This window comes from Benincasa hispida, chromosome 11 (assembly GCF_009727055.1).
Source record: "Benincasa hispida cultivar B227 chromosome 11, ASM972705v1, whole genome shotgun sequence".
Lineage (NCBI taxonomy): Eukaryota > Viridiplantae > Streptophyta > Magnoliopsida > Cucurbitales > Cucurbitaceae > Benincasa > Benincasa hispida.
In genome coordinates this window covers 64,428,763-64,500,851 of record NC_052359.1, presented here as the reverse complement: position 1 = coordinate 64,500,851, position 72,089 = coordinate 64,428,763, and the positions used below count along the sequence as shown (strand labels likewise).

General features: G+C 36.0%; 3 protein-coding genes across 4 annotated transcripts; 2 read left to right on the top strand and 1 right to left on the bottom strand.

The window, feature by feature from the left end:
- Nucleotides 1-18,672: 18,672 nt before the first annotated feature.
- Nucleotides 18,673-44,127, top strand: LOC120090066 (trafficking protein particle complex subunit 8). Of its 2 annotated transcripts, none has more exons than XM_039047555.1 (28): nt 18,673-19,142; nt 19,262-19,356; nt 20,845-20,944; nt 21,870-21,974; nt 23,793-23,955; nt 24,502-24,622; nt 24,758-24,820; nt 24,923-25,003; nt 25,132-25,226; nt 25,304-25,454; nt 26,468-26,554; nt 26,860-26,979; nt 27,095-27,223; nt 27,316-27,413; nt 27,549-27,672; nt 29,036-29,143; nt 29,467-29,608; nt 30,974-31,084; nt 31,174-31,234; nt 31,347-31,422; nt 38,930-39,115; nt 39,231-39,341; nt 39,619-39,729; nt 40,259-40,417; nt 41,076-41,309; nt 42,335-42,508; nt 43,073-43,182; nt 43,306-44,127. In XM_039047555.1, the coding sequence occupies exons 1-28, from the start codon at nt 18,983-18,985 to the stop codon at nt 43,844-43,846; spliced, it is 3,816 nt and encodes a 1,271-aa protein (XP_038903483.1). In that variant the 5' UTR covers nt 18,673-18,982; the 3' UTR covers nt 43,847-44,127. The 2 variants fall into 2 exon arrangements, with proteins under 2 accessions (XP_038903483.1, XP_038903482.1); XM_039047554.1 differs by having other exon boundaries at nt 18,674-19,142; nt 39,619-39,780.
- A 10,105-nt stretch (nt 44,128-54,232) lies between these two features.
- On the top strand, nt 54,233-56,461 carry LOC120091801 (syntaxin-121-like). The gene is made up of 2 exons (XM_039049929.1): nt 54,233-54,972; nt 55,676-56,461. Exons 1-2 carry the CDS (start codon nt 54,438-54,440, stop codon nt 56,059-56,061), a joined length of 921 nt encoding a protein of 306 aa, XP_038905857.1. The 5' UTR covers nt 54,233-54,437; the 3' UTR covers nt 56,062-56,461.
- Nucleotides 56,462-64,135: 7,674 nt separating this feature from the next.
- LOC120090809 (extensin-like) lies at nt 64,136-64,624 on the bottom strand. The gene has a single exon (XM_039048516.1). The coding sequence runs from the start codon at nt 64,622-64,624 to the stop codon at nt 64,136-64,138; it is 489 nt and encodes a 162-aa protein (XP_038904444.1).
- Between the last annotated feature and the right edge of the window lie 7,465 nt (nt 64,625-72,089).

The window sequence follows — 72,089 nt, the reverse complement described above, 5'->3', positions numbered from 1 at the left end:
AATTTATTTTTAAAATTGATTATTATAATTAATTTTGAAATTAAATGGAATTGATCAAAATTGCATTAAAAGTCAAATTGTTGACTAGGTTAAAAATGCAATGAAAGTCAAATGTTGACTTTTGACATTTGAAAGTCAAAAAATCAAATTTGTTTACTTTGGACTTTGAGAGTCAAACTTTGACCAAGTTAATGGAAAGATCCAACATTTGTGAGTGGGAAATGCCAACTTTTGCATGGTTAAGTGTGGTCTTCATTTGAAGACACTTGTCCCATTAAATCCCACTTTGAGTTAGTGAATTTTTTAGTGTCAAATTCTCATCAAACTCAGAGTTGCATGTTTTGCATGTCATGGATTTTAAAAGAAAGAGTTTCTTGAATTTTAAACCTCTTGACCATAGCGGAATTGAATGAGATTATATGATAATCTCTTAACAATTTTATCTTTAAGATTTAACTTTTTTCCTTTCCAAATTAGTCACCCACCGGATTCCACCATCTCATTTTAAGGCTGGAGAATAGTTAGGAAAACTCTCGTGGTGGTCTACGAACCATTCGTGAGGAGATTGAAGCCAATTTGGCGAGATTCAAAATTTACAAAGGTTGTATTCTTTTCCTCCTTTTATTTGTTTCAGTTGCATGTTTATCTTTGTAATTAACCTAATTAGAATACTTTAGATCTGTTTTTCTTCCGTTGTGCATGTGTTCGGTCCATCACATATTTCCCCTATTACCCTAGTAAGATGGAGACTGTTCAAGAGCTATTTAAAATCATAACAATTATTACAGAGTCTCAATGACAATTATTCTTGACATTGGCAACGCTACTTAACAATAGTAGAAGGATAGAACGACAATCAGCGAACGTTAGTCACTGCATTCGACAATTGACGTTCTTTTGCCTCATTTACGAAAGTGACTTGGCGTGTCGTGAGAGTACTTGGATGGATAGAAGGACGGTTGTGATTTTGTGCAACATGATTAGAACGACGAGATGTTTGGAGCTAAGTAGATGTATTGGTATTGAAGAGATTGTGACAACATTCTTGCTCACGATGTGAAGAATAGAGTAGTATGCACACATTTTTTTAGATATGGCCAGATGATTTCGAGATACTTCAATGCAGTTCTTAAAGCAATAATATAGGTACACATAGTGAAATGTAGATGTAACGATTCTACTAATGCATCTGAAATAAATTATGCCGACATCTTCTCGAAATATCATGATTAAATAATTTAAATAGAATTACCTAGGTGCATTAGATGACACGTACCTGAAAGTCAATGTTGGTGTCGTAAATTTACTACGATATAGGACAAGGAACGGAGAAATCGCCACAAATGTTCTTGTGGTATATGACCAGAATGGAGAATCCATCTTCGTTATGCCAGGATGAGAGGGCTCGACTGCTAATTCTAGTGTTCTGAGGGATGTAGTTGTACAACCGTAAAGATTGAGAGTTCCAAAGGGTATAAAAATCACTCATGTACAAAAGTAACCTTGAGCTACTCCATTAATAGACATGTATTACAATCCCAAACAATGTCTCGACCCTACTATGACTGAGTGGGTTAAGACTCCCATGAAGTGGACAAGACAAGAAGCATGCATAATGACATCCAAAAAGGTGTCATCCATTAGGAAAAAGAAAAGGCAAGGGAAGTGAAGTGCTACGATGCAATCGAGAAGGACGATGCATCATCCAACACACAAAGAATAGTGAGCAAACATGTTCGGTTGAACATCAAATAAGAAGTCAAGCACCAGTGTCATTGGTTGTTTCAGTGATAAGCTTAGTGAGGGCCAGATCGGTCTCAGGCCAAGTCCTTGGAAGTATGGGTCTCGTCGCGAGTTTGGATGATGCACCCTACTTAGTGCTTCACCACACTACAACTCCTCCGTTAAGAGTAAAGACTGACCCTGATGTGGACTTGCGAAAGTCCTTATCAGCCTAAAAGTCAGAATCTGTGCGTCTAGTAAGGATCAAATCCCTAGAACCATACACGAGTATGAAGTCCTTCGTTCTCCGAAGATACTTAAAGATGTTCTTCACTACGGTTCAGTGACCTTGGCCTGGGTTAGGCTGATACCTACTGACTATGCCCACAATGTAGCAGATGTCTAGACGAGTACAGGGCATCGCATACATCAAACTGCCAACGACAGACGCATATGAGACCCATCTTATCTCCTCAACCTCTTGAGGCATCTTAGGTCACATGTCCTTAGACAAAGTGACTCCATGCCTGAATGGCAGTAGGCCCCTCTTGGAGTCCTGCATCGAGTACTTGAGCAACATCTTGTTAATGTACGATCCTTGAGATAGTGCTAACACTTTGTTCTTACGATCCTGAAAGATCTGTATGCCTAGAGCAAACTAAGTCTCTCCCAAATCTTTCATTTGGAATTGGGTTGCTAGCCAGTTCTTAACTGTAGTCAGTAGACCTACATCATTTCTAATAAGTAGTATATCATCTACATACAACACTAAGAAGACTACTGAGGCGTTGATGATCTTCTTGTAGACATAAGGTTTATTAACGTTTTGGTCAAAGCCATACGACTTAATCGTAGTATCAAACCGTATGTTCCAAGATCGAGACACCTATTTTAGGCCATAAATGAACTAATTCAGCTTGCAAACTTCTTGCACTTGACCTTGGGCTATGAATCCCTCGGGTTGCACCATGGTCTCCTCAAAATTGCCATTCAGAAAGGCCGTCTTGACATCCATTTGCCAAATCTCATAACTATATTAAGCTACAGTGGTAGGAGGATGCGGATCGACTTTAACATGACAACATGCAAGAAAGTCTCCTCATAGTCGACTCTTTCTACCTGGGTATAACCCTTTGCCACAAGTCAAGTCTTGAAGGTTTGTACCTTCCCATAAGTACCCCATTTGCACTTGTAAATCCATTTACAACCTATAGGTCTTACCCCATCAGGTTGATCTACAAGATCCCATATTGAGTTGAAGTACATCGACTCCATCTCGAGATCTATGGCTTTGACTCATTCATCCCGATCAACATCCTTCATTGCTTTCTGATAAGACAACAGATCCTCAACGTCGGCATCTGCTACCATAGCAAGGATTTTTGTGAAACCCAGATAGCAAATGGGCGGGTTCGTAACCCTCCCACTACGTCGAGGTTCCCTCAACTTTTGAGGTGGAACCGACCTACTAGATGAACTCCCATTAACAACTCTTACCGATATAGCAGGCTCTTCAACAACTCTTGTTGAAGTTTCAGTAGTTTCATTGGAAAGCTCACGCAACACGACTTTACTTCATGTACTGTGCTCCCTTATATGATCATCCTCCAGGAAAGTAGCGTTCGTTGAAACAAACACCCTATTTTTCATCGAATCATAAAAATAACCCCCTCGTGTACCTTTGGGGTTGCCTACAAAGAGGCATAACCTAGACCATGGTTCCAACTTCTTTGGATTAGCCTTAAGCACATGTGTAGGGTAACCTCAAATGTGGAAGTGACGTAAACTAGCTTTACACCCATTCCACAACTCCAGAGGTGTTCTCGCAACACTCTTGGAGGGAACATAGTTGAGTATGTATACCGCAGTCTCCATTGCAAACAAAACGAGTCCGGTAAGAAAGCGTAACTCATCATCGAACGAACCATGTCCAACAAGGTTCTATTTCTTTTATTCGTTACACCATTTTGCAGAGGTGTACCCGGTGCAAAGAGTTGGGAAACGATTCCATGTTCTATCAAATAGTCCTGGAGTGCCAAGTCCAAAAAATCTCCACCTCAATCCGATCGAAGTATTTTAATCCATCTATCTAATGCGTTTTCAACTTCAGCCTTGAACTCTTCAAAGGATTCAGACTTCTATTGCATAAGATAAACATACCTTTACCTAGAGTAATCATCAGTAAAACTGATAAAATACTCATAGTCACATCAGGCTCGCACATTCATAGGACCATAAAGGTCAGAATGTACTAAATCAAAAGGCTCCTTAGCTCTATAACCTTTTCCAGTAAAATGTCGTTTAGTCATCTTACCCTCAAGGCAAGACTCACACACTAGTAAAGAATTTTCTTCTAACTCACTTATAAGTCCATTCTTCACCAATCTCTCAATCCTATTGAGATTAATGTGCCCTAAACGAAGATGCCAAAGATGGGCATTTTCTTTTGAAGAAATACGTCGACGTTTTGTTTGAGTTACGACATTTTTAAAAAATTATGTGTTATGGAGGGAATTAATGGCTAACGGCCTTGGCACATATAAATTAGATTCTAGATTTGTAGTATAAATAATAACACCATCTTTATGAATAAATGCTTTATCCACATTAAAAAAAGATAGTGTATTTACAATAAACACTTTACAGAAATTAGGTTCATCTTAAGTTCGGGAACAATATATGCATCATTCAAAACAAGAAATCTATTATGTAAAGCTAACTGGAGCTCTCCCACTACCACAGCTGAGACGATGTGTCCAGTGCCTACTCGCATCATCATCTCACCAGCCTTCAGTTGTCGCCAGGATCTAATCCTCTATAAAAAGAATAAACGTGGTTAGTGGCGCCCGAATCAATTGTCCAGGCTTAATCATCATTCTCTATTAAACAAGTTTCAAGAACAAGTAAATTATATTTACCTTTATCTGCCTTGGCCATAGCCTTTCTAAAAGATTGCATAGATGACAACGAGGCTACGAAGCCTGATCGTCTAGGCGATCGCTTAACGTGGCGACAGGTAAACGATTCACCTTGCATTACTAAGCGATGAAGCTTGCTGAGCTAAGCGGTCGTCTAGTGCATGCACACCTTAAAACAATACGCGAGCATCCCATCGTCTATACGACCTGATGCTCAGCGATCGCTTACCCATCGTCTACACGACGCGATCAACCCTTGATCATCTTCTTCTTCAAAGAACTGCAACTCTTGATTCGAAATTTTTTACGAACGACTCAAGACTCAAACAGACTTTGAATTACAGACTCGATAACGATTATTAATGCCCAAAAATGCAGAGGCCTTTACAAACAACTGATAATGTAAAAGAGTTAAATCAAATCGAAGAATTTAGCGAACAAACAGAGTAAATATGCACCCACCAAGAATGTATATGTAATTCGTTGCAATAATGAAATTGGAATATCAGAACCTGGCTCTGATACTAATTAAAGGAAATCTTAACGAAGAGCATCCATGAGTGTGTTCGGATCTTTCCGATTTCATTGTGGCCGAAATTACCACACACACATTTTATCAAACAGTTATGCAATTTACACTAACTAACGGCATGCTTCGAACAATACAAATACAAAAGAAAGAGTTCTCATACCAGTTGAAAACCCTCTTCAAGCATTGAAATCTGACGCAGTGGAAGAACCTCCACTCGCACTCTATTGTCCAACAAACAAGTCGACTACAGCAGCACGATCGTCCAGCAACACAAATAGTCATGAACAAGTGAACAAAAGCGGGGACGACACCACCAAATGAAGCCCTTGGTATTCTCGGAGTGAGAATCCAAAGTACGGTCTTTGGTGAATTTGGTAGAGGTTGGAGAAAGAATAAATCGTGTAGATGATAAGCAAGTGGGAGAGTAAGAGCTATCGTATAGCTGTGTGCTTATCGTTTAGAAGAAGCTACATGATCGTGTAGGTTTTACTAAGCAATCGTTTAATGAATGGTAGACGATCATTTAGAAAACACGGCACACTATGCGATCGTTTAGGAAAACTAAATGATCGTTTAGGGAAAAATGTGCGTTCGTTTAGGCGCTGGTGTGCGATCGTTTAGGTGATGAGCAACTATTGTATAGGCTCTCAAACTATGCGATCGTTACATTTTCACACCGATTGTGAAATTTTTGAACTCTTTGCAAAATGAAACTAAATTCCATTTTATTATTCAGTTACAATAACCGATTTTGGATTCTCCCACTTGAAGGAAATCGGAAACAAGATTTCCATGAGCAGCAGAACAAGACTATTCCAAATTACAATCGTGAATCAACAAATCATTTACAATCGACTTTAAACAAACGGTTATACAATTAAGATGCAGAAATTATAGAATGAAAAATACAAAGGAACAGAAAGTCAAACTCTACACACATATGAGGATGCGTCTCCACGCTCCGATGCGTACTCTGATCGAACAACAGCGACCATGAACACTTGATCTATATGACCGTAACACCGCACGAACACTTCGCGCTCGTCCTCCATGATCTCCTCGGTTACGATCTCCTCTGTAGCAGCACGAATGGCCTCCAGAAAACCTCGACGGTGTTGAGTTGAGGCTGACACCACCAACAAGGCGACATTGGTATTCTCGGTGTGAGATTCCAGAGGGTGGGCTCTATTCGAACTTGGTATGAGGTAGACGAATGGAGGAAACACCGATCGTGTACATGACTGGGCAAGTGGGAGATGGCTGAGACCTATCGTATAGGTCGGTGCCCAATCGTTTAGATAAAGCTATGTGATCGTCTAGTAAAAGCTATGCGATCGTTTATCTCTATCGTTTAGCTCGGTCTGTCGCGTATAGATACTACACGATCGTTTACCTTGGGCCAGTGATCGTCTAGCAAAGCTATGCGATCGTTTATTCTATCATTTAGCTCGGTCTGTCACCTACAGACACTACATAATTGTTTACCTTGGGCCAGCGATCGTCTAGCAAGACTATGCTATCGTTTAGTAAATATTGCACGGTCGTTTAGCTCTACTGTGCACGATCGTTTAGCTCGCCCAGTCGTTGTTTAGTAAATTTGTATTTACTTGACGACTTACATGAGTTTCTTTTTCACCGAAGAGAAAACTCAAAATTCTTTTCAAACTTTTTAAAACTCCCTTTTCAAAATAGGAAACCAATTTCCTTTTAAACTCACAGTTATTTAAAAGAAAAAGTATTAATTATCTAATAATTAATATTATTATAAACATAAATGATAACCAACTTATCATATTATATTTATAACATATAGTTTTAATATTTCATCTCATGAAACATATAAACCATAGTTATTTTTTCATTCTATGGTACTTAATATAAATCTCATTTACATCAATCCTCTACTAGATGTATCTCATACATCATACTGATTATATCATATATAATCAAAATACCTTTTGTCAATTTGAACCTTTCAAATCAATACCAAAAACTGATCCTCGACCGAATCCAAGCTACCAAGGGGACCTCATGGACCTGTAGATTTGAAGCTCCAACGGTACGTGAATAACTGACTAAACTCTTTAGTCAAGGGATCCACCATCCGTTAACTACCAGGCACTCCACTAAAGACCGATAGTTGAACTCTCCTCACTACAGATATATTATGTGTCCATCTTAATCAATCAGCAGTGCGACAACCCTTCACAGATCGCTCGTAAGTACAGCTGGGCCAATAATCGTTATGTCCTTGTAGTTACACATGTCTCCTTGAGTACCACTGATTCCTCTAATGAACATAAGTCATAGTCCTACTATGACTGAGCCTTCTCTTCCAAAGAAAAGTTATGGCCACTATATTCAAGCCCCGAAATCAGCCCTTAAGGGAGCAATCTCTCTACTTATCCCTACTTCAGGAAAGGAATGAATTTCATCTTGTGGATTGAGTTCTCAGCTTCCAGATCAGACAAGTCCCCAAAAAGGTAGGCATGTTAAGTTGGCAATTTGGCCACTCTCACCCATACTAATCAAAGGGCCGCCCTCAAAGGCAGGAGTTCACAAAATACTCAAGATTGAGGTCGTGTCACCTATAGTCGTTTAGGTGAGATGCAAGTCTCTAGTATCAACGACGTTATATACAGAATCTAGTCATTTTGTGGTCCAGGTCTTATACAAACTCTTTGTATAGGACACCCCCACTCCACGTCTCCACATGAATGGTCAGGATCTACCATCTGTAGTAGTTTACAACACTTGCAAACCTCTACAAAGCAAGCCGTATCCGTAGTGTCACCAGGATCAGGTATCCCACCTTAGTCCTTATACTACAGACTGATTTAGGCTATCACTTAAGGCTGATCCACTTGTATATCACGCATACATGTTTAAGTTCACATAAGATAACCAATGAGTTTTGTTTATTGGATATGAGTAAATGCCAGAATTAAATAACACTTATTTTATTCATTGAACAATATGTATCTTTACAAAACAACAAGACTCCGGGAGAATTAGGACACCAATTCCAACACCACTACCACACGACCGAGAGAAGTTTTAGGCCAATTATCATATAGTTAACCAATTTAATAATTAATAAATATAATCATATTATATTCTTACCTTATAATTTTATATCACATATCTACTATAGAAATTTCCCCTCTCCTTGATATGAATCATATTTATATCTAATTTCCTCCAAAATAATGTATCTCATACATTTAGTCAATATCATATATAATTAACCAGTCCAATTATATCATATATAATCAAATTCCCTCTTGTCAAATTGAACATTTCAAACTGATGCAAACACTGATTCTCGACTTTATCCAAGCTATCAGGGGACCTAATAGACCTATGGCTCGAAGCTCCAACAATATGTGAATAACTGACTAAATTCTTTAGCCATGAGATCCACCATCTGTTAATTGTCAGACATTCTACTAAAGACCAATAGTTGAACACTTCTTACCACATATATTTCTATGTCCATCGGATATAATCAATCATGAGTACGATGACCCTTCACAGATGTTCGTAAGCTGGGCCAATTTACCATTTTGCCCCTATAGTTACATCTTACTCCTTAAGTACCACTGATTCCTCTAATGAACAATACAACATAGTCCAACTATGTGTACACACTTAGTTCCCAGCTCTTAAAGGAACCATCTATCTACTTACCCCTCTCTTGGGGAAGGAGTGAATTCCATCCTATGTAGCCGAGTTCCCAACTCCCAAATCAGACGAATCCCCAAAATGGTAGGTTTGAATCGGCGACCTGGCCACTCGTACCCATACAAATCAAAGGGTTGCCCTCAATGGCAGAAGTTCCTAACTCACTCAAGATGGAGGTCATGTTACCTACAGTCATCCTAGTGAAGTGAATTCTCTATCATGAACGGTATTGTATAACGAGACGTTAATACTTCGTGGTCAGATCTTATACAAACCCTTTGTATAGGATGCCCCCGCTCGCATGTTCCCAACATGAATGATCAGGATCAAATCATTTGTGATAAGTCATAACACTTGTGACCATTCCACAAAGCGGGCCGCATCCGTAGCGTTACCAGGATAAGGTTTCCCTCCTATATCCATATACTACATACCATTTTGGTTATCACTCAAGACATGATCCACTTGTATGTCACCACATACATGCTTAAGTTACATATTGATAACCAGAGATTTTATGTTTATTGGTTTATGGCAAATCAAATAAAACATACAACAGAGCATAAAACAAGATGTGAAGTAAATATCATATATTATACAATACAAGCGTTCGTACAAACTATTTACAAACTACAGGATACGAGACTTTAGGGCATTAACCCCAACAAGTCCAATCCCGAATATGATCATTGGACTGTTGTTAAAAATATCCTCAAGTATCTTCGAAGAACGAGGAACTATATGGTTGTATATGGGTCTAAGGATTTGATTCTTACTAGATACACTGATTCTCACTTCTAGACCGATGTGGATTCTAGAAAATCAACTTCATGTCATATTCACTATGAATGGAGGACCAATAGTGTTTGTTTAATTAATTATTTAAATAAAAAAATTTCAATTTTAAACAATTTCAAAAAATTCAATTTTAAATTATGTTTAATATAATTATGAATGAAATATAATTGAAAATTTGAAATTGAATTTTGGATAGTTAGTGGAACTATCCTTTTTTTTTTTTTTTTTTTTTTTTTTACTTTTTAATGGATTTCTCCCTAAATCAACACCTAACCCACTTCTATTATGCATTTTGAAGTGTCAAATGTTGAATTACTTAGTGCTTACATGAGTAATCTAAATAAATACTTGAATTATCATATTTTGAAAGATGGAATTTTGAATTTTTTAGAAAGAAAATTTTGTTGAAGATTTTCTCTCAAACCCTCTCCAATCCACTTTAAATTTCCTTTTAATTTAGAGCCACCACTCAAATCCAAGGTTGGGAATAGTAGAGAAGATTCTCTTGATGGTCTATTGATACCAAATTTGTGGAGATTTGCAAGGAACCAAAGGAGTTGTACAAAGGTTGTAAATTCTAAAACCCATTTGTTTGTAACTTGTGTTTTAGCATGCTTGTGACTCAGATTAAATGTAATTAAAGTGCTTAATGATTCTATTAACTTCTGTTTTATGCATGTTTACTCTATCATGGCCTAAACCAGAATACCATCGAATGCAAGATTAGAAGTTTGAAGAAACAATATTCGACAGTAATTAAAATGTTAAATCAATATGAGTTTAATGGAACGAGAAGTTCAAGTGAGATCTTCGACGTCTGGGTTTGAGTAAGTTTTTTAAAACAATGAATAATGTACATCATACTTGTTTTTATAAAATTTCTAATATTGCTTCCATATATCAATGTAGAATCATCCTAGCATGAAGGGATCGTGGAACAAACCATTCCCCATTACAATGAACTATTAAGTGTATTTAGGAAGGATAGGGAACCAGACAGTCTTGCGAGCCCCTAGTGATGATGGTATCAAATTTGTTATGGGAAATGGAGGATGATATTCGACTAGGATCACAATAATACCCTACCATTAATAATGAAGATCAAGTAGATATGTCCATGGGGGAGAGCAAGTGTACCAGATATTTCCTCTAGTAGAGCAAGCGTATCGACGGAGCCATCTAGAGGGAGTAAGAGGAAATGACTCAGATTCCAGAATGAAATGATCAATATCACGCGATCAACCACTGATATGTAGTTAGTGCATATGGGCAGACTCGTTGCGTGGCAAATTGGGAAATATGAGATGAAATTTGAACGTCGGAATGAGGGATTTTAGGCCATATTTGGTATTGAAGGGCTCATTGAGGACGATAAATGTGACCTAATTGATATAATTGGCACAGACATATAAAAGATGGACCTTTTCCTCATTGTACTAGAAAACAAACGACTACAGTACTTGTACACGTCTACTTGCTCGGACCCACCAGACCAAACACCTAATATTCAACCCGAAAACATATATTTTGTGAATTTATTTTTTGAAACGGCCACATGTTCGGTCGTTTGATATAATTTTTGTGATATTCAGAACAATGTAACTGTACTACACTATCACATTCTCGACATCATTATGAAATGGAAGGTAATTATTCTATGTACAATTTCAGTTCCATATATACAATCCATATTATATAAACATACGCTGTTAAGTTAGTAAGTTATTCAATGTTTATGTGTACAATATGTTAAATTAGCAAGATTCAATAAACATACATATAATATATCAATTCATTCGTAATTGAGCAGCTATATGACATGTATTTGGTGATATGTTTTATGGATTGAAGAGAATTAGAATTATTACAGTTTTTGAAAAGAATACATTGAAAATAATATGTTATGTTTTACAAATTGAGATAAAATTGAGAATTTCCAGTTTATGTCATAAAATAGTTGAGAAAATAGGGGTATAGTTGAAAATTAATCAACAATAGCAAAGCAAAACATAAAAAAAGAAAAAAAACCAATCTCATTCTTTAAAAAGTTGTGTATAAACGAGTTAGGAATAACGGATGCGTTAGACGCAAGTCTAACGCATGGCCCAGTTGAAGGGACGCGTCTCGAAAACACAAAAACACTCGAGTATTTAGATAACCGAGACGTCCCTTCAGCTTTACATTTATGGTGCCTGACGTCAGCCACTAACTCTCTCTCTCAGCCTATAAAATAGCTCAACGATTTGAAGCCCTCTTCTTCTTAATTTTTTCGGCCACTATGTTGTCCGCCTTAGATAGCCAGAACCAGACCATGAGCTTTGGGAATGACTGACTGGTAAGTTCTTTTTCATCGTCCTCTGTTTCGATTTCATCTCCCCCGAGCCCTAGAAAGACCACCAAAACCCTCACCCAAATTAAACCCACACACGGTGGAGCCACTTCTTCCTAGCGGCCGTCTGTTTCGAAACCTTCCTCAGCCACCATGAAACTCCCTTTTAAAGCCTCCAAAGCCATTGTCACCTCTCCGGCCAGGACCCCTCAGCCAAAAACCAAAACTACCCCCAAACGAAAGGCCAAAACACCTACAAAACCAAGGATGCGTCTGTCATCTGCTACCGCCTCCAAACCCTACACCAAGCCTGCCCCACCACCAGTCATCCCTAACATCACTATGGTGGGTGCAACGCATAATCCACTCCTAGCCTACGTCCATAACGCACCATCATCAGTTGTGCATTCACCACCCCGACTTTCTATCGAGCCCTTGGCCACCATTTATCCAGTGGAATCAGACGCGTCGAGCCAATCACCTCATTCACCCATCCTCATATCTTCCCCTGGGACGCCTCATACCCAGTAGGCACCCCTCCATTTACTCCACCCATACCACCCTCTGATAGTCTTGCGTCAAAGCACAATCTTGAAGAGTTGTCAGAATTGGCTTGACTGGACGAGCAAGAGGTTTTCAGTGCGATCTTGGCATCCCTCAATCAAAGCCAAGAGGAAGAGTAGGTGATGCGTTCAGACCCACCTAACGCATCACTCGAGTTAGAAGAAGCGGAGCGATATGCCATGATGCTTGAAGAGGAATTAGAAGAAGAAGAAAGAGAGGAAGAAAATAGAGAAGGGAGAGTTGGCCCTGACGCGTCTCAACCACACCCATCCGACGCGAATGAAGGGCTTTTAAAATAAAAAAGAGTAACAAGAAAAAGAAGATTAATATTGGATGAAGAAGAAGATGAGCAATCTACATTCGGACCTAAGGGTGCAACGCATGAAAACAGCTCAAGGCACGATGCACTAAAGCAGGAATTGGAAAGCTACCAGCCCGCAAGGAAAGGGCAAAAGAAAACAGATCTCCAAAGGGAATTGGAGAATGAACTAAGAGAACTAGCAAGGGAAGCAAAAGAGCATGCGGCAGGAAAATGCAAGATAACCGACGCGTTACCTAAAAAGACCTCGGGAGGAAAGCGTCAATTTAGTGACATACTCGTAGAAAAGGGCTTCTTTCCCGAACGTCACCCACTACCAATTTACATAACTGAGACAATAAATGCATTGGGGTGGAATCAGTTCTGTGTTGGGCACACCTGTATCTGGCCCAACCTCATTTACATGTTCTACAATAATGAGTTTGATATGGAGAAGATCACAACTTTTGTTGATGGGGTGTTAGTGCGCTTCTCAACAGACAAAATAAATGAAGTGTTCAACATTGACAGTAATCCGGACGCGGAAGGAAATCGCATCTTAGAGCAACCAACGCCAAGCCAATTAGAAGATGCGTTAAGGATGGTAGCCAAACCTGGAAGCAAATGGCAAACATCGAGAAATAGGGCAAAAATGTTAGCTTCCAAGAATTTAACTCCAGACGCGAATTTGTGGTATTACTTGATCAAAACGGAGCATCATTCCTACAATGCATGATGAGACATTATCAAAGGAACGCGTCCTGGCTACCTATTGCGTCATGTAGTGCATCCCTTTGGACGTTGGAAGAATTATAAGGGATCAGATCAAAATCATCAAGACTAAGCCGTGAGGGCAACTCTACTTTCCATGGCTGATCTGTGCACTGTGCGAACGTGGGGGCATCTCTATGGGAGATGATCATGAAGATATCGATGGCTTGATAGACATAAAGTTAGTAAGGCGTCTACTTCGTGGTTCACTGCATCAACCTGCCAAGGAAGTGGCAACCAAGCCTCGATCATCCAAACACGCCCCCAAAAGAAGACGCGTCCAGATTGTTGAACACAGTGATGAAGCTTCAGAACACAAAGAACATAAAGTTGAGCTTGAACTTCTAGCGGAAGAAGTGCAACCACCCCTCAATCTTACCTTCCATGACTCACCATTGGTCTTGCCAGAATGGAGTCTTGATCAAACGCACCAAGAACCAACTCATATAGATCAGGACATCCCTTATTCCCCACTTTCGCCCCAACCAAGTCCAATACCCAACTTTGTGCCTCCTCCAATAATTTTTTAGCCAACTGGGCTAGGGTCAAGCAATACAGCAAATTTTGAAGACCCAATTGGAAGAAATGAAGAAAAACACCACCTCAACGCAGCGCAGACTTAGAAGAGTTGAAAACTTTTATCAGTAATCAGCTCAGACCACTGGCCGCGTCTATCGAAGTTCTTCAACAATAGAATCATGTTCTAAGGGATTATCTAAGGCAGGAAACAAGACGGATGCAAGACCAATTTGTTTACACAACGCAATACATCAATCAGGTCTTGGTTGGAATGTTTGCTCAGCCTCCACTACCTGCTCATCTTAGAAACCCCTTGCGTTTCATGGATGAAGACCTCGAGGAAGAATGCAGAGATGATGCGCCAGCACGATAGAGTTTTGAGGTGTTCGGTTATTTTTGTATCTTGATTTAATTGTTCTTTTGTATTTGCTTGACTTGTTTGTTTACTTCATGTGGATCTATGAAAATGAATGAGAAATTCTTATCGTTTTGTTCTTTACGTTTGACCTTGGCATACTTGATTTTTGTTCTTTAGATATTTTCTAAGTCTCGTGCTTTGCCTGACCTCAATGATATCAACTATATGAAATCTATAAATACAGAGTAGGCGTAGGAAAATCAACAAGGCCTGAACTTCTCTAAAAGGGTTATGTTTACCTTCTAACGCGTCAAAGTTTTAAGTCTTAAACTCCTTTCAGACTCTCAAAGTCTTTTTGAAATTTTGTTTCTCTTTTAGCAATGAGGATTTAGCTCGTCTCCAAATTTGGGATGAGTAGCTCATCTCCAAATTTGGGGATGAGGAAAATCCGAGTTAAAACGCATCAAACGAATACATCATAAGGAAAATGGGACAAAATAAGAAAAATATTAAACGCGACTCCTCTGTCATTACTTTAAAAAAAAAAAAAAACCTTAAAATGGCATGAGTTTAATTGGAACAGGTACTTAGCCATAGTTGGATGCTCGCATGACACATGTGGGGGCAAGCCAAAACGAAGTTAAGTCTCCCAGACCAGCGCGTCCCATATAACTCCTCTATCTAGTATGAAGAAATTATATCTTAAAACGCATGAATATTAGATATGAGTTTAATTGTGAAGGGTTCTCACTTGTAGTTGGATGCTCGCATGACACCCGTGGGGGCAAGCCAAAACGAAAGTGGGATACCTGGAACAACGCATGGGTAAAGTAAAAATTCATAATTTTTTTTCTTTTTATCCGACATTTATCTTAAAAAGTGCATCTAATGCATTGCTGGTTTAGAAAAAACGAGAATGTTTTGAGAAATGAAATGAGTTGTGATAAAAGGCCTGCTGCACCTGAAACTAAACATTAGTCCTTTTAGAAAAGAGTCAATCTGAGTATATTTTTCAAACTCTTATCTCAAGCTTATGATAAATATGATGAGAGAGAAACTCTGCACACTTAAGATAAGAGAGATAACAAAGAATTATTTTGGATGTTTGAGGACAAACATTATTCAAATTTGGGGGTGGTGATAACTTGTAGAAATACAAGTTATTTTTGCTCTTAAGTTGGAACAACTAAGGTTTTTAATGATAAATTCTCCTCATTTTTAGATGAAACGCATGGATTTATTCAAATGCTAGCAAACTCATGCAAAAGAAGTTTTGTTACTAAATATCGCGGCACTAACGTACTATATTGTAGGATTTCAACGCAAGGATTAACGCTAACGCATTAGACAAGTGCCGCAGGAAAATCTCTAACACATGGGCCATGCGTCGGAGGGAGTTCAATGCAGAGAATATTCATTGCTCTAGGCTGATTGTGTCACATCACCACTTGCAAGTATGGGCACCTGTAGCAGGCGGCGTTTGAAAAGCTTCCACGCAGCAGGCGGCGTCTGAAAAGCTTCCGAGAGTCAGACGACTAATCAGGGCATGGACTTTAATGCTGACCAGGACATGGACTTTAATGCTGCCCATTCACTAAGTGGACGTGACTAATGCCTATAAATAGATGAAGTCCCTTCAGAGTAAAGGAGTTCGAAAATTATCAAGACCCTTACTCTTTGTATATTGTAGCTATAGTTTTAATTCTATAGAGGTTGTGCTGTGGTGCTAGACGATCAGAAGGGTTGAGAACCACCACCACTGCCGGTCAGGGAACGGAGGAAGCTACTCTTGAGAAAGATACTCCATCCAAGTTCTAAACAAGTGGTTGTACACAACGAGATTGAGCCAAAGAAATACAAGAGATTGTATTCTTTGGCTTGACTCAGTTTCCTTCTTCTTATTTATCACTTCATTCCATTTGATTAAATATTGCTTTTGTAAAGACTCTGTTTCTTTATAAAATTTATATGTTTGATCCACCATACTTGCCATTGTTTATTTATTGTTTATGCAAAAGCTGCCCTCCGAGGTCGTATCGATTGGTTGAGAGGTTTGAAAGAGAACGTTGTTCAGGGAAAAGTCCTTCCCTTTTTGGCCGGTTGTGGGCGATGAGGGATTCGAACCCTCGACACCGTGGTTCGTAGCCACATGCTTTAATCCTCTAAGCTATAGGCCCTACCCCATCTCTGAATGCATTAATACTTCATGCACAAATTCATTCTAAAGCTTAAGTCAATTTGACAAAATGGTAAAAGCATCTTTTAACTTAGATTGTTCGAAAGAATAACTAAGCTGCATTAAGTAGGACGCCTAGTACAGCTAGAGATAGACTCACTAGTGCCTATTGCATTTTGTGTTAGGTGCATGCATCCTAGAGATAGGCTTTGTATATCATTTGCATTAAGAAATGTTGAACGAAGTCTAACGCATAAACAAAAGATAAGCAAATCATTCTATTTCATCCATATCACATCCTAGTTGTGTACACTCATCTTAGACCGATGCGTCCAATTACCTTGAATTCTATTTTTGCATGATCCATCATTCACCACTCAACTCTTTTGCATCTCTTACACAGACACAACAATTTAGTGTAAATTACACATTTCTCACATTTATTTAGGACAAACCCCTACAGTAGATACAACGCAAGGTCTGCGTTTGGTTAACTGAATCCCCGAGTTCAACCTTGAACTTACCAGGAACTTAAATTAGATTTATACTTGGGTCTAGTTTAGGAAAACTTGAATGTCATTAGAAGGAGTTGTGTACGTTTTGCTGCAAATTCCTGACGCCCCAACGCATTACATTTACTTAAACACATCGAAGCATAAACGCATCACTTATACTTGGAACTTTTTTTATACAATATACTCCTAGAGCAAATCTATAGCAACGAACGTTCATGTTCAGAGATCAATTTTACATATAAGTTTAGTCTTATCGGGTTTTGGCAAAATATTAGAAATGCAGTTTGTCTCACGATTAAATTGAAGAATGAGGATGGGCTTCAAGCCTATAAAAATAGTCTATACCTCTAGTTTTAAGTCGTCCAAGATAGAAATACTTTAAGCTCAGTGTGCTAACTATAATTAAATTCTTTTTGTATTCTCTAATTTAAGAGTGAAAAAAAAGGTGCGAGTAGTCAAAAGCTTTGAGAGAATGCTATTGTAATTAGGATAGGGGAAAAAATTATTTTGTGTGATTGTAACAATTTTTCACATAGTGGATTTCTTTCTGGTAGGTAGTGGTTTTTCTCCAAGTTTGGAGTTTTCCATGTAAATTCTTGTGTTTCCAGTTTTACTGCATTCTTTTAATTTATCTGTTATTTTTCTGATTATTCCTGTGGTAAAAGTGAGTGATTTTTTCCCAACAAGTACATACTCCGTTAAGTAGTCTTTAAAACCATGTGTACTCATCCACGACCTTACTTGTCGAGTATTGTTTGGCTTTGTTCCTCAAAGGGTCAATATTTGTATCCATGTGAAAAAACAACATTTCATGTTACTTTAGCAATATGAAGCTCATATTTCACAGAACAATGAAGTATGAGACATCTTAACCAACATACATGTCTTTTTAAACTATGTTTTAAAGTTGACTGTCTGCATCATCACTGCTTGAGCCAACAAAAATGTGTTGGTACGTCAAGTATGATAATCACACTGAGTGAAGGAAATTTAGGTAACACAGAAATAATACGTTGGACTAAGAGTGTGTTTGGAATGCATTTTTAAGAGTTTAATTTAAAAAATAAATCATGTTGAGAGTACTTAGAATAATTGAGAATCACTTAAAATAGTTTTGTAGTTTATTTTCATGTCAAAAGTATTTAAATAAAAATGAATTTTTTAAAAAATACTTTTTTTATTAAAGTAATTCAAACGGACCCTAAAATTATTTTATACTACTATATGTCTATCAAAATTGAACAAACTATTACTTTATAACCACAACCATATTTTTACATTTTTAATTATAATTCTTCGTATTTTTATTTTATTTATGCGAGGATTTAACTGGACATTAAAAAAAAGAAGGAAGAAATGACCTGACATATTGTTAAACCGATTAGACATTTTATTGAACGAATATTATTAGGTTTAATAATCTCAACCTAGGTACTCAAAATATTATGGATAAAAGGAAAAGAAAAAGAAAAAAAAGAAAAAAAAGAAAAAAAAAGGAAAAAAAAGGCGTGTGAAGAGTCGAAGACAAATGGCCCATTAGACCACGAAAATGAACAAAGCTCGTCGGTAGCTTGCTGCCTCAGTAGACCATCCCAACACCAGCCCGGAATTATTGTCCGTCTCAGTTCTAACACGGTAGTTCGTTCCAATTCTCCATTGCCGCCGGTGAAATTTACTGTTCTAATTGCAATTAGCAGCGAGTAACTAATTGGGCGAGTCGCGTTGATCCACCAAGGCGATTTGCTTCCGCCATTGAAGCCGGCGTTGGTCACTGCCGGCAGCTAAAAGGAAGGGAGCCATGGATCCGGCAAATACACCACTGGGCAAGATGCTGCTGGAAGAGATCACTCCGGTTATCATGGTGCTGAATACCCCACTCGTGGAAGAAGCCTGCCTGAAGAATGGTCTCTCATTCATCCAGATGCTCGGCCCTTTCTGCTCGTTTAACAACATTGATGGTAATCCCTTGTTCTAGTCCTCTTACAGATTCAATTTAGTACACACCCTTTATACTTAGTTGTGAGAATATGGAACGCGAGAACGCTTAATGTTTGGTTGGGCTTCCTCTTCGTTTCAGTGCCCGTACGCACCGCAAGTGATCAGCCTTACAGAATTAAGAAATTCAGTTCACGGTTGTTTTACGGTTCGGACATTCGTCAACCGAATTTAGAGGTAACATTTTAAATGAGATGTTTTGTTCATGTCAAAGTTAGTTGGGCAGCATTACACGGTGTATTTGGAGTTTGGATAGCTAACACAAAAGAATTCTACTGAACTGACAGTGATTGAACGAAGCTCATGTAAAGACCAACTAGTTAAGTCTAATCACTACAACATACTAGGATATTGAAATAGAAATGCCACATTGCGTGATATGAGTGAAGATGGATTGGATAATTTAACTATGAATTGGCATATGCCTAATTGTTGTTGAATTATTTGTTTAATGTTAGGGTTTTTGCTGGGCCCAGCCCGTCGATCAATTTCTTAGGAAGGGTTTTAGATAATTGGTATGAAATAGTTTTGAGGATATTTGTTTAATGTGCACGTGATGCCATTATTTGGTCATTGGGTGTACTTAGCAGAAAAAGACCGTAGAATCTTTGGACGTGAAAAGGAAGAAAAGACCCTAACCTCACGTGACACTGACAAGCGACAAACTTGGAGGAATCAATAAAAACATGTCGATGAAAAGAAAAAAGTACAGCAAGAAACAGGAAAAAAAAATCTTTAAAAATGAAATTGTGATACTAGGATTATGAGGAGAGGAGCGATATCATAGGAGGTAAATTAATGCCTTAGGCGGCACTCGGTAGTGAAATCATCATATTGATATGTCTAATATATATTCTTAAATCACTGATTGACCCAAAAGCTAAGCTGATGGTTGAGAACAAATTTAATGTCATATCATCAAACACTTCTCCCCATTCGTGGGCTTGAAATATGCCTTTATTTTCAAGTACGTACTATCTCTTAATAATTAATAAAGGCTGTTTCCCTTTTAAAAAAAAAAAGTAGATCCAACAAATTGAAATCAATACTAATTGGGGAGGAAATAACATTGTAAGGGTTTGAACACAAGACCTCCCGGGACCGCCTGTTCTGTTACCATTGTAAATCATCAATTGACCCAAAAGCTTAAGCTGGTGGGATGATGTCAAATTTAATATCATATCATCTAATATATATATATATACTTTGTTATTTCAAAATTTGTTTCTTCTTTATTATAATTTCTTCTCTCTTTATTTAGAAGTAAATAGTCATTTTATTTGAGAATTGGGACCTGGTTAGAGAAAAATTATTGAGACGTCAGGGAGTTTTGCCTAAGGTATAACTTGCAAGTATCCCTATTCTATGCATCGAACATCGGTAGTTGCAAATGTGGCATACAGAGAGGAGAGTCTCAAATACTTTTCAAGCACGCCTGGAACAATCTTAAAATTGTAATTTTCACAAGTGCCAATTGTGACCATATTGTTTCAGTTTTCACTGGTATTGTTAGACCGTCAAAATGTTTCGTAGAATCACATAGAAGAAAAGTTAGACTGCAGCAACATTTTCCTGATTTTATTGTCTCCATTATATGAGGACTGGTTTCGTTTGTTCTTTCAACTATTTCCCTCTTATTTTCCACTTCTCCAATTATTCATTTAGGCTTCAAAAGAGAGGTTAAAACAAGTCATTACACAAGCCAGCGAGAAAGATCTTTCTGAATTATGCTCCGATCCACCTCAAATTAAGGATGTAGTTGACTGTAAGTACTGCTCATTTTTGGATTATTGGATTTTGTTATTTGTATGTTCACGTAAAAAATTTGGTGTCCCTTTCAGCTCCCCCCTCCCCCTTAAGCAGTATATAAAATACTTTCAGCAGTCGATAATATTTAGTTTAGTAACTTGCAAATCTTTTCTTATCTTTTGACCCTTTCTGTTCTTTTACTTCTTTAATTAATATCAACTCATTTCTGTTTTTTGTTTTTATCTATCTATTTATTTTTTTGAGAAACAAAGCTTTCATGAGAACCTTGAAACAGAACAAGAGGAGCATACAAAAAAAAGCCAAAAAAAGGAGTAAGGAAGACTAGATATACAAAAAGGGCTCCAATTAAAAAAAAGAAATCCCTCATTAATGAAATATAATGAAATTTATGTTTGAAGTTAATACTTTATTTTCTCTCATGTACTTTAAGCATTAGACTTTTTCATTATATCAATGAATAGTCTTGTTTCCGTTTATAAAGAAAAAAGAAATTTAATGCACATTGTTAAAAGCTGATTTGTTATATATTTATTTTACTAAAAACAGAACTTTTCATGGGAAAAATGAAAAAAAGCTAATGCTCAAAAGTTACAAACTCCAAAAGGAGTGAAGAGAAATAAAAATTACAAAGCAAAAATGCAACACTCTGTTCCTGCACAAAAGAAAAGAAAAAAAAGAGGAGAAGTCAAAGAGATTTTGTGTAATGCACTATGTTACAATCCTTTTTAGGTTTGCAGTTTACCTCATCTTCACTGGTCATGGAACAACCTGTGGCCATTTTTAGCATCAATGAAATTGTTCCTTATCCCCCCACCACACACGCACAAAAGGAAAAAAAATGACATTCTTTGTGGTTGGTTTTTTGTCCCTTGGAGCTGTACACCATCTTTGGTTTATGACTAACTGAACAATATCTGCAGGTTTTGAGTCTGCAATTCTACCTTCATGGTTTCAGTTGTTTAACAAAGAGCTTATACGCAATATATCCTTTTCAGAACACGAAGCTTTTGATCATCCTGTGGCATGTAAGATTATAGAAAATATGAAGTATTTTGTATGCCTCTTTTTAAAGTTTTATGGTACTTATATTCGTATAGTATTGTTGTAAATATCTTATACATATACAGTATACTCCTTTATCATCTTTTTTACTCTTTTATTTAGTTTCACCTTGTCACGAATTTTTTTACCCTCATACACAACTTTTCATAAAGGAAATGAAAAAAGACTAATGCTTTGAGATATAAGAAACCAAAAAACTAGAAACCTTGTTGCTTGTCTATATATATCTTTGGGTGAATGGAATATGACATCATGAATTGGTCACTGGAGTAATCGCCAGAATTGGTTGCTTAGGTGGGTTGCCGGAGGTGGTCACTAGAGCTAGTTGTCGGAGGTGGTCACTAGAGCTAGTTGTTGGAGTTGGCCGTTGGAGGTGGTTTGTGGATGTGGTTGTCCAAGTTTGTTGTCGGAGGTAGTTGTCAGCGAATGGAGTCTTTGAAAGGAGAGAGGGTTGGTTATTTTAACAAATGAGTTGTAAATAGTACTGCTGTAGTAAAATGGGGCTTAAAAGAACCATTACCCCCATTTTCTTAACGCACGCCCTAAACGTTGTGTGGGCTATGGGCTATTGTAGCCCACTCAACACATTCCAAGTTGGAGCCTAAAACACCCCTTAAAAAATGAGATTGTATCCTCTCTCATATTAGGGTAGGTGAAAATACCACTAGACAGACCAACAAAGAGAGAGTAAAGTTCTAAATCACTCTATTGAGTCTTCTCATAAACTTAGTTATTTTGCTAGGCCTCAAATCTTTTGACATTCTCCTCCCACGCATTGGTACCTCCAATACAGCCTTACCAAGTGAAGTTCTCAACCTTTTCATGGCCTCTCTTTCCCAATGCAATGTTAAGACCATAAACCCCCGGACCAAACTTACATCTATTAGCCAACTTACAGTGTTCACCTTGCAATCACCACTAGGAAAGCAAAAACTGCATACCATTATTCAAGGTTACCACTTTTGTTGGCCAGCTTAAAATTTCTCATAATTTTCATAATTTCATATTATCCAAGGGTTTTACTTTTATTAAAAATTTTGCTCAAATTTCAGTATGGATTGAGATTTAAAAAGAAAGCAAAAATTTTATGGTCAAGTGGTAACCTTGTAAAAAGTTTAGTTTAAAAGCACAAACACCGACATGCAACACGAATACGATATGACATCAACATGACGACATGTCAATTTCCAAAAAAGTAAGACCCTACATGTTGGGGACACACTATTATCATTATTTTTTTCCACAAAAATAATTATATGTGTGCATATTTTGATATATTGCATTGAAATAACAATCATAAATTCATGAAAAAAACCAAAAGGAAAAAGAAGACAGATTTAACAAAAGGAAGAAAAGAACAGAAATGGGAAAAAAAAAGCAGAAACGAGAAAAAAAACAGTAAGACAAGTTGCTGAAGTTGGTGAAGAGAGATTTTTAATTTTTTTTTTTTCGGTGCTTTATACAACTTAGGTCGTAGAGGAACAAGAGAGTTTTTTTTTGAATGTGCAAGAGAGGAGGACATACTTTTGAGTTCCACATTTTTTTTTGGTGGGGGTGGGGGGTAAGAAACTGACCTTTCATAGAGAAAGAATGAAAGGAAATGCTAATCGAACTTTGTTGATATGAATTTCTTTGGTCGAGGGGACATTCCTTTGCTCTTTTTTAAATTCTCATTCAGAAGTGTGTGTTGGTGCACTATTTATTTCTTTATATATATATATTTTTAATTTTTATCTAAAACATTTATTCTTTCTATGGTCGTTGTCCATGCCTGCATGTAGGTCTTTTGGTTGTCTCTTCAAGCGATGATCAACCTATCAACAAATTTGTTGACCTATTTAATACAAGCAAATTGCCCTCTCTCCTAAATGATGGTGCCATGGACCCTAAGATTATGAAGCACTATTTGTTGTTGCACGATAATCAAGATGGCTCCTCAGAGAAGTACTTGTGTTCTTTTCCTTAATCTGAGAATTTTTATTACACACCCACAATATTATTTGGCAGTCAATCATTTTGAATATCTCAGCATGCTGTATACCTACAATTATGATTTTGATTTGTTATATAGGCTAATAGATCTAGTTAAATTCGAGCTATTCAATTCTTTACCTTTGTGTGCTAGTAGTTTGAGTAGTTAACTGTATGGGAGTTTTGTAATGTTCTGTTCGGTAGTTTCCTGTAATATTTATCAATAGCTTTCATGATTGGTTTGCTAAGATGGTTGCTGCTTTGTTAATTAGATAGGATACCTGTAGTTAATTAGTTTCTTGGTTAATCAATTTGAAGTCATCATCATATATAAATATGGTTCTTTGTCTTCTGTAATGCCAACTCTTTAATATATAATAGGATCTAAGTTTTATTTGACACTTGAGATATAGATTCAACATTTTGAATTCTTTATTATTTTTATTATTATTAATTTTATCTTTGCAATTTTTTCCCCAGAGATAGATGAATGTGAATGTAATTTTGTCTCTTCTTTAGGGCAAGTAAAATACTAACTGAAATGAGGAGTACGTTTGGTTCAAATGACTGCCAGTTAGTTTGCATCAATTCTTCTCTTGATGGACACATTGAACGGCAAGATGATCCTTGGGGTTTGTTAGTAAGTCACTCAATGTATTCATATTTAACTTAGTGAATCTTTTGACATAACATAGTTAATACTGTTCTTCTTCACAATGTCTTTGATGAAGAATTGGTAAAATCTGGCTTGTAACTTCACATTCTTGTGTAACAGAAGCCCGATGCTTCAATTGGTAAGCAACTTGGCTGCTTTCTTAGCAACGAGGATCTAATTGAGGTAAATTGCTGTTATGACTATAAGTATTTGCTATGTTCTTTAATGGCACTGTGTGCATATGCTTTTGTTGGGGGCTCACTTTCCGTGTCACATGTGGAACAGATCAGAGAGTTAATGCAAGAGTTGTCGTCAAAACATATCATTCCCTACATGGAGCAAAAAATACGAGCATTAAACCAACAGGTACCATATTTTGGTTTTCTACTTTCTAGAAGTTCTGTACAAAGATCATATGCTTCTCCATACGATAATATTTGCTGGTTTTTTATTTTCTACAGTTTCATATTTTCTTTTTACCTTTCCTCGATTAGGTGTCTGCCACAAGGAAAGGTTTCAGAAATCAGATAAAAAACTTATGGTGGAGAAAGGGGAAAGACGACACAGTAGATTCTCCAAGTGGCCCTACGTAGGTTTCTCATTTGTTTACTTTCTTGGGCATCCTTTACTTTTTGGTATTCATAAATTCTTATATTTGCATTGAAGGTATACCTATAGCTCCATCGAGTCTCAGATTAGAGTATTGGGTGATTATGCCTTCATGTTGCGGGATTATGAACTTGCATTGTCCAATTATCGCCTGATTTCTACTGATTACAAACTTGATAAAGCTTGGAAACGCTATGCTGGTGTCCAGGTAGCTCCAAGTCTTTGATGTTACAATTGTTTTTTACCTTATACTTGTAAAGCCACTTTGTCCTGCTCCTGCACATTACTGACTAGAGTATTTTGTTTTGGTGAGCTGTGAGCAGCCTTGTTTTGATGTTTGGGGTTTTAATTTTTTTAATTTTTTTTGGATTATTAGATATACAAAATTACAACACTTGTTAAGGAATTATTTGTTGAGTAGTACAATTTGCATATTTTATCGTTATGTTTTGAGAATGTTTTTTAAGCATCTTTGTGTCCACTTTTTGCTTCATTAAATTGTTAAATTGTGTTGTCAGTGGCAAATATAACATGAGCTATATGTGCCAATTATGTCCATAAGCAAAAGAAAAGGTTGGCTACACGGGGTGCGAGTTCTGGTTCTACTTTTAATCAGCAACAAACAAGATTTCTGCTAGCGTGATTTGATGCTTCTTTGTGGGCACCAACCACTCGGACTTTTCGTAATTATAATCTTAGTTTGATTTTGTTGGATTGAAGTCATTTTTTGTTCGTTTGTTCTTGGACTCCCTTTTTGTTGAGATTTTTTTATGCCTATCTCTAAGACTTTTCTTTCTTTGATGAGAATCTCCAGAACTAAAGGACTCCCTTTTTGTTGAGCTTTATTTATTTATTTTTAACAAAAAATAAAAATTTTGTTGATAAATGAAAAGAAGAGTTCTAGGATACAAACTTTCCACTGTGAGTGAAGAGAGAAAGAAAAGAAAAAAAGAAGAAAACAATACAACCAACCAAAGAGAGCAAAACAAGCTCTCCGAACCTAAAAACGTTTCCTCCCATATGTTTGCTCAATTTGTCCACTATCACCGAGATGGTGTCAAACTTCTCATAAAAAAATGGAGTTATAATGTGCTACTGTATGTTCCAGAGTTATTATGTGCCTTTCCCTGTACTATGTTCTGTTATGTTTCGTCTGTTTTAATTTTTCTACTCATAGTGTGTTCACGATCATAACTTATATTTATTTATTTTTTTTGGCAGGAGATGATGGGGCTTGCGTACTTTCTACTGGATCAATCAAGAAAGGAAGCTGAGTATTGCATGGAAAATGCCTTCAATACTTATTTGGTACGAGTATTCCTTCTGATATTTTTTTCGTTGTTGTTTTCTTAAATACGAAAGCTTTTTCGCTGCTTATTCTCTGCGAGACAATTTTAAGTTACTCATATAAACTCCTGTTTGAGATGAAGTGCAAATTCATTGCGTATGTATGCACTTTCTGGCAACCTATTATTGAGGAAACATACAATAGGTCTATTAAACAACCATATTAATGCCTTCTGTTTGGTTGATGTTGTTACTAAGCTTTGTGTTTACTGTATTCATTAGGTCTATAAGTTTTTTGCTAGCTAATTGAAGTTGTATTCATGCAGAAAATGGGCCCATCTGGTCACCTAAATGCAACACGCTGTGGTCTCTGGTCAGCAGAGATGTTGAAGGCAAGAGAACAGTACAGAGAGGCTGCTGCTGTGTATTTCCGTATTTGTAATGAGGTAGGTTGTAAGTACCTTGATACCAACATCAAATATATTGTTGATTCTAAGCTTTTTCTTCTTCTTATTTTTTTTTTTTTTTTTTTTTTTTTTTTTTAAAAAAAAAAATTCTTAGGAACCTTTACATTCAGCTGTCATGCTTGAGCAAGCATCTTATTGTTACCTGTTATCCAAACCTCCTTTGATACGCAAATATGGATTTCATCTTGTTCTCTCTGGTGATCATTACAAGAGAATGGACCAAGTACGTAGATTTCATTATCCAAATATTTGACAAGCAACACGGATTTATTAATATTTCAAAGGTTTATTAAGTCATGGCATTTGTCTTTTCAGATTAACCATGCAATTCGGACATATAGAAATGCAATTGCCGTTTTTAAAGGAACTGAGTGGAGCCACATCAAAGATCATGTACATTTCCACATTGGACAGTGAGTTTATTTTTTATAAACTCTAGAATATATTTTCATATAATACCGACAAAGCTATATTTTACTTGAGTGCATCTACTGATATTATGACATCTATCAAATATAAGATTTCTTATGTAATATTATCTCTTATAGGTGGTATGCCTCTCTTGGTCTATATGATGTTGCTGTTACTCAAATGTTGGAAATTCTTGACTGTAATCATCAATCAAAGGCAACACAGGAATTGTTCCTGAAGGATTTTCTGAAAATTATTCAGGTGCTTCCTTGTGCTAATTACTTTCTTTATCTCTTAGAATTGTGTGGAGGATATATTGATCATTGAAGTTGGATGGATGTTATTAAGCTATTGAGCTGTTCATATCACTACTTTGAGTAGCTTCAAAGATCCATGCTTCGTGAAAATAACTACTTTATAGTTCCATTCTTAGTTTTATAAGATACAGGTGTTTTTTTTTTGAAAGGAAATCACCCTCTTTAATGAAATAATGAAACGAGATACAGGTGTTTAAACAACTATGGTGGTCTACGCAGACTTCTTGAAAGTGGTCATGACTTAGTGCCACTCAGCCTTTTTTTTAAGAGATGGGGGTAGAGTTTCTTGTTTTGTTTTGTTTCAGGAAGAATGTACTAGCATATAGGAATTGTGCAAAAAGTTCCTTCATATTTTCTAGTCTATAATGTAGGGCAAATTGGTCTTCCCTTCCTTCTTAGGAAAGGGTAAAAGTTCATGGTCGGCCATCTATTTAAGATTTGGAAGTGTGGCCAAGTGTCAGTGTTTCTAAATTGATGGTGGATGGTAATAATAGGAGGGAAAAAGAAGTTGTGAGGGTAGGCAAGTTATGAAGTTGCAAGAGCTGTATGCTTCCTATACTCTGCTTGTTGGAGAATGAATATCCCATGTTAGACAAAGTTAGCGGTTGGACCAACCCTCCTAATCATCCAACGTGAAGGGCTTACCAGCCTTTCCCCATCAATCTGGGATGGATAGAACACCTCTAAGTGTAGTGCTTCCCTCAAATTCTTTTGTAATATTCCCTTATTTCTCATCAACTTATATTGGGTTCTTTTTTCTTCTCTCCCTTTGAAGGCTTTGAGGACCCCTTTGTCCCCAAGGTTTTCTGCGTCTTTGTTTCTTATCAAAAAGGAACGAGTAAGTGTTTTTATACTTGTTTTAAGATCTTGTTATGTTTTATTTTTTCCATTTCCTTTGGAAGTTCGGAACAAGTGTTTTTATAATTGTTTTAAGATCTTGTTATGGATTTTTTTTTTCTTTCTTTCTTTTTCCAATTCCCTTTTGAAGTTCGTATCCTTTAAACATTTTTCTGTTCATTATATCGTCGAGAAGTTATTTCTCCGAAAGGGAAAAAAGGAAAGGAATGAGGTCGTGCAGAAATTCTTTGAAATTGATGCATGTAGAAGATTTAAATAGCCAGTAGCTGTCTATTGACGTTATTATTTGGTTGTCAAATTTTCATCTGTCCTGTCTGAGATGTTTTTTTTCCTTTTAATAGCATTTTCCAATTTTGAACATAATGGAGCAATGGCTCTACATTTGATAATTTCGATACTGTTGCTTCCAGTTATTGAATCAATTTTTTAAAACTGATTTGATCTTGCAGAAAGCAGGAAAGACAGTCAAGGTGTTAAAACTACCATTGCCCAAGATCAACATTTCATCATTAAAGGTTATCTTTGAAGATCATCGAACTTATGCATCACCTACGGCTGTAAGTGTAATTTTGCCGTTAGTTTTTGGATATGGAAACCTCCTTAAACTAAATTTCGCACAGTCTGCCTGTCTGTCTCTCTCCTCCCATTTCCTTGCAATTCCATTTGAAAATAAATACTCTTTCTCACTCAAAGAAGGGAGAATGAAAGATTTACTGGTAACAATTTTCCCGTTGATTGGTATATTCCCATTATTTTTCTCTTCTAAAAAAACAAGATTCCCACTAAGGTTAATGGAAGTGCAAGATGTCCTTGATGATTCTTGTAGCTTATGCAATTATCTCCTTAACCTAGCTCATTGCGATATTCTGAAACATTGCAGGCTAATGTTCGAGAAAGTTTATGGCGCTCGTTAGAGGAAGACATGATTCCATCACTGTCCTCTGGGAGGACAAATTGGTTGGAATTACAGTCAAAGATTATGTCGAAAAAGTATAAAGAATCAAGTATTTGTGTTGCAGGAGGTATGGAGTAGTACATATCCAGCTCGAGGACCATCAGAAATCATGTTAATGTGATGACACCCTTTTCCAAAATTCCCGCTATTATTTGACATGACATGCAAGATAATGGTCATAGCATGTCTCATTTAAAAAAATGGTCGCATACGAACAAAGGTGATATATAAGCATTCCCGTTAATAATGATCAAATCAGGATGATAAAGAGCTCTAGCAGAAAGATAAGATCTTGGCTAAGTTCTCAGGTTGTAAAGACCCTCCAAGCTAAAAATTTGTTGTAAAGATCCTCAGGTTGTAGAAAAATTTCTTCCACAACATTTCCCAAAACATTGACCTAAAGAATTTGGGCTGTTGGAGACAAGTACAGACCAGTAAGAATCTGAATTAATTTGGCTTGAGAATCTGTTCCAAACACTCATTTGATAGAAGAAAAGGTCGAATAATAAATACCAATAGTTCACTTCCTCATGGAGTATCTTTTGAGCATTAGTCTCTTCATTTCTTCCATGAAAAATCTTGTTTATTGTTTAAAAAATATACTGTAGTTTCTTGCATAAGAGAGAGAAATCATGAATTACCATCTGAAGAATTCTTTGAATCAGAATCCATGATATTTGTACTCACCTTCGTGTGAAATGTCGGAAAGTATTGATGTATCCATCGACATGTCAATATCTCCACATTATCAACAATGATATGATATGTAAGGGAATAAATAATCTTCCTGAAAGTTGAAAACATGTGCACTGGCAACCAGCTGCAGTAGAAGGATTTTCGCTGACCTTTTCAGGCTTTTGGTGACTGTGGTGCTGCAGGGGGGCTATCTATTTCGGATACAACTACAAAGACTGAAATATGAATGGACTTAAACTTGTCCTTTCCTTTGGACATACTTGAAATAGAGAAATTAGTGGATCTTTAAGTTTTTGGATTATTCTTTTTTTATTGGCCTTTATGGTTATGCGAGAAAAAATCACTTATCTGATTCTGTGAAATCTTTGAGAATATTAGAGTATGCTACTGGTTGGATAAAGGCAAAATCTGTCATTTCCCCCCCTTTTTTTTAGTTATCAGTATAGTTATCATTATAATGAGAAAACTTGGCTTCGAATCCATGCACCCTTCACTTATTTTGAATAATTTTTGCTTTCTGGAAAATGCTACTGAATTCTATGTTGATTAACTGTTCTCTTTAATAGCGTTTATGCAGTGTCTTTGCTGTAATATAGCCATATGGGCAATGCATGATTGAATCATCAGATATTAGCTATCATGCGAAGCATTTTTTATCATCTGGAATAAACAAACTTTATAGGAGATCTTTATGTGGTGATGCATGATATTGTTTTCTCTCCATTGTTTTTTGCAGAACCAGTGGAAGTAGATATTGTATTTAAAAACCCTCTTCAGATCCCTATTTCCATCTCTAGCGTTTCCCTGATATGTGATCTTTCTTCAAAATCTGATGAAACTGAATCTGGTACTTCAGATCTTCCCTGTTTTGGAACTTGGATATTCATTTTTTTAACTTTTCCCAAAATTGGAGAATGAGTATCAGTGATGGTACAGGTACAAATAACATAATTGGTGGTTTCCAGAATAATACCGAACTCAAGTGGTCATCTGATTGGTATTTGTTTTAATATATTTATATTTTACTTTTATCAAAAAAAAAAAAAAGTCATTACACTTTTGGACGTGATCTTGATACATTTACAATATTATCTTTTGTCCCATTCCAGGGATATGGGATCTGACAATCCTTCATATACTTTGTCTGAAGTTCACCTGTCATTAAACGAGAATGAAGAAAAAGTTGTAAGCATTTGTTTCTTTTTGCCCTGTCATTATTCAAAATATGAGAAAATAAGAACCAATCTAGTCCTTGGTACTTTAGCTCTTGTGAATCAGTCTGCAGTGATCACTTGTGTATTGCCTACATTGAGGAGCCATCTTATGTGGACTTTAGCTACGGTTACATACCATGTCAGATCTTAGATTCTTGGGTGTTGAGAAAATTTTTAATGGCTTAGAGAGGTAGCCACCATACGTTTGAACTTATGTTCTATATTCTTTATTTTATTTTATTTTCGCCAATAGTCACTAGACCATACCCTTTTGATCTCTACTTCTTCTCAACTGCAAGCAACATGAATACACACTAAAAGAGGGAAAGAGAGAAAAAGGACGTTGACATAACTCATACGACTATTCTCATGATTGTGATGAGTGTAATGATTAACTCTTCAATATTTCTATTAATCTCATTAATTACATTTGGAAATTGGAAGTTGTTCAGTGGTGGTTGTCCCCTATTTGACCTCCACTTCTCAACCGCTGGCACACATACACACCAAAAGAAAAAAAAGGAGAGAAAAAGGATGCTGATGTAACTCATGATTATTCTTATGCATTATGATGAATGTAGTAATTAACTTTCCATAAATTCTATTAACTACGTTGGAAATTCTTTGGGTAATGGTCCTCAAATGAAATACACTCGCAAGTCATCTGGTCATATAGTAGGATTAGCATGCTTGGATATCAAGCCTTATAAACCAAGCATACAAAGTTGAATTCTAACTAGAGTCACGATCTACTAGCTTGAAAATAAAAGATTAGATAGGGTTGTTTTCAAATATAGGAAAATGAACCAAAATATTTACAAATAATAGCAAAATATCATAGTCTATCTGTGATAGACCGCGATATATTACAATCTGTGTCACATGATACAGATAGTAGTCTATCGCAGTCTAAGATAGACTGATGTGATACAGATAGTAGTCTATCGCGGTCTATTACAGATAGACTGATATTTTACTATTATATGTAAATATTTTTAGCAGTTTTTTCATTTAAAATAATTTCCCTATTAGATAACATGAGATTCTATCTCAAAACCAATTGGCAATGAGAAGAGTAACCTATATATCTTATTAAGATTGTGAGGCTCTTTGATTTTTTCAATGTGGGATCCTTAACATGCCCGTTCAAGATGGTGCTGATAGGCCTAAGCCAAATTATCTTTATTTATCAACAACAAAGGGAGAATTCGAGAGCTCCCTACCTCTCCCTAAATCTCATAAGAGATATTGTCAATCCACAAAATGATTCAATGCCTCTCCCATGGCCTCAACGGCCATACAAATACTCTCTTCCTCCCTCGTGGGCCCCCCTCCCCTTCTCATAACTAACAATATTCCTAGAGCCCACTTCCTATTTTAATCACACTTTATCCTTATCAGTATTCACCCTCTCCTTGGTATGCCTCTGACGTTCATAAACTTTTGTCACTCGGGGCCTTTGGGGTCTACCATTACCCACCCCCCAAAGAGTGACCTTGTCCTCAAGGTGGAAGTCAGGGAATTGTTCATTGATAATGCTCGGGAGCTCCCATGTGGCATCGATAGCCTCGCCATTCTCCCAACGAATCAGAACTTCCACTTGCTGGTCATCGGTTGGAGACGTACACAAGCCCAACAGCTTAGCTGGCTAGGTAACAAAGGATAAATCAGCAACCAACACAGGGGGAATCGACACTCTCGGTAAGTTACAGCCTTTGGCTTTGTGCAAGACTGAAACATGGAAGACAGTGTGAATTCCTGATTCTGGAGGTAAGGCAATGCGATAAGCCGTTTTGCCTATTCGATCTGTTACTTGGAATGGCCCAACGAACCTGGGTGCAAGTTTAGGATGTTTGTATTTGGATAACGATGACTGTCTATAAGGCTTGAGCTTTAGATACACCCAATCCCCTACACTAAACTCGACATCTCGCCGGTTTTCATTTGCCGCTTTAACCATACCCTGTTGGGCTTTAAGCAAGGATGCTTTAAGTTTTAATAACATGGTGTCTCGGTCCCTTAACTGCACATCAACCTCACCGACCAAGCTGGTGCCATTCACGTATCCCAACACGGGAGGAGGGGAACATCCATAGAGGATTTCAAATGGGGTGGCTTGAGCAGCTATGTGGAAGGAGGTATTATAACTAAATTCAGCCCTAGGAACCCATTTTGCCCACTGTTTGGGGTTTCCCATTGTGAAACATCTAAGGTATGTTTCTATTCCTCTATTTACCACCTCCGTTTGCCCATCCGTCTGCGGTTGATAGGCCGTACTCCGACACAATTGGGTTCCCAACATACGGAAGAGCTCCTCCCAAAACAGACTAGTGAATATTTTGTCACGATTAGACACCATACTATGGGGATAACCATGTAGACGAACAATTTCTTTGACAAATATTCCAGCCACCGAATGAGCAGAAAACGGATGTTTAATATTGATAAAATGGGCATATTTAGACAAATGATCAACAACAACCATGATGGTATCGTATCCTTTGGATTTTGGTAATCCTTCGATAAAATCCATGGAAATGTCCGCCCACACTCGGTCCGGAATGGGTAAGGCTTGAAGGAGACCTGCGGGGACAATGTTAAGTACTTTGCTTGTTGACACACTCCACATTCAGCCACGAACTGTTGCACAGTTTGCTTCATCCCCTTCCAATAAACTTCCTTGGACAGTCACTGATATGTTTTTAGGGCCTCCTGATGTCCCCCAACCGGGCTGTTATGGAACTCATGTAGCAATAGGGGAATTGTGGGGGAGGTGGCTGGTATAGCAATGTGCCCTTTGTAACACAATAACTCCCCCCGAAGACCATATTCCAATGGAGCTGGCTGTCCATCCAACAAGGCTTGGCGGATGTCATTCAATTCACTATCGTTACATACTTGATCAACGAATATGGCGGTGTTTAAACCATTCACTACACTTAGTAAGCCTAGTTCACATACTGTAGGTAACCGTGAGATGCATCAGCAGCCGAGTTCTCAGTTCCCCGCTTATATTCAATGCTGAAATCATACCCCAATAGCTTAGTGATCCATCACTGATACTCCCCTGCAATTGCCCTTTGTTCTAACAGAAATTTAAGACTTTTCTGATCTGTGCGAACGATGAAGTGTCTCCCCAATAGATATGGTCGCCATTTCTGAATTGCAAACACCATTGCCATTAATTCTCTTTCATATACAGCCTTGAAGCGGTGAGTAGGAGGTAAAGCTTGACTAAAATATGCTAGAGGTCGTATATTTTGCATTAGGATAGCCCGCACCCTTACTCTAGAAGCATCTGTTTCCACAACAAATGGTTCGTCAAAGTTGGGTAAACCCAAAACCGGTACAGATATCGTAGCTGATTTGAGGTGTTGGAAAGCTACCTCCGCGTCATCATTCCAGTTAAAGTTCCCCTTTTTCAACAATTGAGTCAGTGGCAATGCAATAGACTCATAGTTTGCCACAAATTTCCTATAATAACCGGTGAGGCCAAGAAATCCCGTAGTTCCTTAACACTTCGAGGCATGGGCCATGTCTTCATTGCTTCTAATTTGGTTGGGTCAGCTGACACATCCTTCTCTGATATAATATGGCCCAAGTACTCAATATTAGTAGCTCTAAAGTGGCACTTCTTAAAATTTGCCACCAACTCATTTTGAACCAAAATCTCCAAAATGGTTGATAGATGAGTAATATGCTCTGCCATTGATTTACTATAGACAAGGATTTCGTCAAAGAAAACCAAAACAAAGCGACGAAGATATGGCTTCAGAATGTCATTCATGATTGCTTGAAAAGTGGATGGGGCATTTCTCAATTCGAATGGCATCACAAGAATTCATAATGGCCCTTGTGTGTTCTAAACGCTGTTTTATGGACATCTCCTGGGTGAACTCGAATTTGATGGTACCCTGATTTCAAATCAATTTTTGAAAAAATAGTAGCGCCAAACAATTCATCAAGTAATTCATCAACAATAAGGATAGGGTACTTATCTGGGACAGTGACGTTATTCATAGCTCGATAATCCACACAAAAACGCTAACTCCCATCTTTCTTTTTGACCAATAAAACAGGCTTGAGAACGCACTTCTATTGGGTTGAATTATCCCTGCCATCAGCATCTCTCTCACCAACTTTTCGATCTCATCCTTCTGAAATTGGGGATATCGGTATGGCCTCATGTTAATTGGTCCAACTCCCGGCTGTAATTCAATGGCATGATCATGGATTCAAGTCGGTGGAAGCTCTATTGGTGTTAGAAAAACTGATTCAAAGCTGCGAAGTAGCTTTTTAATCTCCTCTGGTACAGCAAATAGTTCCTTTGGGAGATATTCTTCATTCTCAGACTCCTATCGGTTCGTATCCATTGCGTTTAGTTCGATTAATACCCCTTGATCTCCTTCCTTCATTGTTTTCACCATTGATTTCAGAGATATTTGTGACTTTACCAAGCCACAGTCACCCTGCAGATGGACCAACCATTCTCCAATTGAAAATTTCATCGTGGACAATCGGTAATCGAATGAAATCTGCCCCAAGATCTCCAACCAAACTACTCCCAAAATAACATCTGCACTGCCCAAAGGTAGGGGAAGGAAATCTTGGATTATAGACAAATTAGAGATAGTGAAAAACACACCTTTACAAACTCCAGCCGCTTGGACGGACCCTCCCAAGCCCAACACCACGTTGTATCCCTCTGATGGGGAGATTAGCAGCTTCAATTCCGAGACTAACTCCGTTGTGATGAAGTTATATGAGTGGTGCCTCCATCAATCAAAACAATCACCTCTCGGCCACCAATGCTCCCCCGAGCTTTGATCGTTTTTGGTGAGCTTAACTCAACCATTGAGTTTAACGACAGATTGGCGATTTCTTTGGTGTCCTCCCCGTGTATATCCACCGGTTTGTATTCCACTATGTCCGACTCTTCCCTTTCATCAGCCAGGTCTTTTCCTTCCTGCACAAACCTAAACTGTAATTCCTTTTTTTTACAACGATGCCCAAAACTAAATTTCTCGTCACATTGGAAGCATAGCCCCTTATCTCTCTTTTCCTTCATTTTCGTGTACGACAGTCGTCGATACGCACCGCCAGTGTTCCCCTTTGCCCCTACATCTTTCTGAGGAGTGATCGTTGTCGAGGAGGCCGTCGAACTTCCTTGATTCGGGCTAAACGTGATCGATCAACTACTCGGGTTGTTTGACCCATGGTTACTCGCCCCACTGAGGCTTGACCCGCTTTTCGCAATTGGGTTATCAGTCGCCCTGATTCCCTTGCCCAACCTTTGTTGAAGCAGCTCGTCTATCTTGATTAATTGGGCCATTTGCATTTTTACCTTGAGGCCCTTAGGCTTTAATTTCCGCATTTCACTTTGAATTTCTTCCTTGAGTCCACAAACAAATTTACTCTCAAGGGCTTTGTCACCCAATTCCTTCAGGCCGGTGGAGTAGCGCTCGAACTTCCGTCGATATTCCCTCACCGTCGTCTCTTGTTGCAGCCTCATCGCCCTTGCATAACAATCAGCTTCGCTTGCCGGTCGGAATCGTGTTAAAAATAGCTCCCGAAAGCGCGACCAACTCCCCACTGGCGACCAATCGTCTTCCCATTGATACCAATCTAGGGCTTCACCCTCTAGACACAACACGGCCGCTTCTAATTTGTCTTTCTCCGAGAGTCGATTTACCACGAAGTAACGTTCCACGCGGTGCAACCATCCATCGGGATTTTCATCGTCTTCACCCTTGAAGATTGGCACTTCTAATTTCCTCAGCCTCATATCGAACAATGGTACTTCCTTATTACCTGGTGCGTGAATCCCTTCCTTACTATCTTGACTCTCAGTCCGTGTGGATGATCCCTCAGCAGCATGTTTCCCTTTTTCAGTCACAGTCCTTTTGGAAGATGGTAAGCCTTTTTCGTGGTTACTCATCGCTTCTAACCGAGACAAAACCAGGGTCATCTGTGCAGACATATTGTCCATCCTTTCCTTGACTTCACTAAATTGTAAGTTCATCTTCTCCTCCATTTCATCTTGCTTTTCTTCTACAACGATCATTCTGCTCTCCATCTTTCCCACCATGCCCAGAAAACCGCTCTGATACCAAGATGATAGGCCTAAGCCAAATTATCTTTATTTATCAACAGCAAAAGGAGAATTCGAGTGCTCCCCACCTCTCCCTAAATCTCATAAGAGATATTGTCAATCCACAAAATGATTCAATGCCTCTCCCATGGCCTCAACGGCCTTACAAATACTCTCTTCCTCCCTCGTGGGCCCCCCTCCCCTTCTCATAACTAACAATATTCCTAGGGCCCACTTCATATTTTAATTACACTTCATCCTTCTCAGTATTCAGCCTCTCCTTGGTATGCCTCCGACGTTCATAAACTTTTGTCACTCGGGGCCTTTGGGATCTATTAGGTGCTTCTTTGGGTTCACCATTCTCGAATCGGATCCCAATTTGTGTTTTTGGACCGAATATCCGTTTTGGCTTCATGGGCTCTATACCATATTAGATAATATGAGTTTCCATCTCAAAACTAATTAACAAGGAGAGAAGTAGTCCTTATATCTTAATAAGATTGTGAGGTCCATCCAATGTGGATTCCTCAACATAAGAAAAGAGAGAGCTTAAATCATGTTTTCTTGTACTCAAGAGTGCAGAAGGAATACTTATACAAGAATCCAAATCCAAAAGGATTGTGATGAAGAGAAGCAAGCTCAATACAGATAATACATAAGTCCACAAGGTTGATAAAATGCAACAAGATAATTGGCCCATCTAAAACATTGATCACAGGCATCCAAACACATCTCGTCGACATTGTATTCCTTATTACCTGCAACACAATCAGCTGAAGAGAACGAGTTTGATCTATGCTAGTAATCAATACCTCCCATGAGGATTAATTAGTGCATTGACACATATAAATGTCTATGAGCAAACATGGTAAGATTATCAGTTTACTTTTCCTTTTCTTTCTTTCTTTCCTTCCTTCCATTTTTTGAGAAAATGTTCGTCTGCTTATCAGTTACCAAGTTTGTGTATCGATCTAGTTGACTATCCCAAGAGACATTATCTAGATATCCCGACAACTTTAAGCAGAACCCATCAGTAGAGTTGAGAGCTTGTTTATGTTGGCTCGTTGTCCTTTGACTAGTAAGTAGTAACTTACTTTTGTGCATTATACTCATCGACTTTAGACTGTCCTCCACTTGCCAACCATGTGTATGGAAGTTTTCTTCTTGTGTTGAGGTTTTTTTTAGCCCTTTATATCTTTTTTCTTTCCATTTTTATCCCAACAGTACTTTACATAAAAAGAAATCCTACGAGTCTACAGTTAATGATTTCTTTAGTCTTAACTTGTAAAATTAGGTTATGCATCAGTAGTTGGCATATAGTTAATGTTTTCTTATTGTAATTTCTGTCATCTCTCAGAATTTATAATAATGATTCTAATTTTTCCAGGTGCAATTGACAGTTACTCCCAAAATAGAAGGCATCCTACAAGTTGTTGGTATTAGGTGGAAACTGTCAGACTCTGTCATGGGTTTTCACAGTTTTATTGACAATATAGGACAGAAGAATATGGCTAAGGGGAGACAGAAAACTAAGCATTCACTTGCTGATAATTTGAAGTTTATAGTGATCAAGGTGCGGATCTTCTTCTTAGCCTCCCAAATCATCTTGGCTGTTCGTTTTTAAGATTTTGGAGTTGCAGATTAAGCTGTAACTACCTTTTGCTTACACCTATATTCATGACATCCAGAGTCTACCAAAGCTTGAAGGTAGCATTTTGTCACTTCCTAAAGTGGCATATGCCGGGGATTTACAGCGCCTTGTTCTTGAACTGAAAAATCAGTCTAAGTTTTCTGTAAAGGTATGACAGTTGCAACTTGGCTATTCTTCACAAACCTAGTTACTTGACCTGTAGAATTTTTAATTCAGTCAGCCACTATCTGGTTAACCCTTAAAGAAGTCTTGAAGGTCTGACATCTGCTGCTCCATGAAATAGGGAGATACTTGCAACTTTTCATAAAAAAGACTGTCCGACTAGTACCTCAATGTCTGGCAAAGATTTTTGCGTGTGCTTGTATGTGTTCTAAGCTTGTTAAATGTTGGAGTACTCTTACTTAACAGTAACTAAATTCTGGCAGAATTTGAAAATGAAGATCAGTCAATCACGATTCTTGAAAATCGGGAACCAAGAACATACAAATACAGACTTTCCTGCTTGCTTGGAGAAGCCTAATAATAGTGAACAGGGAGTACGCCCTATCCCCAATACAACATCAAATGACACATTTTTGTTTCCTCGGGTCAGTGTAAAAAATGTTTATTGTGCCATTTATTAACCGGTCTATAGCAATAGCAATAAATTTTCCAGCAGCCATACTTTCAGCTGGAACGTCTTGGAAAATGTAAATCGATAGATGGTTCAGGCATTGGCAGTTTAAAATTTTGAAGCAAAATATCTTCTGCAAAATGGTTATGTAGTTTTCCATATAAACCTCTTGCTTTTGGACAATCATATAAATTATAAGGTTGTTAAGATTAATACTATTCAAAATTTGGGATAGAGTAAAATATATTAGTTGTCATCAGCCCTAAATTATGAGGTTCTTAGATGTCAGTTTCTCCTTTTCATTGTAAATCTAGTTGGACAAATTTATGTAGTTATTTTTTTTATATTTAAGAAGACGACTTATTCTCAAATCTTGTCAAAAATATTATTTACATTATTTTATGTGCTCTATTTCCCAGTAAGAAAATCATTACTTCGCTCAAATGTTCCAGGACACTACAATTCAAGGTGGAACACCCTTGTTGTTGCCCCTTTGGCTTCGAGCTGCTGTTCCTGGAAATATATCCTTGTGCATAAGCATATATTATGAGATGGAAGATGTATCAAATATCATGAGATATCGGATTCTACGCATGCATTACAGTATTCAGGTACTGTAAAATATGCACGATTTGGTGGCTTGGCTTTAAGATGTGTATAGTTTTTGTCTTCATAGTTGAAACTAGTGGGTTTATCCTCGATATAGTGATAATTCATATCAGCACAAGGTTCCGCAATACATCCTTTTTAGGCGTTACATTCTTAGGGTTCAGAAAAACTTCCTTTCTTTTACTTTTTCTCCCCGTAATATGGGAGGGGGCTATCCTTTTTTTGTTCTTGGTTGTCTGAGTTCTGGCACTTGCTTTGGCAGGTTTACTCTTTTTCTTTTTCTTCTTTCTTTCTTCTCTTTTCTTCTCTTCTTGTTATATATATTATATATATATATAAATTTTTGTAGTATATATAGCTCTCTTTCTTCTGAAGAGGTTGTGTTGTCTGTCTGCTTGTGTCCAGCGGTTTGAATGTTTTCTCTACCATAAAATAAATAGTTAGTCTTTTTCACTTCGTCTGCTTTAGTGTTGGTGGTCTATTTTTCTTCTCTATATTCTCTGAGTTGCATCGCAGATTTATCAAGTACTTCATGAACAAAAATTTCTCCCTCTGGATGGATTTATGGTGTGCTAAATTTTCTAATTTGAGTTCTTCTTTCTTTTCTTTTTATTTTTTTATTTTTTTTTTATTTTTATTTTTTATAATAACTGTCTTAAGGTTTTGCCATCCTTGGATTTGTCATTCCAAATCAATCCATGTCCATCAAGATTGCATGAGTTTCTTGTCCGAATGGATATTATCAACAAGACTAGCTCTGAGGTTTTCCAGATTCACCAGTTGTCATCCATTGGACAGAGCTGGGAACTTTCGTTACTTCAACCTGTTGATACTATTTGTCCTTCACGGGCTTTAATGCCTAGTCAAGCATTGTCGTGTTTCTTCGTTCTTAAGGTATATACAAGGAGCTGAAGCTAAGCTAAATCTCTCTCATTATTGAACATTCACTTCGAGTAAATGCTTTACTATTATTTTATCTTTGATTAAGCAGGTTACGGTAGTCATTAGTCAAGTAGGAACTTAATAATTGGAGTAACTATTAAATGTCTCTTTTTTTGTGACAAAATATTTCAGGAGTTGTTGCATACTGGCATCGTTCTTTAATTGATTGATTTTATAACTAGGTAGATCTTAAAGAGCAAACCGAACCGACCAAAACTTTCAAGCTAAGAAGCATAGATACAAACACGCTAATTTCTCAAAAAAGGACACGACACATTAGGGACACCTTTTTTTCTTACAAAAATAAATGTGTGCATATTTTGACATATCGAGAATATTACCTATAAACATCTAAAGGACATCCATACATTCCATGAAAAATTCAATAGAATATTGGGGTTTTAAACTTTTGAGGATGGAAGAGTAATTGGCCAGTGGGTTTCAACGGAAAAATCAATGGGCGAGTGCTGAAAAACCCCAAGATTTTGAGAAAAATGAGCTGGAGCCTGGACCTTAAGTAGGCTGACAAAACAATTTTTTCTAGAAGAAAAAATTTCAGCTGCTGTCCTTCACATGTAGGTAAATAAACAAACAATAAAATAATAAGACATGCTACTTTGTATATTGGACACGTGCCCCGGAGCGTGTTGGTGTCCGACATGTGTCCGACACCGACATTTTGACCATTTTAGGAGTGTCCGTCCTTTATAGCTTTCAAGTATAAGGGATGAAGTTGCGAACACTTAAAAGATGAAGGTCTCATTTGAATTTGATACTTTCACTTGCTATCTATGGATAATTTGTCTTTCAAACAAACTTCAAGTACAGCTTATAGTCTAAATTTATTTAGTTATCTGGTCAAAGTTTCTATCCTTTTCCTGGTGTACTACACCATTATATATATAAATAAATAAAATAAAATAAAATATAAATAAATGCAATCACTACTAATCTCACAATTTCTTCTTTGTATTCAGAATATTAACAAATCGTTCAGTTCTGAGAAAAAAGTATCTTCTGTCCCGGTGCTGCTTGGAAGTGATCTAAAGTTGGGTCCTCAGAATAGTGATGAACAACTCTTTGATATGGCTAGTTTTCCCCTGGCCGCTTTCCATCATTCAGAAAGAGTGTACCAAGGAACTTCAAACCAGGTAATTGATTTTCAGTTTAACCATTTAACTTACTTTCAAATGCTTACTAATAACAGTCGTTAATTTTAACCCCACTGTCTATTAGGTTAAGTTATTCAAATACTAGTGTACCGTCACGTCTTTCCTATTTGTTTTGACAGAAAGTGGTTTCTCTAGCCTTTGAATCTCGAGGGTTGGACATAGTAACTAATTCTTATTAGGTTCATGAGTAGTGACTAGTCATGTTTCAAAATTCTTTAGGCCCGCACTTGGGAGATTATCTCAGTTAAAAATATACACAAGTTTCAGACTGTTGTTACTTGTGAAGCATTAACCAGTAATGAACATTGTTCAGTCTGGAGGCCTTGGGTACGGGAAGAAATTTTGTGTTGTTAGGGTCCATTCTTCTGCTTTAATGATGAATACACGGCCACAAATTTCATGCTTGGTATTAATTTTGGAAGAAAGAAGGAAGGGGACTGTTAAATCCTTGAACAGTTCAATGAACAATATGAAGATTACTTGTTGCATTTTCTTGATTGTTAAAATCTTTGTTTCCTTACTATGACATTCTGCATTTATCAGGACCTTAATCCCGTGGACTTTATATTGATCACTCGGCCACTTAGAAGTACTACTGATCCTGGAATTTCTGAATCATCACGTCTATTCTCTCATCATGTGTGCCATTGTAGGTAAGATTCAGAGCAATAGTTTATTGTTCTGTTGACACAAGCTTTTCTATTGATAGAACTTGTTTGTCTATGTCGTGGCTTTTTCCACTTATATTTCTCCGTCTTTTCTTTTTATTTATGCAGCACTTCAAGCAACAGTCCTATATGGTGGCTACTTGAAGGACCTCGGAGTTCATATCACAACTTCTCTACTTCTTTCAGTGAAATCAATTTCAAAATGACAATCTACAACTCTTCAGACTCAATTGCATCCATACGCATTAAAACAAATGATTCAACATCATCGAGTGAAGGTAATGAAACTGTTCCGCAATCGCCCAACTCTGCAAACCAAACAGGATGGCACTATGCCTCACTCACACAGGACATTAAGGTCACATCTGATGTTTTGGGAACACAAATAGGAAAGTCATCTTCACTTGAAAGTGTCTCCCCATTTATCTGGTCTGGAACAAGCTCAACAACAGTACAAATTGAACCCAAGTCCATGGCTGAAGCTTCTCTTCAGATCTGTATATTTTCTCCTGGGATATATGATCTCTCAAGCTACATTTTACAGTGGGAACTTTTACCATCGCCGGGTTCAGGAAACGTTGAAACTACCGTGTCATCAGGAACATGCCGTGGCTATCCATACTATCTTACTGTCCTTCAATCTACTTGAGAAATTTCAAAATCATGTATGCAGGCCCTGTTTCCATTCATTTTTGGCTTTAGGAGTGTTTACATAGCATTGTTATAATTTTCCTTGTGAATTATATTCATATCAAAAGCATTTTTGATGGGGGGTAGGAAGCTTAATCAAGTTTATCTAGGTTACATAAATTCTTTCTTGGTGTTGGTGTAATAAGGGGGAACTAGAAACTACAATGGCTTTTTCACCCCTGTCCCTGTATACAAACTTACATTTTGGATTAGAGAAACTTGAGTTCCAAGTTATAGGAATTGAATTTTTTTTTGTTAGGTCTGACGAGTGACCTAGTTGTGAGGTAATTTGGCATTAAACTTTTAAGAGTGATTAACAATGGCCTAAACACTCACGATGTTAAAAGAAGAATCTACCGTTGATTGAAGGTAAGACATGCAAGGAAAATTTTTATTACCTATTTTCTTAAGTCTTGTTTGGTATCTATTTTGATTTTTAGTTTTTTTTTTTTTTTTTAAATTTGTGTTCGTTTTCATTCACTTTCTTTACCATTTTTTCGAGTTAAATGCTTGAACTGTTAATTAAATTTAAGATTTATTGAAAGTACATGGACTCAAATTAGACAATTAAAAGTATAAAAGCTATAATTGAACAAACTTAGAGGATTGGGACCTAATTAGTATTTTAATCCATTGGTTTGGTTTTAAAAGTACTCTTAAAAAGTAGACAAAAATAGGGTTTATGAACTTCATTTTAAAAAAATCAAAATACAGAATTAAATGGTTATTAAATAAAACTTAATAATTTGAATCTTTTGTAAAATTGCTTGGTTAATCTTTCTGTCATGAGAAATAGTCCCAAAGAAAAAATATTTATGTTATTTTGGTCACTGCATTTTGTTGTTTTTGTTTATTTCGATCTCTATAATATTCATTTTTAGTCTGTTTTTAATTTGTGTTAATTTTGGTTTATGTACTTTAAAAATATCTTTCTTAGCCAGCCAATATATCTTTAAAGAGTGATTATTTTGATCTCTTTATTTAATTATATTTATAATATGATAACTAACTTTTAAAACGGAAATGTTTGCTTGAACATAATTTAACTAGCAAAGACATATATCATTGATTAAGTCAAAGGATTCACTCTTACATGTTACACTAAAAAGATAGTTAAAACGTCTCACCAAGAAAAGGATTTTGGATTCAAATTGATTTCAATTTCTTATCGTTATAACTATAATCTAGTAGACAAATTGAATATAGTTTAATAGTACAATTGGATTCAATCAAAGTCATCAAATTTTGTATTCTTGAGACTTTTGATTTGTCAAGATTTATTTTATTTTTATTTTATTATTCTTTTTTGTGTTGAGGAGTCTCTTTCTTGTTCCTTCTGTAAATATTTCTAATTTATATAAAATTCTTAGAGTGAAAAACAAAGCTACCTATAAGAATAACTTTTGCTTCCTCTTCTAAGACTTCTTCTTTTTAGAGAGAGCTAATACCTCCCTCTCTATTTTATCCCTCGTTCTCCAGAGAAATTGATGTATGGTTGATGGGTTGCTCTAAGGGTGTTAAAAAAGCCTGATGATCCGAAAAAATTGATCAACCCAACCCAACTCGTGCGGTTTGAGTTAGGTTATCAATTCATGTAGGTTAGTTTGAGTCCAAATAAATGAAAACTTTATTGGTTGAGTTGGTTCATGAATTCATTCAAATAACTCCAAAACTTTAAAATGTATATTTTTGTGTACTTATGATATAATTATATACACATATTTATTTTAGTTTCATTCAATTTATTTATGTTTTAGATAATTTATTCTCCAACAACTCCTAAAAATAATTTTTTAGCACCTTGGAAAGAAAATTTCATCATGTAAATTGAAATTGAGTTTTTAATTTTAATTCAATATATGAAAACAATTTAATCAAATTTTTACATATTAACATGTTACTTTTTTAAAATAAAAGTTTAAATAAATAACCCGATTAACTCGAACTAATCCAACCTAAATATTTCATTATTGGGTTGGATTGTGTTGGGTTTATTTTTTTTTAATAAGGATTATTTGGATTGAAGAAATTTATAATCCGTTGGACCTAAAAATCTTAAACTTAACCCAAACCAATCCACGAACACTTGTTGATTCGATTTTAATGAATTTCAATTAAAAAAAAAAAAGTTAAGACGCCACTTTTAAAAAAGTTTTGTACATTCAAATTCTAAGACTTGTATTTGTAATGTAGTAGAATAAAAACAAAGTTAAAATCCACTTGGAAGAAGGGTATGATTGCAAATTGCATCCACATATTTGTCCTTATCATAAAAAGCTCTAAACTTTATGAAGATTAAATGATTCAGAAACATTATTGGAGAGAGAAAGATAAACCTAAATGATTTATTTATTATTATTATTTATTTATTTTTTTTAAAGGGGTCTGTTTAGACGCCGGAGGAAAACGACCAAGTCAAAACAGTCTTCAAACGCGTTTTCTAAAACCATTTCAAGAAAGGAATACTCTATTTAATAACTACCAACTTCTTTGCCTTTTTATTTTTTGTTTTTAATATCGAAAAAATTTCAACTAATAAAAAAAAATGTCAAATTATTTTTATATAAAATAAAAAAATATTAGTAAATATTGATAGAGTTCGACATAACTTCTATAATTTTTTTTTTATCGTTGATAGATACTAAATAGACTCTATCAGTCTCTATCAACCTCTATCTAAAAAGATTAAAATTTTACTATTTTGTATAAATAATTTTTCTTATTTTTCTATTTTTGAAAATTTTCTAAATTGGAATTATTTTAATTTCCAATTGTGTAAATTAATGTTTAATATTATCAATTATCAACATTCATATATCGTTTTGTTTCTATTCATTTAAATCACGAGTCAAATGAAATAAATATACCACTATTTATCTAGACATTAGTATCCATCAAAATGTGATATTTAAAGGAAAATACTTAACAACCATAACTTAAGAATTAATTTTCTTGATATTTTTTTAGTTCAACTATATGATTCCAAACATTGACATTTTAATTAATAAAATAATAGTTTTTAATCAATTAAGCTAGGTCTAAATTATCAAAATGAACCTCGCTCAATTGACAGTGTACTATCGACTTTAAAATTAAGAGGCTTAACTCTTTCACTCCATATACTGTTAGAAAAAAAAGATCCAAATTAATAAGTTTTGTTCTTCATTTTGAAACCATATTAAATTACAGGTGACCTTTAATTTTTTTTTCTAAGATAGAGAGATTTGAATCACAATTTTTTTTTTTTTATCTAAAATCTTGAAGTTGTTTCTATTTAACTGTTGTAATTTAAATGGACTATATATTCAAAAAAATTAAAAAAATAATGATAAATAAAAAGAACTTATGGAAAACCTCTTAAAATATATGAATTGTTGTAAAATAAGAACCATATAAAAACAAAACAAGAATAAAAAGAAGCAAAGTAAAAAAAAAAATAAATAAAGAGAAAAAAAAAGTAGAAAGAACAATTGAATTTAATGGTGGTGTGTCTTACAAAAATACCATACACTACTATTTATAAGATATGGAATGATGTATGTTACGAATTCAATGGAGGGTATATTTTTCAACATGAAATTCAATAAGAGGTTTATGAAATTTGGTAACCTATGTAGATTATGGATATCTACACTAAATATAATATTTATAATACTCCCCATTAGATATCCATATTACATAAAATAAATGTCTCGTTAAAACCTTACTAGAAAAAATTCTAATGAGAAAAAAATTATAGTGAAGAGAAAAGAGTACATTATTTATATACTTCAACAATGACTTCATTAAAAACCTTCTTAGAAAAACCCAGTGGGAAAAACCATATCAAGGAAAAAATATATGCAATAAGTTTACTACCCGTCATCATCACTTGAGGTACATCTTATTATCATTGCATTCAAATGTTGTATACTAACTTTTCAAATGTTGTTATAGATAACACCTTCATAATAAGTCTACAAGTCGTCTTTTAAAGAAATTTGTTGGATAATGATGTCACCATTTTCTTCAAGGTCATGAATGTGGAAGTTCATCTATGGTGTTATGTTCATATAATAACATTCTTGGTTAGCCTCATGAATTGTTAGTATTTCAGTAATTGCTACTTCATCGACTCATAATATAAAAATTATTCTCCATATACTAAGTGACCTGATTAATATCTAGCTCCTATGGGTTAGATAAATAATGTGCATCTTCACAACCAACTAGATTATCATACTTATTGATCAGGAAGAAAATAATTCACTGTAAATTAATTTTCAAATAAAACATAATATATGTTCAACTTTACTCCAGTATCTTTCGTTTAGAGGAGTATTATATTTTTGTAACAAAATTACTAAAAATACTTAAACATGTAGTGTATAACTGAAAAATATATAAATGCATCTATTTATAAAAAACTATGGCTCTTCGGGACCTATCTTCATTATCATATCTTTAGATTAGATGATATATCTTTTTCAGAACAACCATAGGAGTGTTCATTGACGTAACTAGTTCATATAAGATCGTTTATGCATAAATTGATGCAACTTCATTTACTTTATGCTTTATTTGCAAGCTAAGACAAAACTTTATTTTTCATAACTTTCATCACAATTTCTTTCCTAACAAACTCTATTGCCTTTGAAAACTGAATTTTTATTATATATTCAAATCATCAACAAATACATATATAGTAAATTTTGATTATAATTTCTTTATAGTATCATATGTACAAATATGATTATTTTTATACAATTACTTCAACAAACTGAGGATTCTCGCCCCGATCAGGAAGGGGATCGATCCAATAAATTAGATATCGCATCCACATTAAATTAAATATGATTCTTCGCCCCAAGGACCTGATCCTGCGGGGATTTTTTCCAACCCTATCTATGTTAAACTATTCATACACAATCAGATAAATTAGATATCTTATGACATTATATCCATCATTAGAGAATATGCCTGCTCATAATCAATACTAGTCTATTTCGAGAATTAATGTGGAATCTATCTCGCCTTTTGTTTTGTAACTTCACTCTATTTGTTTTTTTACAAATACTTACTTGTATCTCACATGTTTGACATTCTTTGGTATCTGGACTACTAACTCTCATAATTTTGAAAAATGAGCTTATTTCTACTGGATTGTTTCTTTCCGCATAAGCTAATCCTTTCTATATCAATATTTTTCAATATATCTAAGTACATCATACTCATTTTCATAAATAATATCAGGAACAACATCATATGCAATAATGTTGTCGACTTTTATATATATGATTCCATCTTTTCTTGTCATGACATATAATTTATCAAGATCTCATTATTATCCTTGGTTTCTTCGATATTCTTATGTGGACTCATATTTAGGATTTCTTCGGAAAGATCCATATTCTTAACTGAGTCATTTTGATTATTGACTATTCTTTTTAGAAGATCTCTACCCTTGAAACCTATTTGAGGCATGGCTCTAACAACTTATTGCATTAGAATATTAATTTTCGATAGTGTATTTGCAATTAGTATATAAACTTAGTCACTTTCTTGCAATTGTAAATGCTCTGTAAATACATGTAGCATTTGTTTTGCAATATTTTATATTTGAACTTCTAATTTAAAGTGATTTGTATGATGATCAAAATGAGACAGTACTTATGCATTTCATTCAATTTTTCCAACTTCTTCTTAATTCCTCCCCTAATGTTGAAAAATTTGTCTCATTAATGACAAATAAAAAATTATGTAGTAAATTACTTCAAAGTATTTATTAATTATTTCACATAGATTTATAACCTCTTATGAAGACTTATTCTAGTTGCTCCATAATCTTAATTGTTACTGTGGAATAATTTAAACATTACTACACGTGAAATATATTTTACTTCTGGTCATAACTCATAAGTCATTTGTTTAGAGCATACACAATAATATGATCTTATACAGATTTAGAGGCTTTACTATTTGAACATAAGTTACAGGATGTTACACTTATCCCAATCAATTATCAAATGTTTGGGATGAAATCTCACTAGTATTATCAAAATAAAATTTTTAATTTCAAAATCATGAAATTGTACTCTTAACTATTTGAGCAACTAACCTTGCAAATGTAAGGTTTTGAAATAATAATAAATATATATATGTGACCATCAACTGGATGCATCAACAAAAACCATAAAATATTTGAATGGTGTAGTTGGTGGATTAATAAATCCAGATATACAACCATGAATCTATGAAAAACATAGAAGAGGTTTCAGCTAGTGAGAGTTTGATAATTAATCTCTTGAGAACAGGCCACACACGATCATTTATTAGATGGAAGAATTCAGTAGATATCAATGTAAATTTCCAATAATTATTTTCATTATTGACCCAAAATGACTCATCATGTTAAATAAAAATATACTTGGATCAATAAATTTCGTTTCATTGTTGCATATCTTAAGGAGTATGTATATAATACAGTTTAGAAGAAAAAACAGACAACTTTTCTATATGCATTTTTCATAGGAGATAATAGATATAGCATACAAATATCATATATTATTCTTAATATCAATATCTTATATGATATCTATTACAACGTATGTCTTCCAAATTTATTAAACTTCTCTTTAATTTACAAGAGAATAAAGTATATCAATGGTAAATTTTGCTCCTCTGGACAAAATAATATTTTCTTTTCCAAAATCGTTTATCAAGTCTATAGGACTTAATATCATATTTGATTTTTCGCTTCAAGTCTTTTGAATTTTGGAAAGGTATTGTCTACTTTAAGTAGAATATATATAGATGCACTATATGCAAAACATAAATATTAATTATTCATATTCTCTTTAGGATATTCAAAAGAAATCCAAATATCTCATATATAAGTGGGTCAAAAAGAATAATCATCTCCCTAGAAGATTCTAAGAAACTCGTAATATCCAAATAATACCATATTTAGGGTTTGAGAAGATAAGTTATCTCTTTAAAAGATTTAAATAAATTCTCAAAATTTGCTTCTATACATCATTTTCCTTTTCATTACGGAGTAATTTATTTTTTTTTAAAAAAAACTTTTAATATACTACAAGTACAATATTATTGTTTCTTTTATATCACATTTGAAAAATAAATTCTCCTTCAAAAAATTATGGTCCCATTTGATAACCATTTCGTTTTTTGTTTTTGTTTTTGTTTTTTTGAAAAAAGAAAAGCTTATTTCCTCCCTATTTCTTACTATGATTTGCATTTTTATAAGTATAATGGTTGAATTTTTAGCCAAATTTCAAAAGCAAAAACAAATTTTAAAAGCTATTTTTTTTTTTGTTTTCAAAATTATGTCTGTTTTTTTAAACCAATGGTAAAAGATAGATAAAAAGAAAGAAAATTGGAGATGAAATTAGTGTTTATAGGTTTAAATTTTTTTTTAAAAAAGAAAAAATCAAATAGTTATCAAACGGGACCTATATGCGTGGTTTTAATAGAATAATTTAATTATTCAACAATCCAATAAATTTCAATTTTAGGATTGCAAACAAAAATTAGACTAATTCAACTCCCAGATAGAGATGTTCCTTTACGATCAGCTTAAATACCTCACCCTAATCCGAACAATCTTTAGATATAGTTTTCTTATAGTTAACTTTTTATTTCTAATTAATTTGTAGCTAATTATTAGATTAATGACCCAAGTGGATTATTATACTTTATTTTTAATCTTATTATAGACTAATTCACGTAAGAAATAATCTTTCATATTTAAAATCTTAAACCTTTCAAATGAAAATTAAAGATAATTCTAGATACTTATCATAAACATATTTGAAAGATAAAACAAAATATTATATTGAGACATAATCTTAACTAAAAGTTTTTTTTAAAACATAATTAACAATTGAAAACAATTGAGCATGATTTAATTACAATTGTACCAAATAATTTAAAACATAATCACACCCATAATCAAAATTAATTAGCAAAAATTGACTAGCATATATATACTTGGTAGTCCTAAGAAATTGAAGACAATTTAAATTACATTGATTTTAATTATTATTTCATTTTCAATTTAAAATTTACCCCACCCTTATACTTGCTTCCAGTTTGGAATCAAAATTACCATGCAACTAGATTGACTTTTACCATTCATCTAATTAAAACTTAAAAATAACTCACATCAAATATACCTTAACAATCAATTTGCAAATACATAAATCATATATATGACTAAATTAAAATACCCATCAGCTATGAACTTTAAATTTTAAATACTTTGAAAATATGTTGATCATTCAAGTGGGCCTTTTAATGTTTTTGGTATTCCAATAAAAAAAAACTCCAATCTCTACAAACACTTCAGTGGTAGAGACTCGTGCTGATAACATGTTGTAAAAAAAGATCAATATAAGAACAAACAAGAATAAAAAAGAGCAAAGTAAATACAAAATAAAGAGAAGAAAGTAGGAAAGAACAATTGAATTCAATTGACACACCACTATTTATAGGACATGGGTGATGTATATTACAACATGGTATTCAATAGAGGGTGTATGATACATCATGAAATTCAATAGGAGATTTATGAAATTTGTTAACCTATGTAGGTTATCGATATCTATCATAACAGTTACATTTATCATATGAATTAAATAATTGACAACTCTAAAAAGTCTACCCTATAATTAAATTTATAGTTTAAGTTGTTTACCCTATAAAAAATTAAGTTCTAACATAATGTTGTGTTAATCTTTTGTAGTATAAGATTTGAACATCTGAGTTTAAAAATGGAATACATATCAATTATTGATTAGATATATATATTTTTAAATACAAAAAATGTTAAATATGAATTTAACTACAATTAAATTAATTATTTTAAATGAATGAATAGAAAATTAAAACTAAAAACTAAAAGTGTATATTAGTGAAAATTCAAAGGCAAAAATGTAAATCTTGAAACTAGGACGAAATGAAAACTAAACTCAAAATTTTTAGTAGGTTGTAACATTTTGAAACCTATGATCAAAATAGAAACCAAACTCAAAATATGTAACATTTCGAAATTTAAGATGTTTTTAAATATATATATATATAAACCTCTTCACTAAAAGTTAAAGGCTAAATTATAAAAAATGTCATTGAATTTTGCACTGTGTAAAAAATGTCCTTGAACTTTTAAAAGTTAAAAAAATAACCTTATATTTTTAAAATGAATTAAAAAAATATCTTTATCATTAGTTTTGGATGGAAACTGTTAAAGTTTTATTTAAAAAATACTCTTAAACTATCAAAAGTTTAAAATATTCTCAAACTTACAAAAACGTTTTAAGAAAAACACCTTACTATTAATATATGAATAAAAATTGTTAACACCTCATTTCTAAAATACCTCTAGCTTTCAAGAAGTAGCATTAGTACTATTATCTTTTTTACAAAATATATATCATTTATCAACATCACATTACCTCTCAATTTCATTCCTTTGGTTCCCCTACTTTAATCTATTACCTAACATTTCTCTATTTTATCTCTTTTTTCTCCTCTCTTACTCTCATTCTTGTTAACTTTTTGACATTTGTCTATCTCATTAAAAAAAAGAGTTGCCCCCAATTTACGTACACAAATTTAACAAAAATAATGAGAATAATGGAAGTGCCAAAGGAATCTTAGATCTTATGTGTTTTAATAAAGTTGTACATTACTAGTTGAGTGTGTGCTAATAGAAAAAAAATATTCTTTTTGCATTTAGTTATTTATCGTAAATTTTAAGGGGATATTTTGAATTTAGAATCTTAGGAGATTTTGTTGCTTTAATTTGATGTTTGAGTTTATATTTTGTTGTTGGAAAATTGGTATAATATTGGAAAAATGTGAGAAAACTGAGAGTATAGAGGACTAAAAAAAACTTCAAATAAATAGATCACTTTACTAATAGTAGGAACATTTTTTAAACTTTTTTTTTGTAAGATAACAAACAACTTTGAAAGTTCAAGGATGTTTTTAAACAAGTATTAACAGTTTGTTTTTATATACTAACAACAATGATATTTTTTTAGAAAAATTTAAGAATTTTCAAAAATATTTTTTAAACAAAACACTAATTATCTAAAACTAATGATAAAGATATTTTTTAAGTTTAAAGGTATTTTTGAAATTTTTGAAAATTTAAAAATATTTTTTTATGGAAAGTATCAGAATTTAGGGGAATTTGGGCTAATTTAGCCAAATTTAAATTAGGGGAAAAAAATAATCTTAGAAGCTTGTTTTTTTTATGTATAGGACTGGTTCCAACTTCCAAGTCTGATCATCCATCCTTCGGAGGGACTTCCTCTCTTCCATTTCTTCTTCACCTACCCCACTTCTCCGCCCACCCCTTTGACTTTTCTTTTCCCTTTTCCCTTCAGATTCCTCCATTTGTACTCCTTTTGACCCGTTTTTCCTTCTTTTCTCATATAACCCATCAATCCCTCTTCTGGGTTCTTCAATTCCCCTGTTTCTCAACCAACCCATTTCTCCATTTCTCCATTTCTCCATTTTCCATTTCCTCTTCTGGGTTTTCACCAATGAACGATTTATTCTCCTCTCGATCCTTTTCCCGCGACACCCATGTCGTTGAAATGGGCAACGCCTCCTTTTCCCCTACTGCTGTTAATCTCGACAAGTTCTTTGAGGATGTTGAGTCCGTTAAAGACGAGCTCAAGGAGCTTGAGCGACTCTACTCCAACCTCCATGACTCTCATGAACAGAGCAAGACGCTTCACAATGCTAAGGCCGTCAAGGACCTCCGATCTCGCATGGATTCTGATGTTTCCCTTGCTCTCAAGAAGGCCAAGCTTATTAAGGTCCGATTGGAAGCTCTTGATCGCTCCAATGCTGCCAATCGGAGCCTCCCTGGTTGCGGTCCCGGTTCTTCTTCTGACCGGACTCGGACTTCTGTAGTCAACGGTTTAAGGAAGAAATTGCAGGATTCTATGGAGAGTTTCAACAATCTCAGGCAACAGATCTCCTCTGAGTACAGGGAGACCGTTCAGCGAAGATATTACACTGTTACTGGTGAAAATCCGGACGAGAAAACCATTGATGTCTTGATATCTACAGGTGAGAGAACTCAAAATTGACTGTGTCAAGTTCCGTGTTTACTAATTTGGCTTGAGGATGATGAAATTTTAAGACCCATCAGTTGCTGGATCACCATGATTTGTGATGGAAATTTGTTCTGAGATGTTGGTATGGTCACATGATATAATACGAAATACATCTTATTATGTTTAGTTAGAGTATAAATATTTGTTCCAAACTGCATCTAATGAGAAGTTGTATGACTGTTATATATTTTCCCCATTTGAATGTGTTTAGAAATGCTTGAAGATCATCTAAACTTGCTGTAGGGTGATGTTTATGGGGGAATGGATTTTGCTTCTTTTATCCCATTTTCTTATGTTCTCTTTCAATTTTCTAGGAGATGGATGCCATAATTTGGTGAATGAATAAGAATGAGTTTCAATATCTTTGGAGTTGAAGGATGTAGTGTTTGGTATGTGGGAAAGAGGGAGATATGAGTTTATTTTGTATTGGAAGTTGGAACATGAAGTCTTAAAATAGGATTGCTAGAAATGAGATGTTGGATTGTAATTGAATTTGAAGTCTAATCCCATGGACTCATGCTTGTGTTCCACATTCCTCAATCATTGTATATCGAATGTTCGTTTGATTATAAGTTCAATTGTTCGAGTTGATTTCTGAAATCTCAAGACAAATAATGAACATCTGCTAACATGATATGATATCTCCAACTATGCAGGTGAAAGTGAGACATTCTTGCAGAAAGCCATTCAAGAACAAGGTAGAGGCAGAATCCTAGATACCATTAGTGAGATCCAGGAGAGGCATGATGCTGTAAAAGACCTGGAAAGGAACCTCAAAGAGCTGCACCAGGTTTTCTTGGACATGGCAGTCTTGGTACACGAGCAAGGCGAGAAACTTGACGATATCGAAAGCCAAGTGAACAGGGCTCATTCTTTTGTTCGAGGCGGCACGCAGGAGTTGACAACAGCCAGAGTATACCAGAAAAACACCCGGAAATGGACAATTATTGCCATCATCATTTTGCTGCTCATTGTCCTGGTAATTGTCCTCAGCCTGCAGCCTTGGAAGAAAAATAACAGTGGTTCACCCACAGCACCCTAAAACGCCTGGTTTAAGGCCTCTTTCCTATGAAGTTCGATGAGTCGTCTCCTACCGAAAAACTCTCGATCGAGTCCTCACACTATACAGCTGTATGTTACTGCCCATATTATTTGAGACATCAGGATCTTATTATCTATTTTTACCTCATCTTGTTTCCATTTTTTCATTAGTATCATTATTTCTTTAATTCTATAACAGTTTAGACATGAAGAGGTTAGATGGAGAATGGCTTAATTGATGAAAAACCTTGAGGTCTTGATGTCATTGAGGCAGGGTTGGTTCCTGTTGGGTTAGACATTGTTGTATACATCCTTTGGATTTTAGATTCTTTTGTGTAATAGATTTGATACTTTTTGGAGTGATTTAGTTTATATATTATGTTCTTTCTGTATCCCACTCACAAACCCCTCCATGTGCTTTTCTTTAAATTCTAAATAATAAAACCCTACCGTTTCTCTCGAAAAAATGGTTAATCTGAGTCAAACGTTATATTTTCTAACAAAAAAAAAGTTAGAGGTTCAAGTCCCTACCCATAAAAAACGTACAACGTGAAAAAGTAAAAAACTATACCAACAAAAGAAAATTTTAGGAGGAAGTAAAGTTAATATGTGACATTTCTTGGTCGGACAATGTCAAAAGATGGTTAGAATTTCACATTATTGTTCAAATTGAACTCATAAATATTTGGTTTATACTTTTCTTTTTTGTTTTCTTCTTAAACTAGATATTTACCCACAACCACTTTGTTGTGTAGTCAACTTTTTAATAACTTCTAAATATTTTAAATAAAGTTTAAATATAAAAAATAGTTTTCAGACTTCTTTTTCAAAATTTGTCAATTTGTCTACCTCTAAAAATATGAGAGAGAAAACAGATTGTAAATAATTTCTTTTAATAGAAAAAAGTGAAAAAGAAATTAAACAAAATGTGGATATGTTTGTGATGAAAAGGGGGTTCTCAATTATGCAGTAGAACTTATTTATTTTTTTCAGGTGGTCTAGAACAACAATAAGATGACCTAATAATAATAATAATAGTAAAACAACCCAAAAATGTTGAAGGGTTTCTACTTGAAAAGGTGAGCAATGAAAAAATAATAATAATAAAAAAATAAGATGAAAAACTATCTTCAACATTTTGTGCTCTCTAAATTTAATTGATCAATAGATTGAAAGTTATAAACTTACATTTAAACACAAGAATACACACAAAATATAAAGTTTGGGAGAGACTAAACTCGAATATGAAATTTTATTCAACTTGTTCTTTCTTCAAATGACAAAATTACATTCCTATTTATACTGATTGAATAAACACAACACCCCTTGACCTATCTGATTCAACCAATAATTTCTTAAGTTACATGAACTAAATTAGATGGATAACGCATTGAAGCTGATAACGTATCTAAATTTTTATATTAATTAAGTCTTTTGGAATGATTAGGTACCTTATAAAGTTTGAATAAAGACAACTCTTCACTTGGTTGTAATCATTCAACTTTTCACCATTACATTATATGCTTATCACCTTAACTTGAAAGTACGCTGTGTTTCTAATAAACTTCTAAGTTTTATTCCATCATTTTGCATAATACAATTTCTAATAATTGAGTTGAATTTGAGTTGACCTCCATTGACTTTAAACATAAGCTTCATCTAGTTTGATGGACTGATTAATCACTCATTTCTCAATCAGTTTTGAGTGTTTTTCAACTAAGTCTCAATTATTTTAAATTTTCAATCCAGTCTCTTGCATTTTAACACCTTTTAAAGGGTGAAAGAAGTACCATTTCTTGATTCAGACATTTGACGAAAAATAGAAAAATAGAGAAATAAGAGATTATAAACAACGCATTTTGTTGATTCAACATTTGATGTATTAATTGCTTTCAAAAAGATATTCCAACGAAGATTTTAAATGGATTATTTTATAAAAATTTATGGATTTAATTGATATAAGTTATTTATTTATTATTATTATTATTAAAAAGAACCGTTATATGCATTATAAATATTAGAAAATAAATGGCCAAATGCTTTGTTTTAAAAGGACCATTGTCCCCCATCAAGCCAAGTGTGTCAATCTACAATTGCTCCATGTGTCCAATGTCAAAGCATCCTTAATGTCCATGTAATGCCACATCATATTTGCCAATTTTACTATAAATAGTGGTCATTTGTGGATGTCAGAGAGATGCACATGGGAGGAAAAATCAAAGAGAAATTTCATTATTTTCTTTATTTTATATATTTACTTATTTATATTATATTATATTTTCTCGATGTCCGTATTCCCCTTATGCCTCATTTTGCTCCTCAATTTTACAACACATTATCAGCACGAACTCCTATTATTTTTCCTGCTAAAGGTAGGTCTCAAAGGTATGTCGTTTTTTTCCTCTTTATTGTAATTAATAAATTAAATATTATTTTTCATATATTAAATTTCTAATATAAACACAATATTTTGTGATAGTATTTCCATGAAAAATTTTACAAAATTAGAATTTGTAGCATTTAATTTTAATGGTAATAATTATTTGTCATGAGTGATTTATGCTGAAATACACCTGGATGTCATAAAGATATGATCATCGGAAAACATGTATTCTTCCTAAAACTCCTTATGAATGGATGCAATTGAGGTTCCAAGATTTCAAATTAGTAAATGGATGCACGTGAAATAATTATGTGGAGAGAGAATTATTGATGCAAATATGTTAAAGAAGACATACAACAATACATGTCTTGAATATGCTCCTAAAGTAGCAATATCGAGAGATATTTTAAAAGTATTATGAACTCATCTTATGTCTTCTCGTGACTAAATGAAATAACAAGTTATTTATTAAAAAAAATAATGAATCTTAGCTAACTAAGAGCAACAACATTCCCTGAAGTGATAGTTGTGGATTTTAATAATCGTGAACATGGTCGAGGTTTGTGGTGCATGGAAAATGAAGTCAATAAATATGCGTTCATCGTTCGTTCTCCATGCGTCGCTAGTCATACGTTGAACTAAGGGATATGCAATATGCGTCTAAGAATTTATGCAATGACCATGCGTTCCTGCCACAAGTTTTCTTACTCTCTCGCCAAGTATAATGAGATCGCAAGTTTCTCGGGTGATCCGAGGTCGAACTCAGGGACTTGTAGCTAAATGTTATGAAGTAAAGTGTTTGCGGCGAAGAATAAAATAATATTGAAGTTAAGGGCTATGCGCTACTCCTACTCCTAACTAAACAGATTAAGTAGTGGAAGTATGACTATGAGAGGTAGAGACATGGAAATTGTTAATGCGTAATAAGATGCATGGGAAAAATAGTAAAATGGTGGGGATGACTTCATCGCATCAATAAGCTTGATCGTAAGGGTAACCCCAGCCAACACAAGCTATGTGATTATGCTATACACACTTGACGAAGATGCATGCGATGCATATGCGATACTGTCGATAGAACTTATGTCTAAGTCTCTATTCTTGCTCACGTGCACCTACACATAAAGAAGGTGACCACATACCACCGTATCCTACTTTTGGACGCATGCGATGTGATCGCATACTTTCATATTCTAACTATAGGGTGCATACACTGTGTAATAGCAAACAGAATTTATTTCTAACTTCTGTTCTTGCTTATGCATTCCAACCTGACTCTCTCAAGCTTAGATTTGGTTTTTAGACTACTCTCTCAAGTATGCCTAAATGATGAATGATGCACTCTGATAACTTGTAGAAATACAAGTTATTTTTGCTCTTAAGTTGGAACAACTAAGGTTTTTAATGATAGATTCTCCTCATTTTTAGAAGAAGCGCATGGATTTATTCAAACATTAGCAAACTCATACAAAAGAAGTTTTATTACTAAATATCGCGCCACAACACATTGTATTGCAGGATTTCAATGCAAGGATTAACGCTAACGCATTAGATAAGTGCTGCAGGAAAAGCTCTAACGCATGGGCCATGCGTCGGAGGGAGTTCAACGCAGAGAAGATTCATTGCTCCAGGCTGATTGTGTCACATCACCACTTGCAAGTATGGGCACCTGCAGCAGGAGGCGTCTAAAAAGCTTCCGAGAGTCAGACGGTTAATCAGGGCATGGACTTTAATGCTGACCAGGGCATTGACTTTAATGCTGCCCATTCATCAAGTGGACGTGACTAATGCCTATAAATAGATTAAGTCCCTCCAGAGTCAAGAAGTTCGGAAATTATCAAGATCATTACTCTCTGTATATTGTAGTCATAGTTTTAGTTCTTAGAAGCTGTGCTGTGGTGCTAGACGATCAGAAGGGTTGAGAACCACCACCACCGTCGATCAAGGAGTGGAGGAAGCCATTCTTGAGAAAGACACTTCATCCAATTCCTATACAAGTGATTGTACACAACGGGATTGAACTAAAGAAATACAAGGGATTGTATTCTTTGGCTTGACTCAGATTCCTTCATCTCATTTATTGCTTTCACTTCATTTGATTAAATATTACTTTTGTAAAGACTCTGTTTCTTTATAAAATTCATATATTCGATCCATCATACTTGCCATTGTTTATTTCTTGTTTATGTGAACGCATTAATACTTTATGCCAAACTTCATTCCAACATTCAAGCAAACTTGACAAATTGGTAAAAAGCATCTCTAACTTAGATTGTTCAAAAGAATAACTAAGCTGCATCAAGTAGGACGCCTAGTACAGCTAGAGATAGACTTACTGGTGTCTATTGCATTCTGTGTCAAACGCATGCATCCTAGAGATAGGTTTTGTATGTTATTCGCATTAAGAAATGTTGAAAGAAGTCTAACGCATGAACAAAAGATAAGCAAATCACTCAATCTCATCTACATCACATCCTGGTTTGTGTACATTCATCTTAGACCGACACATCCACTTACATTAAACTCCATTCTTACATGATCCATCACTAACTACTCAACTCTTTTGCATCTCTTGCACAGGCACAGCAATTTAGTGTAAATAACACATTTCTCATATTTATTTAAGAAAACCTCTACAGTAGATACAATGCAAGGTCTGCATTTGGTTAACTAAATCCCTGAGTTCGACCCTGGACTTACTAGGAACCTAAATTAGATTTATAGTTGGGTCTGGTTTAGGAAAACTTGAATGTCATTAGAAGAAGTTATGTGCATTATGCTGCAAATATCTGATGCCCCAACGCGTTACATTTACTTAAACACATCAAAGCATAAACGCATCATTTACACTTAGAACTTATTCTTCCAATTTATTTTATACAAAATACTCCTAGAGCGAATCATGATAGCAACGAACACGCTCATAAGACAAGGTAATCACATAAAACATGGTTGACATAAGATTATTCCTATCTCTAAGAGCACTGCTTACTTTGCTTAATGCGTTCAACTACTTACCCTCTCGGGCAGTTAGTCGCAACTGATCAGCTTATAGACAAGCGTTGCTATAGCTTCATATGTCTATGCTGCATGATTAAGTATGCGATACTATAGCGGTCTTACTTAGTCGAGCAATGAAAGTAATGGATGATAAGAAGAGGTAAATGAAGATGGAATTGAAGAAAATAGAGAAATGCATTGATCACAAAATGTATTAATCTCTTAAGCCACAATGTAAAACAAATACAGAGATAAAGGAGATATGGAAGGCTAGATGGGCAATGTCTTGCTTCCATCAGATGTGTGTCAAGGATGCCGGTGGTGCCATGGATGGGCGGTGGAGTAATCTCTCTCGAGATCTATCTCCGGCAGAGCTCCGGTCGTCACTTGGAATGGTTGAAGGGATGAATAATTCTCAAGACTATCTTCTCACGATTTCATCTGGATCACAAGGATCTGCCCTAAGGCAGAAGCTCAGATGATTTCAAGTAGTGATCTAAGGCTCCTATTTATAGAGCTCGATCGCTGACAACATTAATGGTCCTTCTCTGAAATTCTGCTGCTAATGGCGTGATGGACCTACTCTGAATCTCTGCTACTAACGGCGTGGTAGGTGAAATGTCAACATCACCTTTTGATACTCCCAAGGTATGTGTTCGTGCTTGGTTTCCGAAGTATCATCGCATTTCACCACCCTTGCGTTCATCCCTCTATTATGGTTATTACTCTGAGCCATAACCTCTATGTGATAGACACATGCGGTTAATGGCATGCTCGAACGTATGCGATCGCCTCTGCGATGGCGAGATTCCCTGCATGCGATCGATTCCTCTATAGCTACAAAAATAGACAATTGGACGTAAAATAACGCATAATAGTAGGCAGTAGGGTTGGTTCTTCATTTCTTCCAACTGGGTCTTCAAAATTTGCTGCATTGCTCGATTCTAACCCAGTTGGTTCAAAGATTATTGGAGAAGGCACGAAATTGGGAATTGGACTTGGTGGGGGTGAAGGAAGAGAATAAGGGATGTCTTGATCCATATGAGTTGGTTTTTGGTGCGTTTGTTCAGGACTCCCTTCTAACGGGGCCGATGGTGAGTCATGGAGAGTAAGGTTGAGGATTGGTTGCGCTTCTTCACCTGGAAGTTCAAGCTTAGCTTCATATTTTTCATGCTTTGAAGCTTCATCGCTGTGTTCAACAATCTGGACGCGTTTTCTTTTGGGGGCGCGTTTTGATGATCGAGGCTTGGTTGCCACTTCCTTGGTGGGTAAGGCAGGTTGATGCGGCGAGCCGCGAAATAGATGCCTTACTAACTTTTTATCTATCAAGCCATCGATATCTTCATGATCATCCCCCAAAGGGATGCCCCCTGTTCACACAATGCATAGATCAACCATGGGAAGTATAGTTGCCCTCTTGGTTTGGTCTTGATGGCCTTGATTTGAACCCTTATTATTCTTCTAACGTCTAAAGGGATGCATTGCATGATGCAATAGGTAGCCAGGACGCATTCCTTTGACAACGTTTCATCATGCGTTGTAGGCATGATGCTCCTTTTGATCAAGTAATAACATAAATTCGCGTTTGGTGTTTAGTTCCTGGAAGCTAGCATCTTTGCTCCATTTCTAGAAGCTTGCCACTTGCTTCCAAGTTTGGCTACCGTTCTTAACGCATCTTGCAATTGACTTGGTGTTGGCTGCTCTAAGATGCGATTACCTTCCGCGTCCGAATTATTATCAATGTTGAACACTTTGTTGATCTTGTCGGCTGAGAAACGCAATAATACCCCATCAACGAAGGCTATGTTCTTCTCTATATCAAACTTACTATTGTAGAACATGCGGACGTGTTTAGGCCAAATACATATGTGCCCAACACAGAACTGATTCCGCCCCAATGCGTTTATTGTTTCTATTATGTATATAGGCAGTGGGTGGCGCTCAGGAAAGAAGCCCTTTCCTACAAGTATATCACTGAATTGGCACTTTCTTCCCGAGGTCTTCTTAGGTAACGCGTCGGTTACCTTGCGTTTTCCTACCGTGTGCTCTTTGGCTTCCCTTACCAGTTCTCACAATTCATTCTCCAATTCCATTTGGAGAGCCGTCTTTCTTCGCCTTTGCCTTGCGGGCTGGTAGTCTTCCAAGTCCTTCTCTGGTGAGTCGTGCCTTGAGCAACTCCTATGCGTTGCATCCTCAGAGCCAGATGCAGATTACTCATCTTCTTCCTCCAATATTAACTTTCTCTTCCTTGTTGCTCTTTTTGATTTTAAAGGCCCTTCATTCACGTCAGTTTGGCATGAATGAGATGCGTCTGGGCCAATTCTCCCATCTTCTTCTCCTCTATCTCCTTCTCTATCTTCTTCTATTAATTTTGCCTCTAGCATCATAGCGTATCGCTCCGCTTCGTCCAAGTCGAGTGATGTGTTAGGTGTGTTGGAACACATCACTTGATTTTCCTCTTGGCCTTGATTGAGGCTCGCCAAAATAGCTCCAAATACTTCCTGCTCGTCCAATCGAGCCAATTCAGCCAACTCTTCAGGGTTACGCTCTGATGCAGGACTGTCAGAGGAGGGTATGAGTGGAGTGAATAGAGGGGTGTCCACTAGGGTATGAAGCGTCCCAGGGGAGGATATGACGATGGGCGAACGCGGTGGTTGGCTAGACATGTCTGAGTCGATAGGGTAGATGGTTGCTAAGGGTTGGATTGAAAGTGGAGGCGGTGGACGAACGGCTGGAGATGGGGCATTGTGGAGGTAGGCTGGAAGGGGGTCATGCTAGCACCCACTGGGGTTATGTTAGGAATGAATGGTGGTGGGGCAGGCTTGGTGTAAGGCTTAGAGGTAGTCGTAGATGACGGACGTAACCTCAGTTTTGCAGGTGTTTTGGGCTTCGGCTTAAGGGTACTTTTGGGTTTTGGTTGAGGGGTCTTGGCCGGAAGAGTAACGATTGCTTTGGAGGTTTTGGAAGGGAGTTTTGTAGGTGTTGTGGTGGGCTTCGATGGCCTTTGGGAGGAAGAGGAGGTTGCTCCGTCGTGCGTAGGTTTGGATTGGGCAAAGGGTTTAGAGGTTTTTTTAGGACTTGGGGGAGGCGAAAGTGAAATAGACGAGGAAGAATAGGAACTTACCGGCAAGTCGTTCCTAAAGCTCGCGGTTTGGTTCTGGCTATCTGAGGCGGATGACATTGTGGTCGGAGGTAGGCTTGAGCAAATCGAAGGTGAGGGAAACGAAGAGGCTAGGTTTTTTTTTCTTTTTTGTTTCAGAGAGCTCGAGAGTGAAATGAGGAAGAAGAAGGAAATGAACCGTTCGATCGTTATATAGGCTGAGAAAAGGTTAATGGGCTACTGACGTCTATAATAAATGTAAAGCTGAAGGGACGTCTTGGGCTTCTAAGCACTCGAGTGCTTTTATATTCTTGAGACGTGTCCCTTCAACTGGGCCATGCGTTAGACTTGAGTCTAACGCGTCTGTTATTCCCAACTCGATTATACACAACTTTTAAAAAGAAAACAAGTAAAATTTCTAATTTATGAAGGCAGAAACAAAGAACAATCAATCTTGAAATCATAGGCAGACAAACAAACCAACAAACGTAAACGCATTATAAAATACAGAATGCAAAAAGACAAGGATAGAGGAAGCGTCCGGGATACTTCGATGGGGGCCTTAGCTGGCTTCGCGTAGTGCGAGAGATGACTTTTGACGTTTCAGTCCATCTTCAAAGTATAGCTTTACTTTTTGGCCATTTACTTTAAATGCGTTGATGCCATCTTCTCGAATTAATTCCACTGCTCCATATGGAAAGATTGTCTTAATGATAAAGGGTCCTGACCACTTGGATTTCAACTTCCTTAGAAACAAATGCAGACGTGAGTTGAAAAATAGAATTTTTTGGCCAACAACAAGTTCTTTCTTACTGATGCGTTGGTCATGCCAACGCTTTTTCTTCTCTTTGTATAGCTTGTTGTTTTCGTACGCCTTCAATCGCCACTCCTCGAGCTTATTGTGCTGAAGTTTGAGTTTAGCGCTCGCGGCGTCCAAGTTCATGTTTAGCTTCTTAACTGCCCAAAACGCCTTGTGCTTTAACTCTAAAGGTAATTGACAAGGGAGTATGGAGACATACCTATAGGGGTTTTGTAAGCAGTCCTGTAGACCCGGAGAGCTTCATCTAGCCTCTGTGCCCAGTCCTTCCATGTTGCATTGATGAGTTTCTCCAGGATAGATTTGATTTCTCGATTGGATACTTCCACTTGATCGTTTGTTTATGGGTGGTAGGCAGTAGCGATCTTGTGCCAAACATTATATTTTGGAAGTAATTTAGAAATGATGCAATTAATGAAGTGCGTACCTTCATCGCTTATCAGGGCTCTTGGCGTTCAAAATCGCGTGAAAATGTTCCTGGTAAGAAACTTGGAAACAGTTGACGCATCATTCCTAGCACAGGCTACTACTTCTACCCATTTTGACACATAGTCTACTGCAAAAAATCAATACTCCAAACATCAAACAGCTCAACTTCGAGAATATTGTTCAAGGGCATTGCATCCCTTGAAGAAATATTCCCAATCCGTTGGTAGGGGTCACAATTATGAACAAACTCCCTCGTGTCTTTGAAGAAGGTGGACCAGAAGTATCCGCTCTGAAGGATCTTCGTAGCGGTTCTCTACCCATCGAAATGCCCTCTGTAAGGAGAGTCATGACACTCAGCTAAGATGCGTTGTGTCTCCTCCTCCGGAACGCATCGACGCATTATGGATTCAGAGCCTTGCTTATATAGAAAGGGTTCATCCCAAAAATAAAACTTGTTGTCATGTATTAACCGTTTCTTTTGCTGAGAGTTGAAGTTCCCAAGGAATTTCTTGGTAATTAAGTAATTGACGATGTCCGCATACCAAGGTTCCTTGCCTTCAACAATAAACAGGCTTTCATTAGGGAATGCATCCTTGATTTCACTTTCTTGATCTTGCATTTTTGAGCCTTTACTAAAATCCTTGAGTGGCAGAGCAGCTAACTTCTGGGGAGATAACCACTACCTGAAAAACGGGAAAACATTTGGAAAGAATGAGCTACTAGCCCAGTAAGTGACTAATAAAACATAAATATTATGCTCATTACTGAAAACTTACCAAGCAAGCTCATACTTAAAACACATGAAACTATTGGAAATCATTAAACATCGGAGTCCTTCGTTGAGAGAGCACCTTTTTGCTCAATCCCTCAACATCAATCCTTAGTGGTGTGGAGTAATCTCAATACTACCAACATCTATCCTACCTACACGCATGTGGTATTAACTAAGTATTGTCATACCTTGGGTACTATGGCCTGGATACCTTTTCATAATTCTTCGGTATCAGAATCATCATAATCATCATAAAACTTACTCATTGAAACATAAACACTTGAAAGCATAACATAAACATATGCTTTAAACCTCTTCATTACATAATCATCACCTATTAACGCATGCCTCATAATATAAAGTATAAAATACTTAAAACATGCTTTCATAAAAATCTTTAAACTATGCATGCGTTAGGGAAGCTCTTGAAAACTAGTTTGCTTGGAAACTATCAGTTTAGCATACTTTACGTAAAACCTAGCATGAAAACTAGTCTTTTGGATAAATCATGCGTTTACTAAACATTTAGAAAAACACTTAGTTTGTCACTCACAGCCTTGGGCGTTCCTCCTAGGGTTGCTATGCTTCTCCTATAGGTGTTAACCCAGTGAAGATGACAAACAACTTTGGTTAATATCACTAGCTCCTTTATGAGCCTAACTCCCTTTAACAAGTTCAATATCGACTTAGAACATTGCCCAACGCATGCCAACCAATGCATTCTATACTTAAGTACCTTGGTCAAATGGCTAGGCTATGTGGCCACCACCTATGCGTTGCACGCTATACACATGTGCCAATGCACACCTCCTTAACGCATCCGCGTGCCTCAACGCATACCCAACCCTTGCGCTTAACGCCTTACCTTCGCTCGTACAACCTTTGCACGCAACCTAGAGCACACACGCACACAACACTTTGTGTCAACTGCCTTTGCATGTGTCTACAACTTACTCGGTAGGGATGGCAAAATTCCCCGCGAGTCCTCGACCGGACGGGGATGTGGAATTCCTGGTTTGACCGGGTATAGGGGTCAAATCAGGGATTTAAATTGGGTCCTTTGTCGGAGACGGGGAGGGGATCCCTGTCCCATCCCCGACCCCGAACCCGATCCTCGCCTCTACCCCAATATTTTTAATTATTAACATATAATAATAATAATAATATAATTAAATAAAAAAAATTGAAACAGTATAAAACTACTTTTAATTATATTTTTTAAAAATATAATTATTATTTATATATATATAAACTACTAAAAACAATAGCTTCAAGCTATGTTTACAGCTAGTTTTTTTTTAATTTTAATTTTTTTTGTATAATAAATTTTATAATAAAAAATTAAATATTTTTTTTAATTGTTAATGTAAACAAATATATCTAATAATAATTAATTTATTACAATAACATACTTTCAATATATAATACTATTTTTAATTAATTTAAATAATAAAATAAATAATAATAAAAATAATTAAAAATAATAAAGGATATAAATAAAAAGCGGGGATTTTTTTTTTTTTTTCCGCAAGGATCCAAATCACCGACCTCAACCCCCAAAATGGGGAATGGGGCAGGGACGGGGATTAAAAAACCCCATAAGGATGGGGATGGGGAATGTATCCCCACCCTGACCCGACCCTATTGCCATCCCTACTACCTGATTGAGCTATCTCCTTACTCAATGGTTGCAGTTGCCTGGTTATTCAAACCAAAAATGCAGATTCAACTTCAAGTTTAAATTACTTATTTTTCCAGACATTATTCCAAGAAATTTCCTTTTACAAACTTGTTTAGAAATGTCTTAACTTGCTTACCTTAAAATTTAAACTTCAAATTCCTTGTGGTCTGGCTGGAAACCTTCAATCTTTACCTCTGGCCCAGATTCATCCGAGAGCCGACCTTCTTGAGGAAAACTTCGAACTCAACTTGAGTTCTTAAGAATTTCTTCTCAATAGTCCAGGGGCTTTCATATGGATCTGGAATCACCCTTTATCACGAGAGAATTGCCCAAACCAAATTCTTGAACTGAGGCTTCCCTTTTATACTGAGAGTTGCATGACCTAAATGACACTTAGGCTACCACCTATCCCACTAAGTCAAACTTAAACCTTATAATCTCAACAACTGGCCACCTTAATTGGTGATTAAGCTAAGAGCTTCCTCCAACTACCAACGCATGGCCACTTAACTCTTACTGTAACGACCCGACCCCCTGGGACTCATGCTAGGCCGTTACTAACGTATGCATGCATGTAAGTTAAAATGATATTCTTTTTTATAATGAAATAAATTCTAAAGAAATGAGATAACTAAAAAGATTTGCATTAATTTCAAATACTTAAAAGTCAAAAGATAGGGTACCCATAAATCATGAAAAGAAACAAATAAGTTTGAAAACAAAACTGAAACGGTAGTCTCGAATCTCAAAATTGAAAATGTAAAAAACATAATAAAAATATTTAAATATGAGCATAAGCATGTAAACTTGTCCCCGGTGGCTTGATCAAGGATTCTTCTTGTCAGTCGCCAGTGCATCTCTACCCTTACCTGAAACAATACCATGAAAAAGAATGAGTATAAAAATACTCAGTAAGTATCCCCACTACTGGGGAAAGGCTAGGCATCCATGTCATCTAAATGCCTACCTCTAGTAGAACATATGTACTCATCTAGTCCTCATGGGACTCACACATGAGTAACTTATTTTGATCCTACTGTAGTTAAGTATACCCACTACCTGTAGTAAGTCCTGTAGGATCCAGAACCTCTGGTGAATCTCGAAGGAAAACACCACCTCTAGTAAATCCTGAAGGAAGCACAACCTCTAGTGAATCCTAAAGGAAACACAACCTCTGATGGATCCCGAAGGAAACCACCATCTCTAGTGGATCCCGAAGGAAACACAACCTTTGGTGAATCTCGAAGGATAACACCACCTCTAGTGAATCTCGAAGGAAACACAACCTCTAGTGGATCCCGAAGGAAACTGCTATCTCTAGTGAATCCTGAAGGAAACACAACATCTAGTGGGTATCTAACTAATTAGTGAGGACACTACCACAATCTCAATATCACAAGTATCATAACATGGTTCTATAACATACATATACATCTCTCAACATCATAGTTCTACAACATACATATATATCTCAACATCATGATTCTACAACATACTTATACGTCTCAAAATCCTCAGGTCAAATACAACCTCATGGAATCAAATATCATATCATACAAGCATTCAAGTATCTATATGCACATTTAATCTTTCAGATCCTCATACGAAAACATACATCGATTATACTATACTATCAGTCTATCATGCTATCATTCTATCATAATATCAAGTTATCATGCTAGCATATAACTAGTGCCTGGCCTGTGGGCAGTTTCCAGTAGTAAGATTACTTACCTTAAACTCAAGTCCAAATATGTTCAATCAAGCTTATCTCCTCTTTGCCCAAATAAATCTTGAATCAAGCCTTAAAATTTATAAACTAAATTTATTCCAACTTTCGGCCAAATCCCAAAAACACATTTAACTTATGACCATACACCATGTTGCTTACCCAACATGTGGTTTGAACAAAAACCACTTCGAACTTCGATCAAATAATCCAACCTGAACAAGGGTCACAACCAGAAAGTAATAAATAAACCTTCATCAATTAATCTTAATCCATAAGGGGACAAAGCCTTAAGACTCACCAAAATCCACCAAAAAAATAATCTTTGAAGGTATAGGACAGCCCACTCTCGACTATGAGATTCTCCAAAAGATCGAAGCTAAGGCTCAAATATTATGGGCAACATAAAATTAGGCACACACTTTTTAGGCATCTAAATCCCATTAAATAAGAAACCAACGAAACTTTAAATGTTTCCCAAAATTCCAAAATCCAACGAGATACACGATAAAACGGCTGCTGAATGCTGCAACGACGACAAGCAAAGTCAGCAGTGACGTTTGGCGGTATTGTGCAGCCCGAATCTGCAGGGCGATTGACACCCATAAATGACTTACAGGCAAGCAGCGCTTCTAGAACGAACCCAGACCGACGACGAACTAATAGAGGAGGTGCGATAGCTACAGAGCAGTGTAGATCTGACGCACGATTGGGCTGGACGTGCGGTGGAGCTTTGACTGGGCGTCAACGGTGTGAGGGTTTTAGCAGGTCCACGGGTGAAAAGGTCAACGGACGACGTGAGGGCGATTAGACGACTGGAGTCGCAAAAAGAGGGTAGCACGACTGGGAGTCTGCAGCGAAGGGGAGTTGGGGTTTCAGGCGGCGCTGAAGAAAAGAAGACTGGAGGGGGAGGGGGGAGGGTGTCTGTGCGAGGAAGAAGAAAGGGAAAGAAGAGAAAAAGAAAAAGAAAGAGAAAAGAAAAGGAAAGAATAAGAATAAAATATATTTTATTTTATTTTATTTTTTTTCTTAATCTACATAATTTCTCTAAATTCACATCCTTTAAAAAAGAATTAACTCCCGCCATTCATTTTCAACATAAATAATTTCCAACTTCAATAATTAAATTCCTGCAATTACACTTAAAGTCTAAAATTCCAAAAACGCTCCCAATTAAAAGAAATTATTGAAATTACATTACTAACAAAATTCGAGGTGTTACATTCTTCCCCATTTACAGAACTTTCGTCCTCGAAAGTTACTCCTGAAACAACTCTGGGTACTGGGTCTTCATCTCATCCTCTCGCTCCCAAGTGGCTTCCTTGAACTGATGATTCTGCCACAGGACCTTCACAAATGCTATCTCCCTGCAGCGTAATGTCTTTACCTCTCTGGCGAGGATCTTTATAGGTTTATCTTCACAGCTCAAGTTTTCATTCAACTGGAAGGGCTCAAAGTCAACTACATGGGACGGGTGTGTCACATACTTTCTTAGCATCAAAACATGAAGACGTTATGAACTGAAGACAGTGCTGGAGGCAATGTCTATCGATAATTTACGGGGCCAATTCGTTCCAATACCTCGAAAGGTCCAATGAATCTCGGACTTAACTTCCCTTTCCTGCCAAACCTTAGAATATCTTTCATAGGTGCCACTTTTAAGAACACTTTATCATCAGTCTCGAATTCTAGGTCGTTACGTCTCACATCGGTATAACTCTTCTATATGCTCTGAGCTGTTTGCATAGAAGCCTTGATCTTCTGTATTGCCTCATTCGTGGTCTGCACTAGTTTAGGTCCTAGCAATTTCCTCTTTCCTACCTCATCCCAACACATAGGAGATCTGCAACTCTTCCCATAAAGGGCCTCAAATGATAACATTCCAATAGTAAAGTGGTAGCTATTATTATAAGCAAACTCCATCAAATGCAAGTGAGTATCCCAAATTTTTGAAAACTCTATGGCACAGGCACGCAACATATCTTCCAGTATCAATTTAATCACTCTATCTACCCATCAGTCTGTGGGTGAAAAGCTGTATTGAAATCCAATCAGGTTCCCAATACTGTCTAAAGACTCTTCTAGAAGTTAGATGTGAAACAAGGGTATCTGTCCGAC

Bases quoted from the DNA above. Each gene is read 5' to 3' on its own strand.
- LOC120090066 (XM_039047554.1), top strand. From the start codon at position 18,983: ATGGATCCGGCAAATACACCACTGGGCAAGATGCTGCTGGAAGAGATC. The intron at 24,623-24,757 runs GTAAGTCACTCA...CTTGTGTAACAG, and splicing joins ATGATCCTTGGGGTTTGTTA to AAGCCCGATGCTTCAATTGG. The intron at 39,116-39,230 runs GTGCGGATCTTC...CATGACATCCAG, and splicing joins TGAAGTTTATAGTGATCAAG to AGTCTACCAAAGCTTGAAGG.
- LOC120091801 (XM_039049929.1), top strand. From the start codon at position 54,438: ATGAACGATTTATTCTCCTCTCGATCCTTTTCCCGCGACACCCATGTC. The intron at 54,973-55,675 runs GTGAGAGAACTC...CCAACTATGCAG, and splicing joins TGATGTCTTGATATCTACAG to GTGAAAGTGAGACATTCTTG.
- LOC120090809 (XM_039048516.1), bottom strand. From the start codon at position 64,624: ATGTCATCCGCCTCAGATAGCCAGAACCAAACCGCGAGCTTTAGGAAC.